Consider the following 72,089-nt stretch of genomic DNA (forward strand, 5'->3'; position numbering starts at 1 on the left):
TCAACCAACCGACCCCAATAATCATCGATTCTTTATAATAATTTTCCGTCTAAAAATCGATTCTTCAAAAATTCAATTCTGAAAATAACCGATCCTTTCAACAATCGATTTTTAAAAACTCTACTCGCCTATTTATCGATTTTTCAATAATCGATTCCATAAATATAAGAATAAAAATAGATTGAAAATCAATACTTCAAAACTCAATTTTTAAAAAATGTATTCATTTACATGAATCTTTTCTTCAAGTAATCGATTCCATACAAAATCGATTCTTTAAAAATCGATTTGTTCACCAAATATAGATTTTTTAGAAAAACTGCTTCTTTAAATAATCGATTTTTCAACAGATTCCTAAAAAAAGATTCGTCGAAAGTCGGTTCATCTAAAAATTGATTCTTTATACTACCGATTCTTTAATTAATAGTTTCTTCAATAAATAATTCTTTCCATAATTCATTCTTTCATTAATCGATTCTTTAATAAATCGATTCTCTAAACAATTGATTCTTCGAAAAACGAATCTTTTTAAAAAATCGATGCACCATAAAACAATTCTTAAAAAAATCCTATCCGTCAAAAAAAAATTGTTCACAAAAACCGATTCTTAAAAAACTGGTTCTTAAAAAACCTTCATTTATAAAAATCGATCCCAAAAAAATATTTCTCCGCAAAAAACAACTCTCAAAAATCGACTCTCTAAGAGATCAACTTTTGAGAAAATCGATTTGAAAAGAAAGTAGGTTTCTTAAAAAAAATTAAAAATTAAGAATCGGTTTTCCAAAAATGGAACTTTGAGATAACTGATTATTTAAATTATCGATTTTTTAAAAATCGATTCCACAAAAAAAAATATTGTTAGAAAAATCGATTTATCAAAAAATCGAGGCTTCAAGAAAATCGATTCTTCAACTGATTGACCCTATAAATAATCGATTCTTCAAAAAACCTGATCGTCTAAAAATCGATTCTTCAAAAAATCGATTTATAAAAGTACCGATCCTTTAAACAATCGATTCTTCGAAAACTATTCTTCTAAAAATTGTCTCTTCAAATAATCGCTTTGTCAAACCAAATACAAATTTGTATTTGTATTTGTATTTGGTTAAACTATCCATTCTTCATATAATCGATTTTTGAAATACCCAATCGACTCTCCTGAAAATCGGTTCTAGAAATAATCGATTTGAAATAATCGATTTAAAAAGAAAATAGGTTTCCTAAAAATGGATTACTGAAAAATCGGTTTTCCAAAAATCGAACTTTGAGATAATTGATTATTTCAATAACCGATTTTTTTAAAAATCGATTCCACAAAAAAAAATTATTGTTAGAAAAATCGATTCTTCGAAAAATCGATTTATCAAAAAAACGAAGCTTCAAAAAAATCGAATCTTCAACTGACCGGCCCTACAAAGATTTTTTATAATATCGATCCTTTGAATAATCGATTCTTCAACTATTCATCATTTTTTCGATTTTTCAGTGATCGATTATTTAAATAACCGTGTTTTCAAAAAACTGATTCTTCATAAAATATTTTTTCTTCAAAAAATCGATTCTTCAACAAAAGATTCGTCAAATATCGATAGTCTGAAGATTGATTCTTTGAATTATCGATTATACGATTCTTCAGTCAAGTTTTTCAAATAACCAATCGATTCTAAAATTCTAAAAAATCGATCTTCAAAAAATCGTTCCTTCAAAAAATCGAAATTGTTTCTTTAAATAATCGATTTTTCAGAAAATAATTCTTCGAATACTCGATTTTTCTAAAAATCGACTCTTCAAACAATCGACTTTCTTAAACTATCCATTCTTCATATAATCGATTTTTCAAATACTCAATCGACTCTTCTGAAAATTGATTCTAGAAATAATCGATTACTCAAAAAACCAATTCTTCAAACAATCGGCTCTTTAAAAATCGTTTCTTCAATTAAACCATTCTTCTAAAAAGCTGTTTTTCAAAAATCTATTCTTCTAAAAATCGGTTCTTCGAAAACTCATTTTTTTTAAAAATCGGTGCTTCAAATTATCGATTTGTCTAAATAATCGATTTTTCAAATAATAGATTTTGAAAATAATCGATTTTTGAAATAGTCAGTTCTTGAAATAACTAGTCGAATCTTCTGAAAATCAATTCTTCAAATATTCGTTTCTTCACAAAACCTATTCCAAAAAATCGATTCTCAAAAAATCGATTCTCAAACGATCGAGTCTTCAAAAAATCGATTCTTCTAAAAAGCTACTCTTTCAATAATCGTGCAATCTACAATGGATTCTTCGAATAATCGATTTTACAAACAATCGATTCTTCAAATAACTTGTCGATTCTTTAAATAGTCGATTCTTCAAAAATCCGATCTTCAAAAATCAGTTCATCAAACATCCGATTATTAAAAAAATCGGTTCGCCAAGAATCGGTGCTTAAAAAAATCGATTCTTCCAAAATTTGATTCTATGAAATATCAATTCTATTGATTCTTCAAAGCAGCGATATTCAAATAACCGATTATTCAAAAAATCGATCTGTGAAACGAACGATTTTTTAAATAATAGATTCTTTACCTAATCGAATAACCCAGTAACATTTATTCAAATAATCGATCCTTTGAGATCCTTGAAAGAAAAATTCTTCAAATAATCCTTTATTCAAATTATCAACTATCCGCTATGCGCAATCGACTATCCGTTTTCCCTTATCCATTATCCCTTATCTGCTATCCATTATCCGCTACCCGCTGTCCACCGTTCGCTAGTTACTTTACGTAGTCCGCTTTTCGCTATTCGCTACCCACTATCTGCTATTCGCCATTTACTATCCGTTATACGCGCCCCGCTTCACGTAATCCGCTTTCCGCTATACGCTATGCGTTATTCTCTTTTCGGTATTCGCTTTCCGGTATATGGCCTCTTCATCCTCTATCCAATGTTCGAATAATCGAGTAATCGATATTGAAATAATTAATTATCCCAATGATCGATATTTTTAAAAATCGATTATTCGACTGACTGATATTCAAAACACCGATTATTCGATTATCAGATATTTAATCGATTCGAATCTAAATTCAAGTAATCGATCCTTCAATCCAAACAAGCGTTTATTCGATTAATTGACGTTCAACTACCCGGTCAGCGTGGCAAGCAGAAAGTTAGCAAAAGTTGAGCAAAGCGAAATTGATGCTGGCAGAGTTTCTGCGAGCATTTTGCGCGATTTGTGCGAGAATTCTGGCAACGAATTCGCTCAAATGCAACAACCGTTTCTGACAGAAGCGGTTAAACCGCTTCTGTCAGAAACGGTTGTTGCATTTGTTAAACCCAAATGCAACAACCGATGCCCAAATGCAACAACCGATGCTGCTCACTTTTATCCAGATTCACTCAGAAATGTACGGCCAAGATCTCTGCACGCTTCCTGCCACATCTTTGTCAGATGTTTTGCTCGATTCGTGCTGAATTCTACCAGGTAGGAATTGCCAGGATCTTTGCACAGTTTATGTCGAATCAAATTCGTTAGTTGGACAGAGCTGTGGCCCAATCAGCGAATCACGACTGTAGTCGGTTTTCAACTAATCGATAAATAGGTATTCATGTAATGAACCTTCAACAATCAATTCAATATTCAAATCAAATTCAAATAAACGATTAAATGATATTCAAATAACTGATCATTTTATCAATCAATATTCAACTAGTCGAATAGCCAACAAAATCCATACAGTAGTCGAATACTCGTTTGATCGATATTTAAGCAAATATTCAATTCTTTAAAGCATCAATATTCAAGTTACTCAACTAATTGCTATTAAGTCGGTTATTCGATTAATCCCTATTCAAATAATCGGTTATTCGAAATTCAAATAATGGATTATTCGACTGATCGATATTCAAGTAATAGACATTCAAATAATCGATTATTTCGTATTCAAATAATCGATTAATTCGTACTCAAACAATCGATTATTCGATTAATCAATATTTAAATAATCATTTGATCGATATGCAAATAGCAGATTAATCGATATTCAACTAATTCATGACTCGATATTCAAATAATCGATCAATCGATATTCAAGTAAACGAATTTTTGAATAATCGAAATTTTCGTTTAAGCGATATTGAAGTAGTCGATAATACGATAATCAAATAATTTATTAATCAATATTTAAATTATCGATTATGCCATCCATCGAATTGACAATAATCGGTTATTCGATTAGTCGACATTCAAATATTTTTTAAGCGATGCTAAAAAACAGGTATACGATGTTCCAATAATTGATTTATCGATATTTAAATAATCGATCATTCGATAATTCAAAATTCAAATAATTGTTTATTCATTTGATCGATATTCAAATAATCGGTTTATCGATATTGAAATAATTGATGAATCGATATTCAAGTAGTAGTTTTAGAGATATACACATAGTAAATTAATCGCTATTAAAATATGTAATTTTTTATTCCATTCCATCGATTAATCGATATTGTGACAATCAATAATTCGATATTCAAATAATTCATAAATTCATTATTACATGTTCAAATAATCGATTAATCATTATTCAAATAATCGATTGATCGATTAATCAATAGTCAAATAATCTATCAAACGATTAATTTATAACGAAATAAACCTTTAATCGATTAATTGACTGAACCGAATGACTGATTAGTTGTAATTGAAATAATCGATTTAGTGACATTCAGGTACACCCAGGTTTTTTTACGCAGGGGATACGTACCGCGTAAAAACCGCGTAAAAACCCGCGTAAAAACTGCGTTAATTGGAAAATCCGCGTAAAAACCGCGTAATGGGAAAATCCGCGTAAAAAATATCGCGTTGATTGAAAATCGAAAATCCGCGTAAAAAAACTTAATTTATTTATTAGTTTAGTTAATTTATTTCTGACACCTACTCGTCAAGAGCATTCCGAAAATACCCATATTGATTGGGTTACAGCGAATTTCGCTAAACCGGAAGTCGCCATCTTTGATTTCAAAATGGCGTCAAAAATCAATTTCTGGCATCTACTCTTAAAGCCTATTCCAAAAATACCCATATTGATTGAGTTATAACGAATTTCGCTAAACCGGAAGTAGCCATCTTTGATTTCAAAAAACCGCCAAAAATCAATTTCTGGCACCTACTCTCCAAGTCCATTCCGAAAATACCCATATTGTTGGGGTATGGTCCATAAGGAGTCTTGCAGACCCGTCTCTTCCATCTTTCCGAAAATCTACTAAGTATTTTGCATTTAAAAGGACTTAGAATATGTTTTGCAAAAACCGTGTTAATTGCGAAATCCGCGCAAAATAAAAACTACCAAAATTCTTCTAAGCTCTTTGAATTTAGAAGGACTTAGAATTTTTGTTCCGGAAAAAAGTCTAAGTCTTTTGCATTCAAAAGGACTTGCAAAAACCGCGTTAATTGGAAAATCCGCGTAAAAAAAACCTCGTTAATTAGAAAAACCGCGTTATTGGAAAATCCGCGAAAAAAACCTTGCAAAAAACCGCGCGAAAAAGCCGCGTAAAAAAACCTGGGTGATTAGTCGATATTCACATAATCGCTTTCGCAAGAACTGAATTTAGAGAAATATTTTTTATAAGTGGAATATAGAAACTAGAGATCGATGACAGTCAATATCGTGCATGTTTTAAAAATTGACAAGTTGTCCATTTCGCTGTCCGTCTAATGAATTGCATAATGATATAAGTAGATCTGCATTTGTAATTAAACTGAAATATGTTTCCTCTTAATCCGCTGTCTATCGATCTAATTTGCTGAAATAAGCTGTCAACTCAAAACGAGGGACAAAGTGCTGCAGCTAATCGGCTTAAAACTTGTTATATGTACTCGCAGACAAGCACATCCTAACGGCATACGTCTACCGAACCGCAAACCAGCCTCAGAAGTTCGATGACAGATTTTGCTATCAAAAATACCATTTGCCAGACTATATTAGATGTAAATTGGAGTAAAAATTGTTTACCGCCATCATCCTTCGGTTCCGCCCTACATTTGGCCGGTATGTAGGCATATGTATGCGATAATCTGCTGAGATCATGTGTTGAAGGCGTTTGACAGAAAAATTAAAATTTATGAGACCACCAACAAACAGAGTCAGCCAGTACCACTAGAAGCCGTTTGAGAAGACGTTGTGGGTATGATGGGGGCTAAATGAACCACCCGAGGAAAATTGCACTTTTGAAAGATAAAAATAGAAATATGAGACGATCACTAAAACTGCTTTTTTATAAATGACAATTGTAGCGAAAACCGGAGTTTCCGAAAGTACCGGTATCTTTCACATACCAGCCTGTATCATTTTAGACAGTTTTACCCCCAACAGCTAGCAGCGACAATTTTCTGGTAGGGTAGTACGGATCGGTGGTAATACCGTCACAAATTGTGCCTAGCATGTGAGCCTACGCAGAGGAAATTGTTAATGTCGCTATCATTAGTCATAATTGCTTCAACACTCCACACGCAGCTCGGTGAGGATCAACGATCATGGGTATGTATCTCCGAATTAGCACCATCTTTCCGCGGCCAGCTGGAAAATGTATGCATTTTGATCAGCATTATGTTCTGCTTCCAATGATTGAATTTACCAAACGATCAGCGATTAAGATCTGTTGGGCACCTTTCAGGCCACAAGAGATCGTGTGAGCATCGGACGAGGCTGGGAGCGGTATTACGTAACTATATGAAAAATAATCCAATTTTAATCAACTTTAAAAATAAATTCATCGCATCACAGCAGCACAATGTTGCGTCGGGAGGTTCACGACTTGGCGATTTTGCGATGGTGATTAGGTCGCCTCGAGGTACTAGAATGAGAGTGTGTGTAAACAGAGTGCGCCATGCCAGGGCCAATCGGGAACGCAAGATTAATGGGGAGTGGTTCGATTTCTTCGTACGTTTCGAACTGGAGATATAACAGCTGATATCGGGGGCATGAATTGCGTCCGTGGAGGATAATTAGTTTGTTGACTCCGCAACGGTTTGAATCACGGGCAGTGCTAATTTGCACTTTGTGACCGGACGAAATAATATTTGCAACACCTGATGGTAGTAATAAGCATTTTGCGAGGCATTTAGCATTGATGGCTTCGGGCTTGTTAAGCGGTACGCTAATTCTAGAGCTTCGTAAGTGCTGTCGAGCATAGGCAAGTGGGTGTGTGGGCTTCGGGGTGGCATTGAATAGAATTAGCTCAAAGAACACAATCTCCCGGTTATTGGATTAGTGTACTGCAGTGTTCCCTTATCGCTTTCCTGTTGGAACGAATCTCGAACGTGTACCGAGGACTGTCCGCTGTTAATAACCGTGCGTGAGACACACTGTCAATGTCAAACAAATTGATGTACTGTTCTATGCAACAATTCGGTAGACCTATAACTAAGACTATAGTACATTCATGATTTAAAAAATGCTACTATTACAGTAAAAGTAAATCATTCTAAAAACTAGCGATACAATGTTTCGATTCAGATCATTAGAAAAAAATCCAAAAACAACCGTTAGTGACAATTGAGTAATAACATTATGAAACGAGAAGACACCGGTGATCATGTCTTACAATGCAACAACGAAAGATGCACCTCCAGGAGTCCAGTCCCGGCCTAGGCCACCCGCCAGTCGGCACTGGTGGCTGGACGGCTAGACCGTGTAGGTATGTGTGTCACCGGCTGCGCGTGAGTAATTTCCGTTAAACCAGCGAGCGACTGTGGCACAATTTACGATGTCCGTGTAGGCCAGACACCAGGCTGGTACTATGCGGTTGCTGCGGCCTGGTGGTACTCCTGGCGAACAACGCGTTTCAACCGGGCGATTGCCCCCGGCGTGTAACAACAATTTCGAATTAATGCCCATCAAACATCCTTCATTGCGCGAACTCACGGAGGTCGTTCTTTGATGTACCCCCGGAAAACAGCAGGGTATTCTTTATTTAAATTGTCTCCGCAAGACACTGCATAGATCTGCTAGGGAAATCTACCTCATCCATTCGAACGAGCCCGCTCTGCCAGGGGTATTGCAAAATGTGAGGATGTGTACAGCAGATCGGCCGTTTAGTGTTTTTAAAATTGCGCATAAACTATGATAAATTATAATTTAATTCGCTGGAGATATGCAAAAAATGTAGCGCGTGCTGTCTAGGAATGCCGTGCGGATCATCCAGATCACTAGGCGGCAAGATGGGCTACAATCTGTGGAAGTATAACTTTCCAGCATTACCACACTTTAGTATGTGAAAGATAATCATCAGCCAATGCAAATGGATACTCCGGAGGTAACGATAACGCCACTCCATGAGTGACATCAAGACTTGCAGGTGACGATAATTAGCCAGTCGTTTCTGAAGGGGCCCCCGGGGCTTTTTCGTTGGGAAGTGACTAAGCTTTTTTCAACTTGTCCTATAAACGCTTTAGTTATGATGATAATTTCTGGTGAGTTGATTCACTGCATTTTTATTTTATATTCATATGATCAATCTTGCCTTTCTCAAATTGAAAGGATATGCAATCACTCTGAATATCGAATATTTTTAACCGAAGTCTGGAAGGCCGAGTCTCGTACACCATTCGATTATTTGTACGTCTGTAATGTGTGTGTATTTTATAATGTCACTCACGGCTTGAAGAGTACGGTCACACAGCAAATTCTCATATGTATAATCTGATGACACCATGATATCCAAATGATGCAATACATAGAGTAGAATGGGATTAAGTAGGTCAGTTTTTTATGGCGAGATCGTGCGATGGTGTTTTTGCACTGATTTTGACAAATAAGCACTCGATGCAAAGGCAATATATCTGGCAATATTTTGGCAATAACGAGTTTGGTTCTGGGGGTACGATAGGTGACTATATTCAAGATAAATAAAACGATGTACAACCCTATAAAATCAGCAATTCAACTATTTGAAACGTTCAAATACTGCAGATTAGTTAAAAATAATAACACAAATAAATAATGGTATCCATTGACGTAATTCAAGTAAGAAGATGATGTAAAAAATCATAAAGCCGCGGAGAGAAATGCTTGAAGAATGTATAATGACTTCTTCCTCGTCTATCCTCGTCGACGCCAGAGTGTGGAATGAAAGTTGTGCATTCCGACTTACGATGACCACGTTTGCACTTCGTTGCAGTTTTTTGGATTCTTATTCCTTCTCAAATTTCGGCCAATTTTTTTCTGCCGTTTTGCTGCCTCGCTTTTTTTTCTTGAGCTGCTGCTCAAAATTGCTCAGAATTTTTCTTAGTCCATGTAAACAGCACAAGCGAACTGTCAAAAATGAACACTCGAGTTAATTTGTGACCTCAGCGTAAAGCATTCAATTGCGCACGACTGATTCACACGCGCGCAAGAAAGACAGATTTGTATACCTGTAGAGTAAAAACTGATGTGGTTTATCGAACAGCGAATGGACACCAGTGCGTGTGTGAACATTTTACGAATTCCCGTGTGTGCATCTCTGCTTGCTTGCTGTTTATACTGATTCGTTCTTCACCAAAAACCGGTTGTTCGGTTCATCAACTATGATTCATTCACTGCGTGGCTATATGCTGCCTGCACAAGCGCATCGATCGACACTTCAGTGTAGAACACCGAGAACAAATCGATGGGTTTCGCTGATTGATTGCCTATCCTTGATTCAAATCTGCATTAATAGTAGTGACATAACGGCTGATCTATCGTGCCTCCAAGTGTATGTTTCATATTGATGCCCGTATTTTTTTTCAAAAACAAAAATACGTTAGAAAAAACTCATTTGACAATATTTTTCATTGATTAGTTGCACTGTACTGAGGACGAAAGACAATGCGTTTTCTCAGAACAACACGCGAAAGAATAAACGACGCCGTAACTACTACATCTGATCTACGGTAACAACCGAAATGACAGTCTTTAACGATGTTCACCATGTATCTAATTCTCGCAACACGAGCGACCTATGTAACTTATGTACCTATTGTACCCCCATACCTATTTGAGCCCATTCTACTCTTCTAACATCGGTGTATCATTGCTTGGATTTGCGGGTCTAGAGTATTAGCCAATTAAAGTAGCTTTGACCTTTTATTTCAAATAAAATATGAAATGCAGTTGCTAAAGAATTTCATTCAGATCTGACTCAACGGTTAAAATTTTATTGAAACGGAAGTGACACCTAGCTCCAGATAGGCATTGAATCCCGGCATCTAGTAATCGCCCCCGTTCCAAAAATACACACATCATTTAGTTTCAGAGTTGCCATCTTTGATTTTAATTTAGCACTAGACATCGATTACAATAAGAACTAACCAAGATGGACAAGGGACAGCAGCAACATTCCTTCTGTGACTCTCGGACCGATCGGTCTATCTTTCCAGTCCGTGCAGTGTAGCGTTAAAACGAATTGCGCTAATCCACTTCCAAACTTATCATGCACATTCTCCGCCTCATCCAAATTTCAGTATTTTTCCGTTTGTTTGTGTTTCTGCGCGATTACCGTTATCCGGCCAGTAAGCAGTATGTTTTTTCTAGTAAACCGTCTGGATACAGTTATATATACAAGTTAAGCGTAGCTTTAATACTACACTTTCCATTCTTGTCTACAATACCAGCTTGCACTGGGCAATAGGCCCGTGCAAAAATGACATCCCCTGACAGTGGTTCATCTTAAGGTGAGATGGATGTCGAAATAAAATCGGCTGCCCAGCTCAAGGTTCATCCATGCTCGGGCACTGGATCTTACGTGATCTTCTTTTGGGCCAAAGACAAAAAGTGTTTGAATTTATTGAAGATTTCTGACGGAGCGATATTCGGCCGAGACAGAAATATCGAAAATTCACCCTGACAAGCTTCGGGTGGTAAATATTTTGAAGCAGGCTGGCTATGGGCCTTTTATGAAGCAGTATAGAGTATATGTACCATCAAATCGGTTTGAATGTGACGGGGTCGTCTCCACATGCTGACACATGGAGTTGGCTGTTTCAACGTCCCCAACGTTTGCATTCAGCATCAGTCGTAGCTGGCGGGAAGAGGACATACGTCAACTCAGACTCTTATCGTGAGACTTTCATTGGTTTTGCTCTACCCAACTGCCTCCTCTTTGAGAGAATTCGTTTACCTGTTCGCCTTTTCGTTGTCAAGAACTGCACAAATTGCAAACAACTGGGACACACTACCTTTCATTGTAACAATAAGATTCGTTGTGTAAAGCGCGGTAGGAACCATGTGAATGGCTCCTGCAAAAGGGATGTCGAAAAGTGTCTCTACTGTGAGGAACATTTCATCTCTTAAGAACTCTACAAGGTTCTCCAAAAATAGCAGCTCGAAGAAATACTGGTGCAAAACCGATTCAAGCAGCTCTTGGTCTCAGAAATCTGAGCTCAGAGAAAGAGTTCCCAGCACTTCCTGGGGCATCAAAAATCTCAGGTGCTCCAATATCTCATCCAAAGGAAGAAACATAATAAAATTCTTTGATACTGAGGACCGTATTTTTACAGCTTTAAATATTTCTGACCCTCCTTAAATCATCCTAATAAGCTTGCTTCCTCTATATTCTTGATGAGGTTAACTACAAAATGGCCCCTCCTTTCAGCGATTATATCCTTCAATGGCTATCCGCTAGCTACCGACAATACGCGACGTTAGAGATTTTATTATAAGTTATTTAATAAGTTACTAGAAGGTAACATTGTCCTACATGACAAGTCAGTGTCGTCGCCATCCAAAAAACCGGAAAAATCAGCCTCTGATCACAACTCGTATCGTCCAATTGAAATATTGTCCAATATCCGGAAATTATTCCAAAAAATGATCCTGTACCGTATTTATTGACAATTGGGTCGAAGCGAATGGCTTACTGTCAGATACACAATTTCGCTTCCGCAAAACCAAAGAGACGAACGATTGTCTGGCGTTGTTATCAACAGAATTCAAGTAGCATATGCTCGCAAAGTGAACAAAGCATCAGTATTTTAGAACAACAAGGGGGCTTTTGACTCAGTTTCTATTAACATTATTTTAGAGAAGCTACACCAGCATGGTCTTTCACCGATTGTAAATAACTTTTCGCTAAACCTGTTTTCCGAAAAGCAATTGCACCTTCCATATGGCGATTCAACAACATCGCGATATAGCTACATGGGTCTTCCCCAGGGCTCTTGCCTAAGTCCCCTACTCTACATTTTTTACGTGAATGACATTGACGATCGTAGTTCCAAGCCTTTTAAAATCTTTATACGCTAAGGCAACTTGCAGATGACGGGGTGGTCTTTGTTACAGGGTCAAAAACTGCCGATTTGCAAGTCCCATTACAAAATATTTTGGACAATTTGTCTGCTTGGGATTTTAAGCTGGATACCAAGTTCTTCACGGAGAAAACTGAGCTTGGCGTCCTTTCTAGGAAGCATGAGCTAGCGCAGCTGCAGCTTCTATTAACGTGTGAAACGATCCATCAGGTCTTCGCATTTAAATATCTCGGGGTCTGGTTTGACTCTCAAGGAACCTGGGGATGCCACATTAGGTATCTTAAACAAAAATGCCAAAAAGGAGCAATTTTCCCTGGACAATAACCGGAACATGGTGAAGTACCCATCTTGGAGACATGCTCAGGATGTACCAAACAACGATGTTGTCGTGTATACATTTCATCAAACTGTAGAGAAACCTGTATCGTTGCTTGCGTATTGCATTGGGTTGTATGCACTTGACCCATACGATGAGCCTCGAAGTGCTGGCGGGCGTTCTTCCACTGGAAAATCGATTTTGGGTCTCTCGTATCGATTGGTCATCTGATACAACATTTTGAACCCGTTGATTATTGAAAACTTCGAGAGGCTCGCCGAGCTTAATTCCCAAACCCGATTTATGTCATTGTACTTCGATAATATGACACAGAACATTAATCCTTTTTCGTATAATCCCGTTCGTTTGCGTTGCTTAGATACTTCTTATTCAACTGTATTTTTCGACACATCCATGAAGAAAGAGATTCGTGGAATCCCGGACCATATACACCCGCAAGTGATCCCCAATATATTTCATGATAAATTCAACTGGCTTCGGTATCTTCAATGATAATACAGTGAAGACCCGATTTTATCAGCATCCGATTTTATCAGCTCCCGATTTTATCTAACCTCGATTTTATTAGCTTTTTGATCCGATTTTATCAGCTTCATATGAAAATTGATAGTTGGTAGTATGCAAAAAAAAACTTTTTATTTTTTTTAAATATTTCCCTGTCAGACCCCCTTAAGGGAAGTTTAAGCTAAATAATCAATGGTTATAAGACTAGGGACTAAAGAAGAATATTTTAAGAGCTTCAGTTTCTGAAAAAGAAAGAAAAATATATATCCCGATTTTATCAGTGTCCCGGTTTTATTAGCCTAAAATTCACCAAGGGGCTGATAAAAACGGGTCTTCACTGTATCACCGCTTTATACAAGCTCAATGATCCTGCTTTAGTTTACGTGTCAGAATTAGATCACTATTTCTTTATTTCGGACAGCCTTAGCTCTATCGAAACTCTTCGTGTGATGAAAACCAAAACGCAGTTCCCGTATTTTCTGGGAAAATACGAGAGCGCTTGTGTACGTTATCTGAAATATCTTACCAGATTACCTATGTTTGGCTTCCCTATCCCGAGCAATGAAAAGACCGACTCTTTACTAAAGTGGGTGCATTAGGAGGTGATATCTACGAAAGACCAAAAAACGGAATTTTTCAGTAGCTGTTGTCAGAGGACACTCAACAGTTGACAAACTTCGTGGAGCAATGGGAAACTTGGACCATGGATACATTCTATTATCCCGAAGGTATCTATGAAGCCTTGGTTCAGGGGGATGGATGTGGGATTTCATTCGTGTAATATCCTGGCCCATGTCCAACCACTACACGTTGGATGCGCATTTGCAGCGTATTGGGCTTGCAAAGAGTTGTCTGTGCGCTAGTGACGAGGGCTATCAAAAACTGCGAGTACGTTGTCTGAACGTGCGCCGGATATTGTGACGCCAGGTCTAAATAAAAGGATTCCCTTCGGGCCCGAGTTAGACCACCCAATGTCCTAGTTCGGAATATGCTGACAAATCGCGATCTGTCCTACATGTCCCTTATTTACATTTTTAAGCACACGATAAAAATCCCATCGATCTCTGTTATTTCTCGTTTCTAAAAATTCCCTGTCCTACCTTGTAGAGCCGACCAGAACCAGAGTGCAACTGTGCGACCGCCATCGCGATTACCACTACGCCTGCATGAAAGGCAATTGAAGCGAGAGCGACCCGATTTTCTTCGCAAATCGTGACTCGTGACTCGTGAATCAAAGGATCGTGTCCCATTTAAACCAAATATGGCTCGCAATATGCATTAACATCCCAACTTGTTTGGTGTCCTCTAGTTGTTGTGCAATTTATGTTGTTAATGAAATATACAACAATGGTTAGAATAGCACAAATCAATTTCTAGCATAAACGAACAGCAACTAAAGCTAAAGCTACCATAGCATTGGTTCAGGAACCGTATTTCCATAAAGAAACTTCTATTTTGGAAAATTTCTTAACACTGCCTTCATTGCTTACAACAAGACAGGCAGAACTAACCCAGGTGAAATGCCTCGTGCTTGCATTCTTGCAAATAAAGTTATTGACGCGTGTCTCATATCGAACCTTACAACTCGCGATATCTGTGTAGTGACAGTTACACTGACGGTCGGTACCCGTAGACAAAAAGTATATACCAACATATGTACCGCATAACGAATCATCTCCTTCTGATGATATTAAAAGCGTTGTATCATATTGTAGCTAAAATGGGCTTCAGCTCGTTATCGGCAGTGATGCGAATGCTCATCACATCAATTGGGGCAGCTCAAATATCACTCTGAGAGGCTCTGAACTGATGGAGTACATAAGTAGTACAACTCTATTCCAGTCTATTCTGTAAGCGAGGCGCGATCAAGGGGTATCTGCATGTATCTCGGGTTGGATGAACGCAATGCTTAGTAACCGCATTCTTTGCTTGTCACTGCGACATGCTGACCAGGGTTTTAACAAACCACTGCAAACTCAATTATCACATGGAAACTATTCAGCGCGTTGAGTATTTTTCATGTGATCTTTGTGAATCCGACTACGGTGTCTCATATCATCTGATATGTAACTGCCCAGCAGTAGCGCTTTCTCTTAGTATTAAAGTTTTCCGAAAATAGCCAACAAAATCGATACAGTATTATTTAAAATGTAAAGTCAAAATAATTGATGCCGTCAATCTAATGTGTTTGTGTCTATCAAATAAACGAACTGAATAAAAAAGCTATGGAAATTCTCATCGAAGTACCTGATTTGGCAGGCTATCTGCACATGTGGAAAAGGTATTGAACCACTCGCTATTTGCCACATTTTGAGTGGTCGGAAATGTATCTCGAACAAATCTATTTTGATCGATTCCAAATTTCCACAGTTTATTTTTAATCGTTTTTCCAGCGACGTACGTACGAGCACGACATCAAACTCAAGTTTGATCTCTAATGGATGAACAAATTTATTATTCCTTTTATTACGAACGATTTAACCCCCAAACACTAATAAAATTGTAATCAGAAACACTAGAATTGCTATTGAAAACACGAGCGTCATTTAGGCGACATGGAAAGAAAGCTCAACACAATAACTAAACACACAAATAACTATTTCAACACTCGTAGCAAATTGTTAACAAAAATTAGGAACCCATTATTCGCGCAAGTTCTCGCTTGTTTTAAAACTAAAACACACGCACACATTCCAGGTTCACCCACCGCATCGTACTTTGTGCCCGTGCGACGGTGCTTTGGACATTACCTCATTCTACAATAACTGCGCACAGCGGAGTGCTAATATGTGACAACTAGCCGCTAAAATACGACAAGACCAATCGATCGTTCTAAATTGAAACACAAAGTTCGTTACGATTATGGCCAAACTGATATATGGCGTAGCACGGTGGTGCTTGTCTTGGAGCTTAATTATGATGTTGTTTGGCGATTTGTTTGCATATAAATCGGTACCACGGTGAATATGGTGTCCTACACGGTTCTGTTTCTTTCTACTTAAATAAACATGTCTTGTGTGGGTTTTATTGGCATTCCGACAGTACGTACGACATCATTTTTGTATTTTGTAATTAAATGGTACGCGCAGACATGTCATATCTGAAGTTCAAATGAAATCATTCAAACCTTCTAAAGAGCATGTTGTTTAATCCGTATTTTTATAATGACAACGTACAAATGGGAGTACATATCCGTACCGAGAAAATTGCTGGAGGTTTCCATCCAACTCCCAACGAGGATCGTAATTAAAACAAATATATATTAAAAATAATCGCTAAATTGCATTCCAAAACAATCTGCTGGCGGCGAAGCCTCCGTCCATCAGCTGCGCGTGACCAGAGCGAAATCTAAAACCCTCCGGCATCCTCCGATATGCAACGATCGTGACCAAACCGTCAGCCGCATCTAACCGGAGCAACTCCTTGTTTTATATATAGGAACCTGCTTTGCTGCCCGAGCTAGGGCCGCACCCGTTCGCGAAGATCTGCGACGGAAGGTTAATTAATTTAATTTTTCGGATCAACTAATTTCCTACAACGGTTATCGGGTACGACCTACGGAGTGGTGGTTCGAACAAAACTGAAAATGAAAAAGTAGAAGAGTGTAGCGCCGCACCTATCTGCCAAGATCCAGCTGCGGTAAGTGTCTGAGTCCGCGTTCGATGGACGGCGATGCTGCTGGGACGAACTTTCGATGGTGCACACCATGCACAGATTTAATTCGGGCTCGATAAAGGAGGTCTGATGTATAACCATTATTGGATCGCTCTTATTGATTTCGATTATACAAAGCACTTGGCGAACTGTTTGCCGAGGAATAGGCTGGTGACCTGCAGCTGTGAATCAACTTATCTGGAGACGACTTTTGGATATAGCAAACCACAACCGGACTGTTATAAGCCTATCAAGATCGTTTTCGTGCTACCAAACCCAAACGAAGATAGGACCTAGCGCTAGTTGTAATGAAACTTCCATCTGCATTGTCCATCTACTGTATAGAAGAGAAACGTACCTTGCAATTTCTGGCCGAACGATGACCAGCCTTCTTCTGTAAGCCTGGGCACAAAACGGCGAATAATGGTCTAATCAAAATCTGAAAGTAACACAATCCAAGCAGCAAAAAAGCGGCCCCCGCTGGTCTGGCGGCAGCAGTCCTAGCGAAGCAGGAGGTTTCAAAGGCAGATGAAAGCATAGAAACCTTCAATAATAATCAAAACCGTATTCAAACCACAGCAGAAGCATGATTCCTTCGCACCCACAAAAAACATGAAACGCTGAATTAAAACCGGACCAGACGAGCAAAACAGTAAACAAATACTTATAGTAAGTAGTATGAAGAGTGAAAGAAGAAAAAACAGACGGCAAACCGTCTATTAAAATGCTGACACTGATCACGGTGATGGAGACTGCCGTTGTCACCCCTTTTGGAGCACCGCCGGATCTGATCTCGAAGACTCTGATGTAATACAGTAATAGTTAAGCAGTTTATGATTGACGATAGTCCTACATATTTTTGGCATCAGAAAACCGGCAGACATTTTCACACTGAAACTGTTACCAGAATTGATAAAAAGTAACGCTATCGCATTGCTCTACCTACCCGCTGCCGTCACTGATTGGTAAACGACCGAACGAATGTCTCACCATGTTGTCCAGCTTAGATTTGGCAGCGTGTATGAAAAATGATGCACAGGCGCATTCCAAACGATTTCGTGACCCAAACCCAATACGATCAGCAGCGCATGCCAATAGAGGGCCTGACATGGCAGCGGGATGCTTCTGCGGCATTTCGTATCGACCGCCGTTGAATGAGTAGCCACATTTCGGTGCCTCGAGCAGTGGCGTTGTTTCTTTTGTCGCAACAGATTAATTTCGCTTCGTTTCAACCAGATCAAATTGTTTGACCAGCCACGCAACGCGCCTGCGGGATGACTTTTTTTTATTAAATGTCTATAGTTTACCTTGATAAACGAAACGATTTCATCAAACAATAGAAATAAGAGAAACGAACAAAGCAGTCACATTTGAAACGGCAGTCGATGGTTGTATCAATTTATACGACGACGCGGAATGTGTTCTCGCAAAAAGAAAGTCCAGAGAGATTTCGATTTCGACGACGGTAAAGAAACGAACCCTTGCATAATTTATTTATCGAATAGTGGAACTTGTAATCGGTTCCGTATCTCTAGGTACGGTATGAGATGTATTAAAATACAGAGTATAGAGAGGATTAGTTTGCAATGCATGCTGAAGGAATTAAATTCGTATGAGCAAAAGTTCGGTAATCCAACGGAATAGGTTTATCTTGTGCGAAACTCGCGGAGATCGCGCTAATAACCCATTTGGCATACGGTTATTTGGTATAATGGTCATTTGGAATTATTTTGAGAATTGATCGCACTGAATGTCGTTTGGAATATTGGACATTTAAAATAATTTATTGGTCATTTGGCATAACGGTCATTTGACATAATTTCTAATTTTGCGTAAAGTGAGAGGTATTTGCCATAACGGATATATGACATAACGAACATTTGGCATAACGAACATTTGGCATAATTTTGCTAAGTGATCTCACTGAAGCTCATTTGGCATAATAGACGAAGGTGTAGTTTATCCGTGCCAAGGTTAAAGCTGCATTAAACAATAATAATAATGTGTTGTTATTCATTAGCTGATATCGATTATATTTAGAGTTTGAAAACTGATTTTGCCTTCTTTTAAATGTGAGCGGCTCTTTTGAGTTTCATATTTGAAATGTTTGTGTTTGTTCACTTTTGCAATTATGGAATCTTTGTCTATGACTTACATTTTAGTATAGTGTAGATTTTACGGGTTTTGTTGACACAGAGCACTAGAACTGCGATCTACCACACGTATCTTTTGCTTAGGTTTCACGGTGCTACAATATAAAAATAATTGAATGCACTTTTAAAATGATATAGTAAAGGTTGTAGGTCTGATCAAATACAACACAAAACTATGTTTTATAAATTTAATATACCCTCAAAATCATGTTTTATGGCAAAAAAAAACCTGTTTTAATCCACCTAGCGGTGCAATTGTGCCTTTCTCATTTCTCTAAACTATGGCACGGAGGCTTTTTATGTTCAACATAATTGTGGAAATGTCCATTACGTTCTTAGTACACTTTGCACTTATACACAATGGCATGCCAGCCACGAACTTGATGAGCTACGTGTCGACGGTGAAACACTTGAAACAAAAAAATATCATACTTCATTAGCCTAATCAGCATTAGATCAATGTTATCTGCTTGCTAACTCATTTTGTCATGCGGGGGTGGGTATGTGAGGAGGGCGAAAGTCCCATGAACGAACGACTCCCCAGCTTAAATTGGTATGCTTTGTGATATAGTGGTGGTTTAAAGATGATGGGGTTGAAAGGGAGGGGTATGAGGGCTGGATGGGGTGGTGGTCTGAGGGATGATTTAAGGAGATTTTTAAGGGAGGGGAGTGAACAGTAGAGGGGGGGGGGGGTGTAACCCCTCTCCGTAAACCATCAACTACGCCCCTGTTAAAATCCAGAAACCTTATGCGAGTCGAAAAAAAATTTGGCCGGGATTAGGTTGACGTTTTTCAGAGTGATTGCATAACCTTTCTATATGAGAAAGGCAAAAATGTGCCAAAATCCAAAAAGTGAATCGTCGTCAATTTTTTTTCGAGTTTGCATCAAATCTCGACGTTTCATGCACCTTGAACACATTTAGCATCAAAAATAAAAATTCTTTTTTTAATTTTTCCTATAGTTTATATGAGAAATTTCTGTGTGGCCGCACTCTGAAACCCGTAATTCCGGAATCAGAATTCACCTTTCATTTGAGACTAAGTTTGGGCAAATCGGTCCAGCCATCTCTGAGAAAAATGAGTGACATTATTTGACACATACGCACATACATACACACACATACACACACACATACACACACATACACACACATACACACACATACATACACACATACACACACACACACACATACAGACTTTTTCCGATCTCGACGAACTGTGTCGAATGGGATATGACACTCGGCCCTCCGGGCCGGGATTAGGTTAACGTTTTTCAGAGTGATTGCATAACCTTTCTATATGAGAAAGGCAAAAAAATTAAGAAATAACAAAATGAAAGATTAAATAATTAAAACAAGCAAATTAAATGAAGAAAATGAAAAAGAAAACTGGATAAAAAATGAAGAAAATGGAATACAAAATGTTTAAAACAGGTAAACGGCAAAACAGGAAAAAAAAGTAAAATGAAGAAAAATGAATGCAACAAATAATATAAAACCAAAGCTATAAACAAGTCAAGAAATATAGAAACGAAGAGAATGGATCCACTGAGTCAGACGTAGAAACAACAATAATGCACAATTTTTGACATATTAAAATGGAAATAATAAAACCTGGGACATGAGAAAAATGTTAAAAATGTTTTGACGACGCCGGTGGTTGACTGATCACCACAGTGGGTCTGGGTTCAATCTCAGCGGAGGTCGTTGATATTTTCTCAGGTGAAAAATATGTGGTCACGTCTTCCGGTCCATGTGTTGATGAGTCGATATCTAGGGTCCAGCAATTGATATAAGAGAACCTAAATGAGCGAAACTCTTGTGCCAATGGTTAATATTCTACATTCTGAGTATTAATCTTCACTGCCCCTTGTTAAATCTATTTTAAAATGAGATAAACTCCAAAACCCCACGATTTGATTTAAATATCGTAACAATCAAGGCAGAAGGAATGAAAAATGTCAGTGAATCAAATAAATTTACTGGTAATAAATCAAGAGTTTAGAAAACTTTAGTGGTTGTTACCAGAGCTGCAAATTTTCACCAGGTTGTTTTGAACTTAAAGGAAGAACAAATCTCAAATCATGCCCTACTATGTTCAATTCGCAGTTTTTCGTTTGCATCATTCATTCAAACAGCCGAGCTGTTCAATCATTTTTCATTCATTTTCGATTTCATTGACCATGTGAGTATCTCTGTACTGGGACATTGACCAGGTTTTTCAAGCGAAACTACTCTGAACATAGCTCTTACTGTTCATGTAAGATTGAAAACGCAAAATATGTCAACATTTTACCTAAACTGGCCTCTACAGAGCAGATGACAACTTTGGTTGGTGAATGAAAAAGCACCAATTTGAAATGAAGACATACGGTTTGGTTATGAAAATCCCGCCAACTTGAAAGTGAATGATAAAGGGAGGCTTTGAATTTGAACCATGGTTGGGTTTGATTGAACAGAAAGTTGGCATTTGAAAATGAAAATTTGCACCACTGGTTGTTACATACACATCGTAACCTGCACGATTCCATTGCTTTGCACTATTCACTTGCTACATCCGTTTTTCCCAGACCTAAACGATCGAAAAAGACCTTCACACCTCCTAGACAGGATTTTTTTTTCTTCAAACATCGCTCAATCATCCAACTAAAGCTTATTGTTCGGGTTTGCTCGATCGTGCCAATTGTGCCCAACCAAAGTGAAATGCCCCCTTTTCATAACCTACATGACGAAAATCACAACACAACTAGATACCGATCAATGCAACCGACCCCTCCAGCAGACACAGCATCAGTGAGAAATCTGCAAACAGAGACTACACTTGGAAGGGATCTCCAATGAACCACTTTGGATCGGAACCAGATCGACCCTCAGTCATACGACACTCACTCTCTGGGTTGCACGTCTCAAACCGGTGCTCACCGAAGGGGAAACGATCGAAAGGATGCTGGCTGGCTGGCTGGCTGCATTTGAATCGAATCGATGGAACTTACTATGCTTGAAGAAGGAGACTCACGTCAATGAACTTACCCATCTCGTGAGTGAACGTCCCACTGACGGAGAGTGCTCTGTCAGATGACCGACCAGACCAGGTGCTGTGCAGCTGATGATAGTGGGAGCAGGGCCGTCGAGAGCCGCACCGGGCCCCGGGGTTTGAAGTACTGACGGGCCCTACCATATATGACTTCTTATTTCAATATCGATTAGAGAAACTATACGGATGCAACCGTTTCAATTAAACTATTTGTTATGAAAATTGTTTATTTGACACGATTCAACGCGTTAGCTTAACAGAGTCGTCAGTATTTTAAACATGTAATAGATGGAAAAAATAAAAATTAATAAAGGAATATTTGTGTCTGGCCATTAGAATGACTTGCGTCCGATTTACCATTCCAATTGGAAACCTTTTTTGTGGCATTGCCATACAGTCCATATCGGCATTGTTCATGCTCCCTTGACGCACAATAATGCTGCCCAGAATCAGAGCTTAGAAAAATTGACATCCCTTCGTGAGCTTGAAAGAGAAACAAAATTCAATTCATGCCCGCCGCGATGAATCGAATGTTTGGTTTGTTTCCCTCGTCCTTTGCTTTTCGGTACAACGCATTCATGTTCGCATATGTTCGGTTTCAGGAGCAAACTGAATCTTGTTTCTATGCTAGCTCGTCGCTGTTGTGCTATCTTATGACAAGCGCCATTTAGCACATTTCGAGAAAAACGATTTTTAAAGTTTGAGATTGAATATCATGAAACTTAGAAATTGCACAAACAATTCAAAGAAGGCAATTGATGCTTCTATCTACTCTGTATTAATCTCTCAAATATTACGAAGATCGGTTGACTATGTTGCGAGTTTTCACTATAAATGTGAACAAAAGTCACACTTACACGTGCCATAGGCGTGTATTGATGACAAAATTTGTAGGGTGTCATAATCGTGCATGGAAAATTTTCCATAGAAAAAAATCAGCAATTATTAACTTTTATTCATATCTTTGGCTTCATTTGGTCTATGAACAATCGATGAGATGCATTTTTAAGGAAATGAGTGAGGGAATTTAGAAAAAATAGTTATTTTTGGTTACAGTGTTTGTTAATAGCGCCATACAGTTCAGCGAGCCCCTCGGCGCCCATACAGCAAATCAACATCAACAAACCGCGCCCTTCGCCTTCTCGAGGGACTGGCACGAATATCGGTCACGGACAAGACAGTCAGATAGGAAGAAAGAAAAAAAGTCAAGTCATTCGGTAAAAAGTAGCGTAAGCTAGAACACATTTTCACAATTGTTATAAATTAACCCAATTCTCAAGTTAAATAATTGTTCCCATTTCGAAGTAAATCTACCCTAACTGTACTGTGGTAAGTTTAATTATATTAGATATTTATAAATACCTAAAATTGAACCTAACAGGAATTAAAGCTACGGTACGGACAGAGTTAGTGCGGGTAGGAAACAGTACGGATACAATTGATACGGAGAAACAGTACGAATCGAAGACTGTGCGAACAACACCATTAGGAGCACATTTAAATTACAATTTAAATAGACTTCGAAACCGATCAGGTCATTAAGGTTAGTAGTCCAAGCTAGCTTATTTGATTACCGTGAATCTCTAATACTATTATACTTAAATGCTAGGACACAGACTGATTACTGTACGGGTACGATTTAGACAGCTCTGTACGGCAGCGAAAGCATTAACAGTAAGAATTTGTACTTATACCCTAAAACTTAATCCTAACACAAGATTATCCTCCATGCAGGAATTTATAATCCAACCTTGATTCACAACGAATAAAGAAGATTCATAGATTTGCTAGTTTTCACTGCTGTCCGGCAACAGTGTTGCCAAATATGCTACATTTCCAGTTTAAAACTTAACTTGCATTTTTCTCACAATTCGTGCATTTTTGTTTTGAAAATGAGTATGCCATTGTGTTTCTCAGATAGTTTTACATATAAAAACATCTTTTACATCAAGATAATTTGAGCCAATCCCTAGACACAGTCAATTGAAGTAAAAAATGGAAAATTTCTCAGCACGTTTCTCGCTATATCTCAGTAACCAAGCAGGTTGTCAAAATTCTGTAAACTCCACTTTGCACAGTGGCTCAAAACAGCGTTTTGAGGTACTTAATTCACTGGAGTCAAAACTGTCCATATTAGTGATTTCACATATCCTACTATGTTTGTGTGTGTAAAAAGCGCCATCTTTTAGTGATATTATCTTTTTAAAAAAATGATCATAGTAGGCTATAGAAAATTTAACTTTTGAACCGAAAGAGATAGCGCTTGGCTGTCTTCGACAAAGTTGTAGAGGAGAGTATTTTTATAAATTTTGCAGAAGACATGTTGTCTCTGTCACTCATAGTAATCGAGTTATGAGAAGTTCTCTATGGTGAACTCCTTCATTTCCTATTTTTACTCATAATATTTTTATTTCTAATTTTTCGCATTAACAATGTTCTAAGGTATTTTTTATCATCATAAAACACACAACTTTTCCGAAGAGACCAGATAGCTGTGAATGCTGTGTAAAGACTTATAACTGATTTTGATTTAATTTTGGCCTGTTTTTGAACCCGTGTGACTTCACTATCGGCAAAAATTGTAATTATACTATCAATTATTCTAATAGGACTAGGTTTCACCTACAAAACAAAGGTAAAATTGTTTGTCCATAAGCACCCGTTCAAAAGTTATACACTTTATGTCTGGCCTTCCTTTATGTCTGGCCTTCCTGAAGTCGCGTGCATGGCTCACTGAACGAGTAGGCCAGAACACCAGCCAAAGACGCTTTCGCTTGATTTCCTGAGTGACGCGCACTCTGTGTACTAGTGCGTCTACCGAAAGGTTAACACTGATATTGAATGATTTTCCAATGGGTGCATTAACCGGCTGGATATTTTCAAATATTTCAGACTGTGGTGAAGGCAGCAATTTTATGCATAATCTTTTTTGCCCTGAAGCTAACTTTCATACGATAATCTGGACTGAGATGAAATTGTATGTCACCCATTGGAAATCGGTTTTGGAATCAGTTGTTACATTTGCGCTGACATTCAGAGAGAAAACATTCCGAATGCGATGACTGGGATCCAACAGCGAAATCTGCTGTTAAAAGACTGAGACAGAGAGTTGTGAGAGAAAGAATTTCAACTTTTGGTGGAAACTAATGGGTAGAATAAGTATCTAGTTAAATTCCCATATTTTCTGCATCAAATGTGTACACTGCAACCTCCATTTACGAATCAAGCCAAGCCGTAAATTAAATTAGTTCGTTTTTTGGGATTTAGATCGTAAAAAAAGTTCGCTTCACATTCTTATTAAAATTCGTTGGTTGAGCAATATTATCGATAACCCTAACAATATGGGTATTTCCGGAACGGGCTTGACAAGTACATGATGAAAATAGATATTTGGTACCTTTTTGAAATCCAGGATGGAGACTTCCGATTGAACAATAATCTCGATAACCCCAACAATTTGGGAATTTTTGAAAAGGGCTTGACGAGTAGATGATAGAAACGGTAGCTTGGAGCTATTTCGAACAATATCTGTATAAACTATGAGGGTATTTTTAAGCGGGTTTGATGAGTAGATGAGTGATGCCCTTTTGAAGACCAATATAGCGTCTTCTGGTTGAGAAAAGTTTTCTATAATCATATCATTCGCATCACAAATCACTATACCTATATCGATTATATGATTATCTTATTTCGAAAACGTCAATATTTTAGGTTATAATGATGTCTTAACTGGAATTCGCCATCTTGATTTTCAAAATACATTGATTTTCGTCATCTACTCATCAATCCTATTCCGAGAATATCCAACTTTTATTAGTGACAGTTAGCTAGGAATATGATAAATTGTATACCACTTCATACTGCACACTTTGAAAAACACTTGCGATAAATGAAACCAGAATGGTTCAATTGCACTGTTAAATGAATCTGATTGGGTTACGTTCACCTACTTCAGAAAACCATTGGAACGTATTTGATTGTAATATATTTGCAGTGTCAACAGAAACAATAAACTTCAACAATTAAATTAAAATAAATTTAATTCGGTTAAAAATGCGGGCCCCCAAAACAGACCCGGGCCCCAGGGTAGTTGCCCCCCCTGACCCCCCCTCTCGACGGGCCTGAGTGGGAGACGGATCTTCAAGTGGCGTCTCACTACAGTCTGCAGTGTGCTGGGTGTTTCGACCGAAGCACGCGTGCAAGAAATTAACGGAGCTCTGAATTCTTGCAGATGTTTGTTCTTGATTATGCTGTTCGCTGTTTAATGGTATCCAACCTGCTCGTGTTCTGGTGCGACATGGAAGAGCGTTTTGAATCGCGGTACATGTTTACATAGAACATGAGTCGCAGAATTAGTTGCGGTTGGTTGCTGGTGGAAGAATCCAGAATTGGTTATAAGGGAAGACGTAGTTAAACTCACCTCCTGAAGAAAAACGCCTGCGATAACTAACTATATGCTTTCCGTAATTTTTTTTATCACGAAAGCTTTCTGTAAAATTCTCCAAAATAAGTTTTTACGCATGGGCACATTGGGTTTGGGCCAGTGCCCAGTATTTTGGGGACCCTGCTCAGAGGATGGATATGAAGCCATATTAAAACCGGTATGCGATAAAAGTCACACTCAATTGACTGTAGCTCTGGCGCTTGAGTAAAAATGGTAGAAATTCGAATTGAACGTAAAAAAATTTGTGCCAGACTGGAAAGAAGTAGCTTCGATGCCTTTCATTTCGTTCAAGGTTGGAGTAGATTTGAAACTGAGAAATGCTGCATTGTCACCGTCAACTTGGCCGAGAGGTACTTGCTGCCGGGAATTTCACGAGAAATTTAATGTATGGGAACCTGCTGAATAAGTGTTTATGTATATGTAAGGTTATGTATATGAAAAGTAATCTAAATGTGATATGCAGTGACTTTTGTGATGAAACGCACAATTAGTTTAAATAACAGTCTGTATGGCGCTTTGCGTCAAAGATGAAGTTAAATAAATAAATAAATTAATTGCGGCCCGGTGTGTCCATGCGTTAAGGCGGTTCAGCCTTTCAACTTTAATAGAAATAGAAATATAATTAGAACGTTAAAAAAACATCAGTAAGATCCAAAATTTCCATTAAAGTTTTGATTTTTTGATCAGAAAAAAGAAACGTTTTGGACTACATGCCATAGAAAAAAACAGAGCAGTATGGCCAAAAATTCTTTGTCTGACAAAAGATCTGCGGATGGTAGCGGGCGAATATACAGAACCAAATCCCAAAGTGTGTTTAAAAACGAACATTAATTACAGAAAGTGCCGATACAAGTACCCTACTACAGTCGAAAACCTGATAAAAGGAGTCAAGACAAAGTTGCGGGAATTTGGGTTGGAGAGAAGGTCTATTATGTCAAAACATATACCAATACTTCATTCCCAGAACGTTTGAAGGAATTAAAGAAAATTGCAGGCGTCTTATGTGTATGCGTGTTCATTATTTTGGGACATTTAAGGTTTTCTACAAAAAAAACTGCAATAAAGGATACGACACTATTCATTTTGTCATTGAATATATGCTGTGAACTCTCAATCAAAATATGCTAAAAACAAGCAGAGGATTCTTATGATCCTAAAAAAGAACCGAAATATTGTAAAATTTACGTTCAAACGTCATTAAGTCAAATTGTGAGCAACTCTGCACTTGTCGTATTTTCTACTTTGTTGGACATTCATAACTGATTTTGAAATATATTGTACCGCTTATATTAATAGTTCGAGTAATTTTCAAACTTCGAATATACATATTATTGTTGGTAATCGAATAAAATATTGAAATACATTCTTTAGATTCTCGTAGGAGAGTTCTATAAAGGTCTGTTTATGTAAGGAAAATGATTTATAGGTATCGCAACAGTAAAAATTTTGCTGGTAGATCAAGCAGAAGTTGACTACATTTTGATAACTGGTTGCAAAATGGTTAAAAATCCAAATGTCAGGCGAGATAGATCTCTATAGGTTTCAATCCTGTCAAAACTGACAAACAACAAAAAAAAATCGAGATGTGTGCGATATTTTGTTTTAATCGCAAGGAAGCAAAAACGCAATTATAGATTTTTGGAATTGAGTTTCGATTTTTCATGGTTTAAAAAAATGTGTTTTCTTTTGTTTTTTTGAAATTGTTTGGATAAGTGGGCCTCCATAACCGATTATAGGGAGAAGTGGGCCTCATTAGTGTGATCCAAGAAAAAGGTTTTGGTACGATAATACCCCAAACGGATTTTGAAAATATAGGTAAAAACAGGAAATTTAAGCCATCATAATTCACAAGTGTTGACAAGGCCGAACTTCCTCAATGATGTATTCTTAATACAACCAAAAATTAGTCATTTTCAGCATTTTTTCATCTTTTAATTCTCACTGTTGGCAATTTATAAACATAAGTTATTGAAAAAGTATGGAATTACTCGATTTAGAGCTAAATAAAAAGGGGGAGAATTTTTCCGTAAGAAATGCATAGGTTAAATATGGCGACCATGCTGAATTACCAAAATATGCATTTCTTACGGACAAAGTGCCCAATTCATTTTAATTGGCTATAAATTGAGTGATTTCATGTCTTTGCACTAATTTGTGTTTATGAATTACTAGCATTGAGAATTTAAAGATGATCAGTCTATTTTCAACCAACAAAGACATCGGTCACGGTACTTAGTGTGCTTCTGCTTCTGCCCGAGCCAGTGCAAAGCGACCCAAAAAGATGGGTGGGTAATGTCTAGGACATAACCGGAGTGTCGTGACTACTCGTTTGACTTGTAATTCAAATCGAATGATACTCAATGAAATATGTGGGAATGTTTCAAGTTATTCTTTATAATAATTATGGTGGTTCTGAAAAGAACCTTTGTTGTTGGCGTCTGCGTTGATAGGGGATGCGCTGGATTCTAAGCTCGTTGAGACATTCATTCATGAAATGAACAATTTTCTTGCTTTGAAATATCAATGTTAAAATCTCTCGAAACAACCATCGGAATCTTTTCCGTACAGAAATGAACACGCTTAGCGAAAAACTAGGGGCGGGTAATGTCCGGGACATAACCGCGATGCTCATATTCTTAAAATTCTGCTTGTATCTCCTTCAAATGGCTAAATTTTGCGCATTAAGTTCGATTCACCGGGCTCAGCGAAATTTTCCTGGGGATCCCGTTCGTTAGTATATTCAGCAAAACAATTTTATTACCGAGTTCTCCGCGTTGAATACAGGTCAATAATTTCATATAATGATTTCAACATGCAGACAATGTACATGTATGACAGGTGGGAGTGTTCTGAAGTGGTTTTAGTGGAGGTAACAACATAAAATCATGTATTGGACATTTTACAATGATTCTCCTTAACCCTGCAAAACCACGTGGTTGGCAGCAGAGGGTTAAGTTGTTTGGAAGAGATGACAGTTAATATATGATAACTAAAAATATAAAATTGTTCTATAAATTGCAAAGTTATTGCCGCGTTGATCTGAAAATTTGTCATTTCATTCATAAAGGAACAATCATTGAAATTATGTCAATTTATGCTTTGCAAGATTTGAAATAACTTCGAAGTGTGGTCACGACACCCCTGTTATGTCATATACATTACCAACCCATCTTTTCATCATTCGTTTTGGTGTAGCTTTCGCTTAGTGGTAGAGTTGCCACATTCACTGATTTTTTTGGAAGGATTTGCAAAAACCTTCGGGTTTGTAGATAAGAAAAACATTTTCTGATTCACTGGTAAAAGTACAGAATTACCAAGTGCAAACTTAATACTAGTTAATAAAAGAAACTTTCTAATTAAATTCTTTTTCCATTTTGTCTTCGTCCTAATAAGGACGGTTTGTGGATAACTATGTTGATACAAGACGGGAATCTTTTAAAACAATTCAAACCTTGCCGACGATTGTTTTTACTGCGTACATCCGTACGATCTTTCCCCTTTCGCAGCTCACACCGAATGAGCACGGTTTTCATCATGGTGTTCCTTTTTATTGACTTTACAATGCAGATGGAAGGACGTCCTTTTGTTCGATAAATGAAAATATTTTCATCATTCGTTTTGGTGTATCTTTCGCTTAGTGGCAGAGTTGCCACATTCACTGATTTTCTTGGAAGGATTTGCAAAAACCTTCGGGTTTGTAGATTGGAAAAACATTTTCTTATGATTCACTGGTAAAAGTACAGAATTACCAAGCGCAAACTTAATACTAGTTAATAAAAGAAACTTTCTAATTAAATTCTTTTTCCATTTTGCCTTTGTCCTAATAAGGACGGTTTGTGGATAACTATGTTGATTCAAGACGGGAATCTTTTAAAACAATTCAAACCTTGCCGACGATTATTTTTACTGCGTACATCCGTACGATCTTTCCCCTTTCGCAGCTCACACCGAATGAGCACGGTTTTCATCATGGTGTTCCTATTTATTGACTTTACAATGCAGATGGAAGGACGTCCTTTTGTTCGATAAATGAAAATATTTTCATCATTCGTTTTGGTGTAGCTTTCGCTTAGTGGCAGAGTTGGCACATTCACTGATTTTCTTGGAAGGATTTGCAAAAACCTTCGGGTTTGTAAATTAGAAAAACATTTTCTTATGATTCACTGGTAAAAGTACAGAATTACCAAGCGCAAACTTAATACCAGTTAATAAAAGAAACTTTCTAATTAAATTCTTTTTCCATTTTGTATTCGTCCTAATAAGGACGGTTTGTAGATAACTATGTTGATACAAGACGGGAATCTTTTAAAACAATTCAAACCTTGCCGACGATTCCCCTTTCGCAGCTCACACCGAATGAGTACGCTTTGCAGCCTTCGATGTTTTGGTGGCATTTTTAGTGGCAGTTACTACCGCCTTTTCAGTGACTGCGTTTCTTAGCCTTTGGCTTTTTGGACTTCTCACCGCCACCACCTCCACCAACGTTTTTCTTCTTCTCTCCGATGGTAGCTGATTTGATTGGTCGTCCGATGCAGCTTCTCACGACCACGCACGTCTGTTATGCACTGCGTCTTACACACGTCTGGCTTAGAGAAAAGCTGCGACACCCCTATTTATAGGTTTTATCATTAATGTTGATTTCATTTAAAGTAGTTTTCGAACTATTTAAACAAATTTTATATAGCAAAGAACGCATCGGTAGCAAGCATTGAACGTTTTCCTTCCGATTTATGAAACAAGATTGGCAATCCGTTTTGTAGAAGAAAAGTTAATAAGGTTCAAAATGTACGTAACGCTTTCGCTAATATGCACTACTATCGCTTTCTCGCTCGTTCTCGTGGCGTGCATGAGCCTTTCCTTTCCGTCCGACTTCTAATCACTTAACCAAAATTAACATCCCGGCTTTCCCCCACCAACTGTTCTCGTCAAGCAACCCAATACGAATAATCATAGGAACAAACATGTAGTGGACCTTTATATAAACTTTTCATTATTTTATTGTTCATTTGCTGCACCATTTTGACGGCTCTGTGCGGGATGGGCTGAAAATTTTTACTTTTCCGAGTCGTTTTCGAAAGATTTTTCAAAACACTATTATTCCGTTGATAATGAATATCCTACATATTCCAAAATTTAATACAACATTGGTACAAATATTTTCGACAAAATGCCGAAGAAATTGATTAAATCCATTCAGTACAACAAAAGATATAAGCGTTCAAAATCTTACATCATTTTTCTTCCGAAATTTTGAAAAGGGGCCCCTATATTGAAAGGTAAGTCGTTAGTCACGACAAAAAAAGTTACTTGTGTGCATTGTCTGAAGAACAAAGGATACCGTTACTTTTATTCTTGCGTTGTGATCTATCGAGATAACTGAGTCTCATCAACAAAACGTGATTATTCGGCCTAACACAATGACCATTGACTTCAGGTCTTCGCATAAGACCATGTATTCGTGATGTGGAACATCTGCTGAAGCTGAGCTGGGCGGGTATGGGATTTTTCGTATTGGGACCCGACCCGAACGAATATTATATTTGTAAGCTTACCAGAACCTGACCCGTTCCCAGATTTTATAAAAATACAAAATCCGAACCCGACCCGTACCCGGACATGAAAAAAAAATCCGAACCCGAACCTGACCCGTACCCGACCCGCACCCGACCCATTAAAAAAAATTAAAAGCCGTGCCCAACCCGATCCCGATTTTCAATCAATAAATTTAACATACTTGATTAGAAGAAATAGGGGAGCCCAAAAGCTAGATAGCGGTATTTTCATTTTTTAATGAAATTCGCTTATTACGTTCGAAAACTGTTACCAATGGATTCTACAAAACAAAATGAAATGCAATATATGAAAACATATTTTACATAATTTGAGGTAAAAAATGAGAGACGGTGCCATGTGCCAAATACAAACGAAGAAAAAGGAACTCCGCCAACTTTCGCCTTCCGCGAACTAGGCCTAGGATCTCCTATTATTACACTAGTTTACAAAATAAAAATAAAATTCTGAACATCAATATATGACCTCTATTTTCGATGTAAAATTGCGTGCTGAATCCGAACAAGAAGTTCAAAAAAATTATAGTAGAACAGTTTTCAAGATAGAGTAAAAAGAATAATTTCTTCTTTGAAATAGAAAATGCGCTCAGTAAAATTCAAATATCTTAAGATATAACCGATATAAAATATTATTATGTTAAAATAAACGTAATGACGTAAATGCGACCAATAATTCTGACGTTATTTACGAGGGGGAAATATTCCACCTCATTTATCCAAATGATTGAAAACTTTAGCTCAGTGAAAAGATAAATCATCAAAAAATTAGTACTAAATAATAAGTATTATATTCACACGTGTCATACACATTCGGATATGTACTAAATTCATTCTAAACTGCACGCTCCACAGCGCCATATACATATACATATACATATCGGAAATTTATGACGGGGTAAAATGTTAAATGCTCCCACTAACTTCACGAATGGTGGCTTATCTCCCTATTTTGTCACGTTTTGTTCTACTAACAATTTATTTTTCGTTAATAAAACGGCTAGAAATTTGTAATTTGAAATTATGCTGGATTCACATTGGATTTTACAACGTATCGATTTCACTGCACTGGTTCACAAAACTTCTATATTAAAATGCATTGCATAAGTGTTACGTGCGTGCGCAAGTTACAAAATATTTTAAGTTCTTCAAATTTCTTTAAACTTAAGATTTTGAGGTTTTAAAACTAAAATGAGTTTTGTACGAACTGCTAGATGTTTTAGGAAGGAAAATAAATTATTAGTTTTACGAAGCATTAGTTTTACAATACTTGACGTATGTAGTAATACATAGTAAAGTTTGTATTATCATTGCACAAAACATAGTCCTGCAGCTAGACCTTCAAGATATGCAAATTTATGACGTGTGAGGATTGAGTTTACAACGAACTTTGTATCATAAGAGTGTTATTTTCTGTATAACACGTGTAAATATTACACGCAGTATTGTATACCAATCATTCGATGACTAATCACTTCAATGAACCTGAAATTATTGTTATTGTGGAATATTACCACAGCTCAAAATCTTTCAAAATTCTACTTTTTTAACAGAGTTCTAATAGAGAACCCTTCATATTTTATGAAACGAGCCCTAGAAAAAATAGAGACAGCTCAATAAATTGACTCAGAGAAACCCCAAAAATTTCTAGTTTACAAAAAAATGAATAACTTTAGCAATTTTCATCTGATTCAAACAAGCAAGTGTTTATTTTCATTGGTTGATAGCAAACTTTCAGTTTCCCTCAAAAAATAATTTTTTGAATTGTTTTATCTTACCCAAAATTTCGTCCAAGCGCTCATTTTTCTATAGATGAAGTAAAAATAAGGAAAAATTCAACAAACTCGAAATACGGTCAGAACTATTAGTCGCACCAAATAGAATTTCTGAATGTTTAGGAAATTTACAATATTAATACTTCAAAAATGCTCGAAGAACTTCACAAAAAGCAATGTTTCCCTGTTTAATAGTACAGCAAAATTTAGATTATGAACTTCCAGTTCAAAATCTATGGATAGTCCCGTTCATTCGATACACGCTGACCTATAGGACGATTGTATGTCAAAATGGGAATATAACGCTTGTTTTAATATTTTCCTACGAGGAAATGTTATCACTTTTTGATATTGGCGGGAACAGGTCATCAAAACATTTAAAAACATTTCTCGACAAACATATGATTACGGCCTAAAAGCCAACTGTCAAAATCCACTTTGAATGGAAATTGCGGACAAACCGTTACACGCCAATCACAGATGTTGATAATAAACGAAAGAGACAAGTTTTCTCTTTCATAAACTGTTGTGAACTGTGTTCGACTAGTAACGGTTTGTCTGGAATTTCCATTCAAAGTGGATTTTGACAGTTAGCTTTTAGGCCGTAATCATATGTTTGTCGAGATTTATACGGGTAAATGCGAAATATTTCGTAAATACCCGACCCGACCCGTACCCGGAATAACTATTTTTAATTTACCCGACCCGACCCGTACCCGGTGATAACAAAACCCGAACCCGCCCCGATTCCTACGGGTATGGTTTCGGGTCGGGTATCGGGTAAAAATACCCTTCTCTAGTGAGCATGCAGCTTCGGTTTTCGGAAATTACCTTCATACAGCTTCAGCACGTCAGGCATGCGGTGCTGATAACTTCCAACAAATTCGCCCAGGCGAAAAGCTTCATTTCGTAGAACAACTTAAAATGCGTGCTTGTTTGTGACAACACTAAGATCAAGATCACTATCTAAATGGATAATGGAAATATTGAAGTGTCGTATTTCAGAGAAGTGGAATCTATTACGGAGGACATAAATTATAATGAACATACTATCACAATGTGAGTATTTTTAGAATAGGTTTGACAATTAGATGATGAAGATGGATGTTTGGCGTCCTTTTGAGATACTAAATGGCGGTTGAGCACTATTCTCGATAACCTTAACAATATAGCAATATTTTAGATAATCCTAACAAATGGAACAAACTTGACTTAGAAGTGAATGTTTGGCATCATTTTGAGATCCAATAAGGTGACCTCTGGTTGAGCAATATTTTTGATAATACTAACAATATTCGCATTTCTGATACCTGCTTGATGGAAAGTTGATAGAAACGGTTGTATGGTACAATTTTGAAAACCAAGATGGCGACTTCTGTTTGAGCGAAATTCTCTATAACCTATGGTATGTTTGAAATTGACTGGACGAGTAGATTATGGAAATCGATAGGAGACTTCATTTTGAAGGCCAAGAGGGTGAATTTCGGTTGAGCTAAATTTTCTATAATTATATCCATCCTCATACATTTGCTACAGTATTTTCCAATTCCGGAAATGCATATATTGTTGAGGTTATGAAGATCTCACATAGAAATAAATGTGAGTGGGTGGCAAGAGGCAATATACAATAACAACTGAGAGAGATAATTCTCGATCTGTTAGTTACGATCGAAATTCGTGCAAAAACTACCGTTGATTTCAAATTTCACGCGGTACACTCGATCAAAAGTGTAGGTTATGTAGGCTCTTAAATAGCTACGCTGTTTAACATCCTGACGTAATACTATGTTAATCGTCGATTAGGTACTGCTTGCATTAAATCTGAATTTGTTCCACAATCACCAAAGCGAGACAGCGCTAAATGAAATTATTCCATTATGGTTATTGATGTCTCGCCTATTTTCCTTTTTAAGGACTGGACATATGTTCGTGGATTTCCAGCAAGATAAAAAAATAACACTGGCAAGAGATTCTCGAAAAATGTTAACAAGCGGATTCACCAAAATGTCGATGTACCTTTTCAGAAATAGGGAAGCGAGTCCGTTCAGTCCCGGTTGGAAAAAAACGATTTAAGCTGAGAAGAAGCTTGACATCCATAGCGCTTAGAGTTAGATCCACAACAAGCGGTTCGATTTATTCTTACAATTTTCTCTGTTCGGAAGTCACGCAGTGTATTGAATGCACAGCGTTTTGAAATTCAGACTAAATTGTCTTAGGGCCGATTTCTTCACCCTCGCTTAGCTGATTTCTTCACCAGTCCGTTTAAACCTGGCTTAAGAGCTTAGCGAGGTTGAAGAAATCGGCCCTTAGAGCCATAGCTGGCAGACATATAGTAGTATTCTGACAGTGTCATTTTGAAAACTTTGATTTTTTTTCCAAGCGGACTACAGATCATTCAAGGTCCGATGAGAGGGGGGTCAGCCAGGGCAATTGCCCAAGGGCCCGGGTCGTATTTGGGGGCCCGCGGTTTTACCCGGTAGATGGGCGAACACGTTCGGTATTCATAAAAGAGCAATAAAAATATCAATAGTAATTTCTTTGTAATCATTACTATTGATATTTTTATTGCTTATTATATGATGGAAGCGTAAAAAATGAAAACTTCATTTGATAGTTGACATTTGTTAAAACAAACGTTCTTAAGGGAATTATCTACTTTGTGTACAAGTTAAAAAAGCGAGTTTTATTACTTGAATCGAGGAATACACTACGAAATATTGAGAAGCCAATTCAAAGTATGTTCGAAGAAAGCAATAGAGCGTCAAACAGGAATACGAGCGCACGGACAAACGCATCCGTCCTCTTCTACGTTCACTTCTTTGCTGGTTGTTGGCGTGGAGATACTGGGCGTGATTGTTGTTGAGAGAATATTTGTTCCTGTCAGAGCTGTAGATATTGATTTTGTAGCCGTTTGTGGTTTGGCATAAGACAACGGTGTGGTGTTTACGGTTATAGCAGGTGGGCTTTTTGTCCTTTTGCACAAAGTTTTCCGTGGTGTAGTGTGTTTTTGCAGAATTCGTGTAGGAATCTTCAATGGGTGCATAATCATTAATCAGTGTTTTCTGATGAAACGTCCCATTTTCGGTTGATCCACATAAAATGGTTACGTATGTACGGAAGCATTCTCACCACAAGAACAACGTTAGGGACATCCTGGAAAATGCAAAGTTTCGGCTGTTATGAAAATCACTTCTCCGTATCTTGACATAAATTTGCTAATCACGATGTCAGAGGTGTGTGGAGATAATTCATGTAAGCGTATCTCTGCACGTATAGTAATTGTTTCACTTCTCGAGTAGCTGGTCTTACAGAACATTTCCAAAAATCAATAGCAACACAATTCGTCTGCAGTCGTTTTTACCGTGTATCTATAGCGGAACTATTTTTAGTTTCTACTCTGGGCGAAATGAGAAGATAGACTGAGCTCAACTAACCGTTGAATAAAATGGTTAATTTTTATATTTTACTGTGTCTATATTGTTGTCGCGTCCCACATATTCTCACAGCTTACTTATGTAAATAGAAAGTCTTTTTGATTTGATAATTTTTTGAGCTGCATCTGCTACCTTCTCATTTTGCTTACAACAAAAGCCAAAAACTGCTCTACCGCTACCAGCAAATAAATCAATCCATGTGTCTCTTTGTCTGCACAGTACAACAAAAATATTATGTTCCAAGCTACTGTTTCGAAAAAAATTAGTGACGATTACAAGCAGAAAGTGGCCTATTGCGGTCAAAATATATTCCTATTTACTTTTCGAGACGTTCCTTAAGATCTATTGAAAAAAGTACAAATGGTGCTAAAGATGGCCAATGTTTATACCATACAATTTCACCATGTTAAACATAGCGTGCTGATTATGTTCCAGACCATCAATGGAACAGAAGCGTATGTTTCGCGAAACGAAATATATCCGCTCACTGTTAAAATGCAAATTCTAAATCCCTCCGTGGGTTGGAAGTATTATTCCTACTATTGCAGCACCTGCAGATCCTATTTTCCTTACCCCTAACCTTACCACTTCCCCAATCCTTCCCATCAGGGAAATGATGAAAAAACGATTCATGGCAAGGCACAGATCTCCGATCTACGTGGGGAATGTGCCATTTGAGCCAGACGCTACTGATTCCTGAATACCCACAAATTTAAAAACTTGTAACTATGACAATTTTACCCTATTTGGATACCGCGGAATAAGGCAGGCTATCTGTAGATGTGGCAATATGAGTCAACCAGAGTCTAATAGAAACCACGGACTCACGAGTTTCCCATGGCTTAAAAGATACTAACTCATACTGCACTAGAGAACTTAGGTTTAAAAGGGCCCGGCAGTAATACAAGCCTTGGGGCCCGATGCGGCTCTTGACGGCCCTATTCATATATCATGTAAATACGAATACTTTGAATACTTACATTTAAGAGATTCGAATGTCAGCCGTAATTGAGACCTGGATCAGAATGAATAAAGCGAAAATAAATATAGCGTCGAATTTTCAACAAAAGAAAATGTTATATATGATTTGAAATTTTTGTTTAGTTAACTGGTGTTCCAAATGTCAACAAAACAGTTAGTTGTATAAGCTATTTTTAGTTGAAACAAGTCTAAAATCACAACATGCAATATTCTAGTTTTGCGATTGCACATTTTTTCGTGTAGTATACTGTTTATCTGTTTGGTAGCAGTCAGAAATATTGATAGATACTCACTGACAAATGTTCATATAACTTTTTTATGAACTTATTTTACGCAGTGTACTTTACAGTTGCCCTGTCAACACGGCTTGAATAATAGGTAATAAAGAAGAAGCAAGAACAAAACAAAGAAAAGGTTTCATACAATTGGCCGGTGGTCAGACCGGGCTAAGTGATATTATATTAATTTTAAAAAAAGAGTTAAAATTTTTAATCGCAGCATTCTTTACGCTATATTTTTAAATTATTTTTTGCCATAACAGTTGCATGTTGTAACAGTGCCATCATTATCTCATTTTTCAGATTTTGCGACTTAGTCCGTTCTGACCTAACACTGACCAATTGAATATAAACGTTTGGCACTGGGCGAATAACCAAAAGGTCAAAACCCCTAGAAACAAAACAAACAAACGTTTGACACTTTGTAAAGGCATGTCTAAGCAAGACACACTCTTCCAAAATTTTCTACGATTCCATATTATATGAATTTTAATATGAAAGTTTGTGAAACAAACTAAAAACAGCATGAACAATTTGTCGCATTTTCCTTTCCGGTTTTCAAAGTCGCTCGAGTTAGTGTGCTATTACAGATGAATAAACGACTTAATTTATGGTAACATCCCCATCAAGATCCAAGCCAGACTCACCCACAACAGAATTACTCGCGATATGCATTCGCAGGATCCGAGGTTTCAATTGATAGAAATTGCAAGCAAATACAGCAAATCAATTGACGTACGATCATTGCCAATAGATGATCTGAAAATGGAGCTGCCATATCATTAGCGTACCGGGAACACCATTACCATTCGCAAGAAGGGGACCACGGAACTCGCTGCAGGAGAATGGCCGATCAGCAGGATCGGACCCCATCCCATGACGAATCAACACAAATCGTTGGCGCTCGCACAATGTTACCGAGTATTATTTTATTTGAATAAATTGATGCAAAAACGAGGAGGAAAACCGACTGCGAACTGACCACGGTCACGAGCGCGGTCTCGCGATTGGTTGGGTGCGCGGTAAGCATCAGCGAAATTGTGCCACATTATATGGAAGCGCGACCACACGTTCCGTAGGTCCGACGTGTCCACAGGGAAGCTGTTGAGAGCTTAATGTCAATAAATGTTCTTGCTTTCTGACAGGCATGATCCTCCTGCAGGCTGCCTGCGTGGTTCGCCAATCAGTTTGGCCTTTTGCTACGGTGCGTGGACGAGAAGTATGGGCCACGTACCTACATATTAGCAGTGACTGGGAAACGAATGCCTGCACACTCTAAATCCCCAGTTAAGTAAGACAACTTTGGTTCGCCGCTAATGCTGAACTTAACACAAATTATCACGTATTTTGCGGAGTGTAATTCTGATTGCGTTGCAATATTGAGGGCGCAGAATAAAACCAAGGGTGAAATTTATTGAATGTGTACGAACTGCAGGAAATTATGGCCAATTCAAATTAGTTTATACGCTCGCACGGTGCGTGCGTAGATTAAGTTAGTTTAAATACACACTAAGGATCTGTCTGATAAAGTTATGAGAAAGATCGGTAAATTTCTCAGTCCTCTTTTGAGATTCAAACGGCAATATTCGCCCAATCGAGTCCGTAGTAAGAGTGATGAAACCGAGTTTTCCAAATTGATTATTTTTGAGCTATAGTATCGTTGAAATCAAAATTGAACATTTTGAGTGAATCTTTGCGGTGGCGGATCCAGGGGGAAGGTCCTGGGGGTCCGGACCCCCTCCGAGATTTTTTACTTGTTGACAAATTCTAAATTAGTTTCAAGTTTATATTAGTTTCAAACTCAAAATCATCCCAACCCAAATTTGACTAACAAAACTTTTATTCAATAAATAAGGTTATTACGTATTACGAATCGTTCAATGTTCATGTTTAAAACCGAAATTTCAGACCCCTCCCGAAATTGTTTTCTCGATCCGCTCCTAAACCTGTGTATAAAGATAATCCTGAAGATCGATAGCTATATCCATTTTTCATAAACTGTACCCAACTAGCCACTGCAATTCATCATATAATCTTAGCACTGTATTTCCTATGTGACATGATGAGAGCTCATCAGCTTCACAACACTCACCTCGCTGTCAAATAAAATTAGCTCTCTTCTTCTGCAAGTGAACACTTCCAAGAAGCTTCAACGGCGGCGTCATTATGATTGATTGTGGCGGTCTGCTCTAGAATTCAAAGCACCATATCTCTGCAGCAGACCAAGTTGAAATCAAGTTGTTTAGTTCTGGTAGGGAGTGTTCGGAAACTTCGCATCTTTTGCATCACCATCCCAAATAGACTTTCCAGAAGCATCAGTAGGTAACTGATACCGGCCGTACAGATCGTAGGAATCAAGCATCCAAACAATTAGTTAGTGTCTGTCAAAACGGCTGTCTCTCGGTAATTTATTCTGATTGAACGAAAGCAGCAGCAGCGGCAAGCAAATATTTACGCTGGCTCCGTTACGAACAATTGGCCAAGAGTCGGTAATCTGACCGCATCGCGAAAAGCTTTTGAAGATTTATAATCGCCGATTTGGGAGCAACCCAACTGTACACACCTAGAAAAAAATTACATCTCCTGACCATGACAGTATCAAAAATGACATAGTTTTGCGTTTGATTTAGATTTTATATGTCGTTGAATTTTGCGAGTCACGTAATTTTACTTCACCTATGGCGTTTGTTTAAAATGTTGAGGAGTGTAATTTTATGGCACTGCGCATGGAAAGTACATCTTCCATGTAAAATTAAACAGAACAGTGTTATATTTCGTCATTTCGTCAATTACGGTGTGTTAGATTGTGACAATTTTGGAATTACGTCAACGATAAAATTCAGAATTTTTTGGTGTGTACCCTGCCTAGTGGTATAAAATAAAGCGATGTTCAAAGCTTCAACGTAAAAATTTTAATCCCTCATATATTCGACTTTTCAGTAAATAAATAATATCGATTTTCATAATGTCCAGATGTTTCGACAGTTAGTTTCGGCCTGCTTCAGTGGAAATTATAGGCTCAAATTGACCCTTGCTATATGCAAAAACCTCTATTGAACTAATTTTGTGGAAAATGTGAATGCTTATTAAACTGTTAAAATAGATAAACAGGATGCATAATTATGATTGCAGTTTGATTTTGTTCACTCTTTTCTGCAGAATACAAATAAACTAACAATTAATGCAATAAACCAACAGGAGATATCATTAAGATAGCTTTATGTTATGACATTCTGATCGAGAACTCACTCCACTTTCAGAGAGTGAACTGATGGTGCGTATTCTCAGCATAGAAATAAGCTTCAGTTTATTGTACATACAGACAACAACCAATCAAATCCCATTTGCGAACATGACCGATGGGGGATGTTCCCAGCTATAATTGAGCAATTAGTGGCGATAAGCGTCGATGTCGCAATGATAATAAACGTTAATTATTGTAACGCAATTAAAAAATAGACATTTATGGGGTATTATAAATAGAGCAGAAAATTTTTTTGCCGGAGGAATACCAATGTTTCATTGGTACACTGTCAAATGAGTTGTACGCGACGTATGCGAAGCACGTTCCGCAGCATAAATGGTTTGCCCTCAAGAAGCGATTGACAGCTCTGCTTCCAGTGCGATGAAAACTGAGACAAGTGTGGCACCACACGTATACGCGATCAATATTGTCTGGAAGCGAATCTGGGTTGAAAATATACGACTGTCAGATAAATCAGTGTGTGCATGTTATGCTACACTAAGGTGCCCTGAGCACCGGTTCATGAGCAGGTCTTTGGGTTAAGATTTCCAACCATTAATTGAATCGTCTTAACAAAGTCTTCAAAGAACAGTAACATCGGTTACATCTGATGTTTTACAATTAAAAACAGTAATATGAAAGTAAAATTGTCAAAACTAACAAAATGTAAAAACTTTTTACCTCGTAAATTTTTGGTGACCGTCGACCACTATTCCGATTTTTTCGAGGTTGATATTTTGAAAGACTTAACACCGGGTTGTACAATAGCAGTTTGCATGGAAAACTTTTCACGCCATGGAATGCCTCAACTTGTCAACACAGATAATGCAACTAATTTTGTGAACAAGGAATGGAAGCAGTTTTCAATTGATTGGGATTTCAAACATACAACTTCGGCACCACATCACCAGCAAGCGAATGGTAAAGCGGAAGCAGCGGTTAAGATTGCCAAACATTTGCTAAAGAAATCGAACGAATCTGGTGTAGATTTCTGGTACGCCCTGCTCCATTGGCGAAATGTACCAAACAAAATTGGTCCAAGTCCAGTAGCACGCCTGTTCTCTCGAAGCACTCGTTGTGGTATACCAATGACGGCGAAGAGTCTCATTCCTAGACCAGTAGAAGGAGTGCCAGAAGCAATCGAAAAAAACCGACGAAAAGCAAAATATTACTATGATAAGAAAACACGTAATTTACCAGAATTGGAAACTGGATCGCCAGTGTATGTTCAGTTGAATTCCGAAACCAGTAAGCAGTGGACACCGGGGACAATTTGCAACAAGCTAAATGAAAGATCATATGTTGTGGATGTGGATGGCAGCCGATATCGGCGAGATTTGGTAAATTTAAAACCACGTAAGCAACAAAACACGCCCACTATAATACCTGCGCCAGTTATAATGCCGTTCGCCGAAACAACGAAAGATACAGGTGCGAAAACCCTTCAGGTTCCGGTCGTGAATGAATCTGAAATATCACCATCTAAGTCAGCTAATAGAACCACCATCGGTATGGGTGGTATTGCTACACCTCGTACACCTAGAACGCCAGAATCATCAGAAATCGAAGAAACACGTGCTAGACCTAAGAGAAACATAATACTACCTGCTTATTTGAAAGACTATGTAATAGACAGTTAAATTTCATTTCATTATCAAAAGAGGGAAGATGTTATAGTATACGTTATTTGTAAACATCCCCCAAAAAGTAAGTTATGAATGTACCCTTTCTTATGTCATTCGGACACACGATTCATGTACCTCATTGATGATTAGCACATCCTTGAATAAAGACGTACAAATAAAGCGAGTGGAAATTAAACGTAATATTAATTTAATTACTTTATCACATCATTTAAAACATACACACCTAGAAAAAATTGTGTAAATTTACCTCTCCTGACCCTGGCATATACGAGCATCAAAAATGACTTAGTTTTACATTTGATTCCAATTTTACATGACGATGAATTTCATAAAGCACGTAATTTTATTCCACATATGGCGTTTGTTCTGAATGGTAGTAAATGTAATTTTATGTCCTTGAGCATGTAAAGTGTATGTTTCATGTAAAATTAAGCGGAACACGGTTATTTTTCGTCATTTAGTGAGTTGCGGCTTGTTAAATTGTGTCATGTTTGCGATTACGTCAAGGATAAAATTCAGAATTTTTTGGTGTGTAGGGGAACGGACATATTAAGGATATACTGAAATATAACATAGTAAGAGCACGTTTTAGTCAACATGTAATACTCTGTGTTGTAGCTCCATATGTTGACTTTCAAGTGCCCAGAAGCATTAAGTTACAAAAATCAATAAGTATCATTTTTTTAAAGAACTAGAAAACGAAGAAAAATCTGACTTTTTCCAGACAGCTTTCGTGTTTTAGCCTCGGTCACATTAACGTACATCCTTCAATCAACTGCATGTTAAACTTCAGCTAACTGGACGGTTTTCCATGTTTGACTGCTAGAATTTCGTTACTATTGACGCATAAATCAACTTACTTGTTATTTTCACGAATATGTCACTTAAGAGTTACTTTATCAAAATAAAGAAAAAAACCGCGAAAAAAAATTTTCCTCGAGAACCCTTAAAATAGGAAACTTGAAAATTACATAGCTGCACTTCTGATTATTAATATTTGCTTAAATTGTACACGTTTAGCAGTGTTTAAGGCCTACTGAGTGTTTCATAAATCAAGATTACTGATAATAAATATACCAAGGGGTTTCCAACAAGCCAACATAGTGAGACTTAATCAAAGATTACTTTGATTTTTCTAAATAATTCGGTAACCCATTGATTACATTGGTAATCAATAATAATCAGGGTAATTGTCTTTATTCCTAAAATAATTCACGTAATCCACCATAGGTACAATGTAATCAATTAATCATAAAGTAACCGTAAAATAATTCGAAACTGCAAGACCAATTTTATTTCGATTTTCACCTATTAGCTCTCATTTTTAAATATTTTTTCAGTTTTTCCACATATGAATTTCACAAGATATTTTACTAGTGGTTTAATAACACTCTCATATACTTAAATTTCAGTCAAAACCTGTATTTCAGAATATATCAAAATGATTGGGCCACAAACTCGAGTAATAACTAACGAGGTATAACGATCCTCATTGCCAGTTACAAGGTACTCTTGTGTTCTGTATAGTAAACTACGCCCGTTAGCGATATCCTTTATCGGCGAATACCAAAACGGGTGTTTAAACATTTTAGTTTTTTAAATATCATCGACAAAAAGAGATTAATGATAAACTGGGTCATATAATAATGTGAATAAGAAACAGGATTTGCCTACTTTCAAAAAAAGATTTTGTATTAAATGTTACTGAATCAGTCTGACATGCATTCCCCGTTATGTTTTTGGGTTTAGAATCTTTTTAGATTTTGGCATTTGTCACACAATCGTCATCCCAAAAATGGCTTACGTTTTACCCTCTATTAGATATTTTTTCACTTCTGGTAAGCACGTTACGAAATAATATCTTTGATATTTTTTATTCAGTTTGAATTCGTTAAGTTTCAGATTAGCTAACTTCCCCTCCACAAAATGTTACATGCATTTGACAAACCATTTATTCTCATTTTTACAGACGACTTTTCGGCCTTTTTTATCTATTGACCTATTCCACTTAAATTTTAGGAAGAAAATAATCCGTGAATTTCGATTCTTGCTAGACTTATTCCAATTTAGGAGGAAAACGTTTGCATGCCTGATGCTGCTTTTAATAACTCGTCGTCGAAGAAATCCGCAAAAATTCCGTGGTGTTTTGAAACCACAAAATACAGAAGTCTAAATGTCGCGTTAGGGGACGACATTGCAAAATATTGAATCTTCTAGATACTCTTGCATTCATCATGAATCCTGCTTTATTTCAAAATGCAGTATATTACATCGTTGCAGATATGTATGAGATTAGATTTTCAAGGTATCATATATTTTTTCAAGATAAGTAGAACTCTTGACAATGATTTGGGGACAAGGCAACAATGAACACAAACGGCAGCACATTAACTGTTGCCTTCTGAAGCAAATGAAGTATTTATTTGGGTTCTTTCGTAGTGATTCATTTTTATATTTAGATTGTTTATTTTAACTGACACGTCTATGTTAGCTTGACGGTGCCAACATTTTATTGTTTTACAATTTAATGTTTCTAAATCTAAGGTACTACAGCTTAAATTTTTTTTAAAACCTGAGATTATTTTTTATATTAACTCAATGGCCATTCCAAAACTAGGAATATTGATAATATACAAAAGTTTTTAATTGAATTTCCTTAGGCCTAAGATATTGACTGAACTTCATTTACAACAAGACTTTGAAAACATTTTATTTTCTTTTGAAATACATTGACAATGGAGTCATTCACAAGAGCGACATTCACAAAGGGAGTGGTAGAGTTCATATTAGAGACAGAGAAGAGATAGCGTACATCGATGGCAGGGAGAGGATGAACGCAAACTCACACCGTTATTAGCATTTGCTTTTCGATAGTGCAACATTAGATTTTCTAAGAAACTCGTAGTAGAGATCAAACAATGTTCGAAAAAAAAGTAATACTACATTTTGGATATTTATCTCCAGCATACCCAGTACCCAAAAGAAATCGTTTAGTTAGGATCTGGCACAACAATACTCATCTCATGACCAGACAAAACATTCAATGTCGTGATATCCCGTCGTGACAAGCTCCAAACCCCGTTCTAATGCGCTCTCTCTAGCTAAGGTGAAGCTAGAGTTTGCGCCTTCTCAGCCTGGAATGGAGTAGTTGGAAGGGACCCAAACTAAGGTAATCTGAAATGGTTTTTCAGATAAAACACTCTGGAGATTCTGTGTTTTCCCCAGAAAATACGAGGAGTGCTATCGACTCTTCAGCGAACAGAGATCCTCTATAATTAAACTATCTGTAACGATGAACTAAAAGTCTATGAGCAGAGTGTCAACGATCCCAAGGATATACTAAATTGCGGCTAATTCTAAGATATAAACGGTATAGCAGGAAAATTTTGAATAAATATGCCTTCGAGCTTGGACACATTAGAGCACCTTACCATATTCTTGTTAATGTACGAAAAAATGGATCCGCGCAAAAAATTACAAAACATTAATCGTCATCATTTACAAACAAATTGTACAAAAGGGGGCTATGATATGAATCCTGAAGAAGACCCACTTGCCCAATTGTGATGTTTGTGAATCGTCATGCGAAAGATAGCAAGTTGTTTAATATCGGTGCTGACAGAGCCGTAGCGTGATTATCTTGCGCCCTTGGCAGAGTCTCAGTTTTGCGCCTCTTTCAGTTCGACTTTCGAGTAATAATTTAGTGTGCACTTGGAAATTGCACACATATCCGGACTTATTTAGTGACATATCTACACTTAGTCAATGAAGCAAATAAAATTTTCAGTGCTCTCCCAAGACTAGCGTCCTCGGTGGGAAATTGTTCAACGTTGTGGCAATCTAACCGGGTAGACATCAATATAGAGCACCAAGAGAACTTTGCAGGTTTTATTTGCAATATCATTTTAGGAGACTTCGTGAAATCAGTTATCGTTAGATGTTTAAAGGCAACGGACGATTTTTTTCTTGAGACTATACGTGCGGATCGGTCAACTGAGCAAGCGATTTAGGAATACAACCCGCCTCTATCATACAACGATTATTTGAATATTTGTTCCTTCACCAACCGTTTCATTTATTTCCAATGTCTGGAAACCTCTAACAACGCCGAAAAACTCGATATCTAAAAGATTCGATCGCAAATCGTTCATGTTTGACTATCGTTCATTTTATGTAAATTATCGCACAAATCTTGAACTTTTTGTGTGTGGAATCAGTTGACGGTGGGTGTTCGATGACAACGGGCGGGGTATTTATTCAGGAGACTGTATATCAAGACCAGTATACTGACAAGACAATTTTTAGGAGTTGTGAACTGGTTAGTCAATTGATGAGTACGGTGCATATCACTAGATTGGAATTAACACGAATTAGCATCCAGCCATACATCGAGAAACGATAGGCGATCACACTTTTGCTTTATTATCCCCTGACTCGTTTTTAAATTTCTAGTATCTCCCGTAATTTCTGTACCACCGTTCCTATTCTTCAAGTTTTCACTTATCGCTGGGTTCTAGGCTCGCGTATAAATGAATGAAAAAAGCAAGCAACTGACATTACAAACGACAAGTTTTATCTGAAGGACTACCGTGTCCACATGTCTGTTCATATAGTTGAGATCGACGGTGGGGTTACTGAATCGATCTGATCTTGCATGGGGTGAATAGGGTTGGCTTTTTCAAGGATCCCTTTCTCCAGTGAGTGAGATTTTGAATCACAGGATGGGATGAAATTGTATGCCCCTCCAAACTCGTATCGCGTCTGCGATTGTGTTGTCTAAGCAAATGTTCTTCGACAAGGTTCGTCTGCGTGTTCATACCGCGCGTCATGTTTTGTATTAAATGCAAGAAAACGATCCCCTTGTGGGGACATCTGTGACTGTTTCTGCTGTTCTGTACATCAGGAACAACAAAAATCACAAACATTTCAATCAGAGTTGCATTTTAGTGCAGGATTGGTTGGGTCTAGGATAGTTGCTGAGAACGTTATGATTTTGGGTAACTTCTAGCGGCACTGAGGAGACTTCAATTTTCACGGTACGGAATGGAGTTAAATCTTCACGATGATTAAATATCTACCTTTCTTCACGATCTTTTCTACAGCATTAAGGAGATAAATCATAAATTATTCCTCGGTCTTTTCATTTCGAGCAATAATTTATGATTTATCTTCACTTATTTTATAACACAGATCAAGATTTCAGTGCCCCTCTAAGGTTAGCGCCCTTGACGCGGGCCAACCGCACGCTACGGGCCTGCATGCTGATGCAGCCCCTCGATATCCAAAAAAACTGATGTGTTTTTTGCAATCAACACAAGAAAATCGTTTAATTATTAGTTGTTGAAGATTGTGTATATGAAATGATAAATAAACAAGGAAACAACGGTTTCTTATTTATCTGAATTGTCGTTTTGATTTTTTGTCAGTTCACATACATTGTGGCTTTTAAAGTAAAAATTATCCAGCAGAACTAGAATGGTTAAATTGATTATCTAATAAAAGAGCGATGAGCAGAATCCACTTAAAATAATCGAATAATCTGAAGTGATTCCAACAGGAATTCACTTTGATTCCAAGTAATCTAGAGTAATTGAGGAATTTTACAGTAATCGTGTAATCAATTATTAATCGGACTTTCGAAAGAATAATCTTTAAAACCATGAAATAATCTAGGTAATTTTTTCCGTGAGTGACATGTAATCAACGCTGTTGGAAACCCCTTGAAATATACAACATACAATAAAATTGAATCAAATACAAACATATTTGTACTTGATTGAAGCGTTATATGCCTAAAATAACCATGTGTCTGTCTTACCCCACCTGTCCGTCTTACCCACAGTTCCCCTAATTACTTTGATAAATTTGAAAGATCGAAATACAATTCCTACATAAGCTATCAACACTCGAAATACCAAGCGGGTAGAAAGCTTTCTACCCGTTTGGTATTTCGAGTGTTGATAGCTTATGTAGGAATTGTATTTCGATCTTTCAAATTGAACAAATTTCGTGAACTACCAAGAAGTTTTTAAAAAATGCTAAAGCTTACTTTTTTGCCTTACTGCTGCTCAGACAAGTATGAGTCGGCTAGTCTAGTTTTTGATTTTCAATTAGGGTAATTTCAGGAGAGATTCCGTGTCGGATGAGATGCTGCACTCTCTATATCTCGTATATAGGCTCACTTTTATACGGTATTATGATATGGTGAGTTTGTCTTTCGAAGAATTACAACACTGGAGATGTAAATTAATCCTTATTATCACCTCACGAAAATTTTTCAGCGCGATATTAAAATGTATCGGTATCGGTTGAATAGCTGGGACCTTTTAGAACGCATTCTTATCATGAGCGCGGTCATCCATAATTTCAGAAGAAAATTTCGTCGTGCGGCATCTCTCCCCTACAATTGGGAGAGTTATATAAATTCATTGTTGGGAGAAACAACTAAAAACTGCTTTTAAGGAGCCCCTACCAACACATAGATATATATCGCTCGTAAAACGTGTGAATAAATAGTAGGGGAACATGGGGAGACTTGACCAGCTTTTCAGCTAAAACTGCATAAATCTCTAAAAAGGCCTTTAATCCCTCAAAAGTCAAAGCAATATAATGTGCAAAGTTATTGTGCGTCTTCATGATTTTTTGCAGAATTTTTAATTTAATTTTTGAAAAGTTACAAAAGTTGTTATGAGATCCTTTTTTTGGTCAAGTCTCCCCACTGCGGGGAGACTTGACCAAGGTGTGGAGAGACTTGACCAAGAGAATTTTATAAAACCGTAACAAAAATAATGACATAAAACATACTGTAATTAATTTTTTCCATATTGTCGAGATCTTTAGGTAGCAATAAAAAATATAAAAGGGTTGCATTTGAAAAATTTCGATTTTTTAATGCAGTTTTTTTAAGGATTAACTGTACTGCTTGCATTGCATGTTCACACATCACGAAATCAGTCCTACTATTGCTAACTTTGTTTACTAATACTAAAATATAAAGATATATACTAAAAATATAAAATATGTTTGAGGTGGGATTTTTTATGGCGTGATTAACATGAATAGTAGATACCAAAGCATAATAAATATCAGGAATTTTGTACCTTTCTTCAGCTAAATGCCACTTGGTCAAGTCTCCCCATAAAATCTTGGTCAAGTCTCCCCAACTTTAGTTATTGCGCTCAATGTCATTCAAACTCTAGTAATAACTATTCCAATGTTCTAATTTATGTAAAATCATTTCACCGGTTCACAAAGATTAAGGTGGTATATTACACATTAATAATAATTAGTAGTCGAGTAGATATGTCCATACAAAGTTTGATAAAAAATTACATCATTTAATGCAAATTTATTAATCACGTAATATTTTCTGTAAGGAAAGGATTTTTCATACCAAACTTTTAAAATTACTTTAAGAGATCGAAACAAGTATAGAAATATTTTTGAAAAAAAATTAAGAATCGAATAGAAGACACCATAGCCAAAAAAAGAATTTAGCGTTTGGTCAAGTCTTCCCATGTTCCCCTACTCTTAATTAAATTACTCCAACTTAACCGTTACACAAGGTCGCAAAGGAAAAATATTTTTGAATAAAAAATGTTTTTAGAAATGGTAGTACCCCCTTAAGAAAAGTGAAGGAGCTAGCCGATTTATAGGTGTAATCAAACTTCATGACACTCAGCTGAAAACACCTAATCACAAAAACATCAACGTGAGCTAAAAATACTTTTGCTCACCATTTTTCAGTTTGTGACCACGGTGCAGTGTCTCACATGCAATGACCTTTTTTACTGTATCGATTTTGTTGGCTATTTTCGGCAAATTTGATACTAAGAGAAACGAAAGCAATGAAATTGAAAGACGGATAGGTATTCTAGAGCGAATCAGTTATAAACTTAGAACGGAAAACTAGAACTAGGCAGGCTCATATGGGTATGATCGAAAGGAAATGTGAAGAATTCTTTGCCTTCTGCAGAGTAGGAGTTGGGCGTTGCACTTAAACTAAATAAACTTAGACACTCTGTGGTAAACAGCAGTCAGGTCTATTAGTTAACCACCATCACTGGCCGATAGTTTCGTATGCTTTCAAACCTTTATCTTTATTTGACTTAATTTGATAACTTTTTCAATTATGAAATAGTACTAAAAACATAAAAAAACAAGTAGGGTAACTGCTCCCTAATTCATCTTAGCTCCTCTATTCATCTCACCCATTTGAACACATTAGTTAGAACAGTATCTGCTATCTCTATTCAACGCATTAGCTCAAATGGTAGGATGAATAAGGGTACGTTGTACTCGACTTTTCACTTCGGTCAAACACGAGCATTTCACATTTTCCAGGCAAAAATTTTAACTGTTCTGCTTCTTAGGAACGTAGCAAAGACGATGACACCTATTTAACCGCAATCCAGTCACTCTAAGTCAAGTTATCAACGAAATAGTGTGACATACTGACTAATGAGATGAATAAGGGCTCGTCTACCCTACCTTTATTTTTCAAGACAAAATAGTTTGACTATTATATTTCGATATTTCCAGCATTAAAGTATTTATAATAGGCCATTAGCAACGTTTCCTAGTACAATAATATTTGATCGATTGTATTGTTCAATTTCAGTAGAAACTGTTTCTTCAATTGCCTGATTTAGTAGAAAAAAATGCGTTTATTTTTAATACTATTTGACCGGCTGTCACAAATTTAAATCAAAGTTTTTATAGTTATTATTTCAATGATACATGATGTAGAAAATATTGAAGAATGTATAAAAAATATATTTGATTAAAAAGTTAGATTTTTTGTCCACCTTTTGTTCTAGCCACTCCATAGTGCGTAAGGTTGCCACCCCTCCCGGTTTGACCCGGAGACTCCGGTTTTTGTAGCCGATCTCCGGGTTTTGTATCAATTTCTCCGGATCTAGTGCGACAATGAAAAATATTTTAACTGAAATTATTTGTGTTAAACGAGTTCTTCTGGTGTAAATGTTGGCTGCACCTGCAACTGTCATTAACTGTTGGCCTGAGAGAAAAGCTTTGTTCCTTTGTTGGAACCTCCCTAGCGATTCTGATGATGAATAACCGAATTTGCGCCCAACAACAATTCCGTGTCCCTCCTGCTTCACTGTACTGCCTACTTCACTCTACTTCTCCTGTTAGCTGTGGTAGAGGGCAATCTTTGTTCGGCTTATCGTCCACAGCGAGAGTTGTCGGGGCTTTTGGATTTTTTGGTGTAAGCCGGGGAGTTGAAATTTCTCACATATATAAATCGACGAAATGGTTTACAAATGCAAAAAATTGTTATTTTAATAAGAAAAGCTCAAAACAGTGGTGTCCATTATGCTATGCCAAATCAAATCACTAAACGGTGAATGTGAGTCAATTTTGGTAATTGATACCTTGACGAGTTAGAGAAAGACTGCAAGAGTTTATACTTGTCTCACTTAAATTCAGCAGGTAGGTCTGGTTTCAACGAATACTCGTGCTTCTATACAAGCCTATCCCAGGTGTCGAAGCAACAAATACACAATAGCCACATTCTAGACAGGAAGGAAGATAACGAAGTATTCCCGCAAAAATACTTACCTCGCTTCGACAAATGTTGTCGACACAAAACATTTTTGAAAAAAAAAAATTAAGAAAAAAAATGCATTATGAAAAAAAAATTATTATGAAAAAAAAACACAATTACAAAAAAAAGACACAACTCGAGGAACACACAAAAAAATATATTATCCATCTCGAGCCTAAAACAATATCACAAAAAAGAAATTTACTAAAAACGAGCACAATAGGCAAAAGAACTCGAAATTATTAAAATGAGCAAAGTAGCAAAAGATCTCGAAAAAAAAACAAAAGAAAAAAAAACACATCTGGGGAAAAAGAAGGAATTGGGGGAAACATACTAACCACTAACACTCTTTTTCTTTTGCAAAGAATCACCGACAAAAATAAATTAGAAGGTTAGGAAGATTGCCAATCGAGTCGGTTTTCATTTTAAAATAAACTATAAACAAAAGTAATTTCACATATGACAAATTTTAAAGATTAAAGCAAATGATTGAAAACAAACACAAATTGAAATAATTAAATAGATATAGTAAATTACAGGTTGAGAATGAAGGTAACACAACAAAAAATTAGTTTGTTTATATTTTTAATACAATAATAATCTATAGTAGTCAAATTATCAAAATCGTACAACACAGAAGCAAATAACGTATATTGACAAAAATAATAATAACTATTAAACATAGGAGATTTTGTATAAAGTGAAAGCAGAAGTCCAGAGAAGTGTGTGCCCTGTGGAGAAGGTAGTCACGAGCACTACCCAACGCGTTCGACAAGGATGGATTAAGGTAGCTTTGTTAGACTACCCAACGCGTTCGACAAGGATGGATTTGGAAAGGACGGTTGCAGGTGGTGACGGGAAGAAGATGGAGGGGATCTCGGAGGTGGAAGAATGGTCAAAATACGAAACAAGCAGGACAGCCCATTATTAACGAGAAATTCAATGAAGCTGAGAGTGGAGTATTGGCAACGAAGGCTAAACCTGGATCAGCCTAAACCAAAGATTAAAGCCACAGTCGGAACAGTCAAACCCGGTCTGTGTGATTGAAAATAGCGCCTCAGTAGCCCACAATCAATATGGCCTGAAGGTAGCAAGCAAGCAGACAAATCTCCCGGATAAGCCAAACGTTGAGGGAGAAACCAATGTAGACAAATACGTAAAGGACGTCAATATCAATGTAATCGATCGAGGGGTGGTACAACAAATAAATTCTAACCAGAATCGAGGAGCAAGGAATCGATAACAAAAATTAACAACGTGAACGGAGAAGACAGAATCGAAACAATATGTATGAGCAAGCAACCATGGCCCAAGAAGACAACAATCAGCGGACAAAGAAGGATGTCACTTCTCAACCCATTGGAAATATCCTGCCGCACGAGGGTCCCGAAATCTGAATTCCGAGAACCACTACGCAACCGAGTCGAGGAGCCGAGAGTGGATGTAACGTTTGGAAGCAGGAAGATGTGCACACTAGGACCATCGTAAAGTTAGGTTGTTAAGAAAATGTCAAATAATGATAGAAAATTGTAAATATTTGGTTTTGACAAAAGTAATAACAAATATTATTTATGTAATGGCAATCTTAGGAGTTAGGACACAAAAGACTTTTTGACACAAATTTTTCTAATGACCCGCGCAATCGTCTTGATGATGCGTCTCTCCGAGGCAACATCAAGCTCAGTAAGTAAGGGGGCATGCAGCGCCCATAGTTTTCGGCCAGCACCAACCCTGGAAAATTTCTCCAAGTGGTGCACCATGGAAGCTAATTTCCTGGGTTACATCACCAGCTACAGCCTTAAGCTAAGCTGATATTTTGATGCACTCGTGCTTTCCAAGCCATACGCTTACGGAAAAGAATAAACACTTTGTTTAATTAAACTCAGTTTGTTGCTGCTAGCAGCAGACGGCGACGCTATTATAGAAAGTAAAGGCTTCCGAGTATGAGTCATAGTGAACTACTGATTCATCCACCGGGGTCTTTACTCTCGCGAGCGTGGAAAGAATGTTTTGTTTAGGTCTGAGACTCTCTCAGAGAGAAGTCTACACAGACGAAATGATAAAAGTCTTTTGCGTCAGATCGGATAAGTCAGTCGTGAAAAGTTAATTAGGGTTCGCACGCGCAACAGGCGCGCTAGCGAAGAAGTCAGTCGGATAAGTGAGTCGTCAAAAGTCAGTTAGTGACCGCACGGATTGCAGGCGTGCGCGAGTCGTATTAAGTCAGTTAGTGACCGCACGGATAGAAGGCGTGCGCGTATCGGATAAGTGAGTCGTAAGAAGTCAGTTGTTTGTGATAGCCCTCGCCTGGCCGCGTTAGGTCAGTCGGATAAGTAAAGACATATCAAGTATTCGAAAACCTGTGCGATATTTGTGCGAAAGAAAACGAAATAGCTTACGTCTGTAAGGAAAATCCACCCCGCTCCCGTCATATAAAACCAGTGGCCACCGGCGGCCGACGTTACATTCTGGTGACAGCGGTGGGAAACATTCTTTCCACGCTCGCGAGAGTAAAGACCCCGGTGGATGAATCAGTAGTTCACTATGACTCATACTCGGAAGCCTTTACTTTCTATAATAGCGTCGCCGTCTGCTGCTAGCAGCAACAAACTGAGTTTAATTAAACAAAGTGTTTATTCTTTTCCGTAAGCGTATGGCTTGGAAAGCGCGAGTGCATCAAAATATCAGCTTAGCTTAAGGCTGTAGCTGGTGATGTAACCCAGGAAATTAGCTTCCATGGTGCACCACTTGGAGAAATTTTCCAGGGTTGGTGCTGGCCGAAAACTATGGGCGCTGCACAGGTCAGTAAAAATCCCCGGGTGGAAGCCTTGCCGGAGGTGGCAACCATGGTAGTGCGTCGCGTTGAATTTATTTTAGGAGGCGCTTGACAGTAATATTCACACAAACAGCAATTCCCGGGTCCGCTTGAAAATTTCCCGCAACTGTTCGGATAATTTAAAATGCTTATTATTCATTGATCATCGAGTTGGTGTAATTTGACATGACATTATAGTAATATTTAGGTGCAAACATTTTATACGCTTTTCGAATGTGTTTCCTCATCTATAGGATATCAGTACTCCCACGGAGGGATAGATTCATAACTGCTGTACGTTTATGCTGAAGATTAATTTATTCTACTCTAGCCAAACTAACAAAGGACATTAACATCATTTGAATCCCACGATTTACAAAGAAATAAACATCAACTGTGTCAGAGATTCACTTAACACAGCAAGGACCCACGACACTCCGTGCGCGGCTGGCATATTTTAGTCCATCCAGCCAGTGAGTCCTCGGCACGGAGAAACACCTGAATTGAGGACTCCTGTTTTCCGTCGCCACTTACGACACACGGCCTGTAGGCTGCTTTTGTCTGGAGAAAGATAATCAACTGTTATCCACCTCCTAGTGAACCACAACCACAGGACCTGATATTTCGACCTCTTGACTGTTTGAGTGCTGCTGAATTTATTATTACGAGTAGTTAAGAAATTCCAAGTTGGATCGGTAACAACAAGTTAGTTCTGGAGTTGCTAGATTCGTTCTAGGTGTTTACTGTTGCACTCCAGAAGGACTATTCAGGTTTCTGACAGTTCTGCGATCGGATTAAACTACACTACTTTCCTGATGAGTACACAAGATACTGAAATTCCAATTTTATCTTCTACTTAATTATCTTTCGAATATTGCCAGAAGTATAGTGTCTGTTCAAAATGCAAACATTATCTTTAACTTCTGGTCCGGAGAACTCTCTACCACTCGTTCTTCTGTAGTTAGTATTTCTAATTCATAAATAGGTATAAAAGTAATAGACTCTTATAGTTTTGATTAAATCCACCGAATCTGCAATTTGTCACACAGATAAAAAGCAATAAAAGGCTGGCGAACAGTTCTAGTAAATTTTCAAACCAACCTATTTGACTCACGTTTTCATACCAAAACAAGTTCAGCAAAATCGTTCTTACAGAATGACTCGCATGCCCACTGGACTAGGATAAATCGCCGGGCTTTAAGATACCAGCAGTCGTGCGAAATACAGTTATTTCTCACAAGAACAATTTGATTCATAATTCGTGTCCGGCTATGTCCTCGGGTGACAAACAGACATATTCTTAGAATTGAAGCAATGAAAACGAAACTAGTTTCATGCCCCACAGCTCGCACTGCATCTGTCCGATCTCGATAATTGCGTGTGGAAGAATGAGTAATGTATTGTGCAAAGCCGTAACGTCCGCCTTGTTGACCGCGTAGATGGGAAGAGGTCCCAAACAACATCTGGATGTTTGATCGATGGCTGCATTAGTTCTCCCCCTTCCTTTACTGGAAATAAATCGCCGCATTTTAGACTCCTTCCTCGATCAAGTAGTACAACGTACTTCATACGATGTAAACCCATTTATCGGAAATCTACTAGTGAACAAGTAACTCCAAACTGTACCAAATCGCGAAACATTGAACGTTGAACATTGCGGCGGCAGAGGCTCGTGCTGCTTGTTTTAAGCAGCCACGGCCTTACCTTCTCATTCAGTCAGGGCGCAGGGTGCACTGGGTCTACTAAATCCACATAGATCAACCACTGATGGGACCACGAAAGATCACGTTTTCAATCTTCTGCTGCCTCCGAAATAGAGGCAAAACACAAAATATGGCCACGACTCGGTCGCTTCTGAAGCAGCGACTGCAGCTTGCTGCTCTTTCCCGGTCAGCCAGCGCCTGATGGTGGAAGATCTATCGGAGGCACGCGCTACAGCCGCGGTAAAGTGTTGTAGGTACCTGGGTACTTGTTGCTAGCTTTTTGCTGCTTGAAATGCCAAAGCATCATCGAGAGCACGTGGATCTCGTTTCGCGCAGTAGCTTACCCGCACATCGACGAAGGGAGAAATTTTGATTACAAAAAAAATCGTCCACCTGGTCGTACAGTTAATCAAACAGCAGGGTCGTAAATTGTTCTGGACATAATGTTATGTGCGCTTGTCGATTAGCTGGGAATGGTCATTGAGACCAGCCCGCAATCGGAAGCCATAAATCTGACATAGTAATTAACTTTCAGCCACGCGATAGACAGCACATAAATGCATAATCAATTATGATTAGTCTCAATCGAAACTGGTTATAACATTATCATAAGTGAGTGAAGCAAATGCTGGTCAAAAGTCAAAACAAAATTGTCGATAAACAAATTGGTTTAGTTGGCAATCGATTTAATCTATGTTTGAAACAATGTTTTTGCGTCGCCGCAGAAGTGGTAGAATATTTTATATAATTAACAACGGGGCTTTAAAAAGTACAGCTGTACTAACTTCAACCAAACATTAAATCTGGAAATAATATTTTAAAAGTACAATAAGCAATTACTCACAATGTGCAATGTATAACAACCATGTCAATGTATTATTAAACAACAAATTGTATGATATCATGGCAAACTTCTGTTGCGAAACCTAATCCAATTTAATCGTACAAACGGATGGAAAGCATCCAAACGTTCGACACTCCTCCGTCCGTGCTGTTGTGCAGCATTACATGATCCAAATCAATTTATCTCAATTTAATTGAATGTGTTTACAGCCAAACTAGAAGCAGGGCCCGCAAAAATGCCTCATGAAAATCAACGATCAAAGCGTTTTCTTCTATTAGAAGCACCTATAGTAGTAACAGGCAAAAGCGGATAGGATATGGTTGGTATACTTGCACCGCTAGTTGGAATGAATCAGTTGCACTCGCACTACCGTGTTCGGAGGAAGGGCCTCATCGCTCAATCTCGAGTCGGTTAGTTGGCCTGTAATAGTAACAAAGTTTAGGTAAGCCGGCAGGGATTGATTTAATTCATCATGTTTGGCCTTCCGAACGATGTCTTGCTGTGAGCCTTGCGGTAGGCTAATATCAAATTACTTCGGCTCGGTTGTTTACAGTAATAACTACAGTGTCAGATAAAACAATAAGACCATTGGGTTACCAAAATTCCTTTTTACGAAACCAGCCGACACGTCATGATTAACTCAATACCATCTAGCGACGAGCTCTAATACTCATGTGCCAGTGATCGCGACAAACTTTATGATGTGATGGAAACAAATTACGTTTCGACGAGAATGTTGGCACAAAAACGCTGCATAAAAGTAAAAGTAAGTTTGTGATCAATTCAGATTTTTGCTTTTTTTCAAATATTTTCTGTTGAAATATTACTTTCGAAAAAACATTGAAGTTTCCACTGTTCGAAAACGGAACGGATTTGGACACTGGCAAAAGATTAACAATCGCAAGCTAGCAAGCTAAAAATTTTGAAATAGAAAACTTCTAACATATCAATACAGGTACCCCGATTCAAAAATTTCTACTGGAACAGTTACCAGTTTTCAAATGCGACTAAAAGCCGTTGCACTGAATGAGTCAAGTAGATTATTTGAACTATCTAATCGGAAATATGCGCGGCAATTTAGTAACTAATTCCGTAAATTTTACGAGTACTAGTAATTACGGAAACAATGACCAGCGACCGAGAATATTATTGCGTTGCTTGCACCGCCCAATTGGATGATTATGAGTGGTAGCTCGCATAAGAGGAATACATTGTTTGCAAATTATTCAGTTCGTGCATTGTTTATGTAGGGGCCATACATTTTTATTATTTTATTAAACAATTCAATGATTTTTCTATTTCAAATGACTCCAGTTTATGCTTTACCAAGTTACATCAAAGTTGTGTATTGATTATAGTAACAGACTTCTGTTTGTTTCTCTCCTCTCCTCTCACCGAGGTGGGTTGAAACATAGGGATGTTTCGATATTAAAATACTGGCATCGAGGGCGACTACTGATACTTTCGATATAATTGTAGTCGTAGTATCGATACTTGAAGATATCGCCATTCTATTCCACACTTTTGAGCTTGAGCTTGTACGACCGCTCCTGGGTGCTACCCTGTTATCGATCTCGACTAGCTGAAGTTACACAGGGAATCAGATGAAAATTATGCTTGGGAGTAGCGAAACCATCTTTCAGTGTGCAACTCCTGGTAATCCTAAACTGTTTTATTGATCAATACCGGCGCCGGCCAGGCCCAAATGTAGACCGCGGAACGAAAAGGCCGTATATACTACTACGCACTCCACAAGAATCACGGGAGGAGGATATTTGTTAGTCAGCATAGAAGTTGGATTCTACTTCTTCATTACCGATGCCAGAGAGGTAATAGACTAGATATTGATCCATCAACTCATGGACCGGGAACCAACGGCTTTACTTCCCTTCCGAAGGAAGACGTGACCACAGATTTTTTCGCCTCAGAAAAATGTCAACGACCTCGGCTGGGATTGAACCCAGATCATCTGGAATGAGTGGCAGTCACACTTACCACTCAACCACCGGTGCCGTCCGGCATTCGATTCCACACTTTTACAGTAGCTTTATTCCCTAAATTAGGAAAGCCGTTTGCTTGACAACTCAGCAGTAGGTTTTGTCAGCAAACGTTTTGCTCTGCTCCTACGAACAGAAAAAACCGCCCGCCAAAGATATTTCTTTGGTACGATTCGTTTGATGTTGGATCTAGTCGACGATTCGACCCACTCGAGTAACGTCGGGAAAGACAAACCATAAATAATTGGCTCTCAGAAAGTCGATTGATCACCAATCATCTACTCGATTTTTCCATCAAATGTGATCGGTAGCAACCGCTCAGGAACACAAACTGTGTCCCCGTTTTTTTGGAGCTAGCGTCAATCCAGCACTAGCTTAGTCCGTTAACTAAGTTAGTGTCGGATTCTGATGAGACGAAGTCGAAACGCAAATTTCATAACTAATTCAGTTATAGGTTTTATGCTCTTCACGCGCAAAGATGGTTTAAAAAAATTCACTTTTGGAGAAAAAATAGTTTTTACCAAAATTGTTCTCCACCAAGGAGATATATAGCATGGAATTGTAGTTTAGACAAATGAGAAAGGCACAATTACACTACTAGGTGGATTGAAATAGGTTTCTCCAGGATGGATTGCAAAGTAATTACTCAGGATATTTAAGTCGTTTTTTTATATTTTCAACTCTTTTTCTTACAATTTCGATGCTTAAAATATTTATTTATGTAAAATCTTGACTTTGGAACACCTGTAACCGCGACTCCGCAACAATTGCACCCGAATTTGTGATAAGCTTTTCCTGGTTCGAGTGGTTGGAACTGGTTAACAGGAATATTTCAATAACTGTTATTCCATTGTCTGTTGCCCGATTGGAGTTTTTTTTTCGAGAGTTGTCCTACTGGAGCTATAGAGACGGCGCCGGTGGTTGAGTGGTAAGCGTGACCGCCACTCATTCCAGTTTGCCTGGGTTCAATTCCATCCGAGGTCGTTGAGATTTTTCTGAGGTGAAAAAATCTGTGGTCACGTCTTCCTTCGGAAGAGAAGTAAAGCCGTTGGTCCCCGGTCTATGAGTTTGGTGGATCGATATCTAGTCCAGATAGTGAAGTTACCTCTCTGGCGTCGGTAAAGAAGAAGTGATCCAACTTCTATACTCTTACTAACAAAAATATCCTCCTCCTGTGATACTTGTGGAGTGCGCAGTAGTATATACTACGCTCGGGCCTGGCCGGCGCCGGTATTGATCAATAAACAATTTAGGATTACCAGGAGTTGCACATTGAAAGATGTTTCGCTACTCCCAAGCATAATTATCTACTTATTCTCTGTACAACTTCAGCTAGTCCAGATCAATAACGGAGTAGCAGCCAGGGGTGGTCGCACAAGCTCAAGCTCAAGTTGTCCTACTGGAGCTGTAGAGTTAGATTCTCGGAAGGGCTCTCCGTCAGAATCACACACTACAATTTCAAACGAGACAGGCAATGTTGCCCACTATAACACTGCTTAAGGCAAATTGCAACGGGCCGTGATTCTGAATGTGATATTCATTCTACGGTTCAGATATGTGCGGGCGTAGAGACCTCGCGATTTCGTGTATCATCGCGGAGGACTCGAGCATTTGTACGTAAGCAAAAATCGGTCGGATCAGACTGTTACTAGTATACTAACTCAAAATAACTCCTACTGTTTATTGACCCACCATCACGTATGAACCCTTTCACAGGGCTCAAATGAAACTTTATACATTTCATGGAATACTAAACATTTTCCACAGATAATTAGATCATTTCGACTCAAGAGCTATTTTTTATAAGGTTGTAGAAGTTTTTGCATGCAGTATTCGTAAACTTTGTTCGATTTCGTATTTTGTGCGGCAAAACTATCATTGTTGCTAACGATGACTGTAAAAATGCTTTCAAGTTTCATGCTCATTGACAGTCGTAGAAAATGATTCCGAATTTCATTTCAAATCAAAATGGTTTCAATCGAAATACTACAAAATGAAACAGTGTTTTGTTCTAAAAAAAATATTTTGTGAAATTGGGACCTTTTTATAAATTTACTACGTTTCCTCATTAAAAACTATCTCATCTCTATTAATTAAAATTTTGAAAGAATCGATTTTCGGGATGATACTTCTACAATTTCATTATTAAAACAATTACACATATTTGTATTTAGTTAAACAGTGATCCTGTTTAATAACACGGCGCTACAGTGATTTTGAACTTTTCAAGAGACCTAGTATAAGTTGTAGGACACATCAAATGCAATACAAAAAATTGATCGTGAAATTTGGTATACCCCCAAAATGTTGATTTATAGCAAAAAATCCATTTTATGGAACATTCGGCACGAAAAATTAGCTGCACTGTTATTTTTCAGCCAATTTGCGATTTAATAACATTTCTGGAAAGAAGCAGAATAGACCTATGCAACGGTATACTATATGAAGCTGTTTTGAAAGAAATAATGTGCGATTTATGGACAACAATACGAAAATTGCCATTTTTTAGATTTTTTCACGAAAAACATTTAAAAAAAAAAAAATTCCTAGGGCACGTCCAAGATCGAATCACAAGTCGAATGAGCATTTAATTACCGCTGGAAATGCTGATTCTTCTTCTTTCCAGAAATGTTAAAAAATCGCAAATCGACTGAAAAATCACAGGGCAGCTAATTTTTTAGTATGGAGCTATTTTTTTAGTTCCGAAATATGGATTTTTTGTTGTAAATCAAGATTATGGGAGTATATCAAGCTGACCAAACGAGGTTTTGTGTTGCATTTGAGTAGACCTACAACCTATAGTAGTTCATTGAAAAGTTCGTTCAATGCTTGATTTTCTGTAACAGCGTGTTAGCTAGTGAAGGGTAATAATATCAAAAACGATTGCAATGATCGTGCAAGGCGAAATGTTCTTACTGCTGGCAAAAAGCTAACAACAGGTTTTCAAGAGTTTCAGTGATTTTTTCACTATCCATTCCGCAATGTCAGTAATCCCAGAAATGATATTATTCTCGGAATAAAACAACGTGACACTTGAAATTTGTGGTGTGTCGGGAGGTGCTGGGAACTCCTTAGCCAATTTTATTTTTTTAGAGACCAGGAGCAACATCTTTCAGTTTTCTTGCAGCACTTCCAAAAGATGTTAGTTTAGAAGCCTCGCAAGAGGCACCTTCTGGGCTTTACAAGGAAGTTTGGAAGAAGAAATATTTCTCCATATTTCTTAGGAGTTCCAGATGTTTCCTCTTGTAGACCATTGGAGTCAGAGGACAAGAAAGCAAAGTGGTTCGGTGGACGCGGTGGCGTAGCTTTCTTCGGAATTTCTACAAAATATCTCTAGCAACGTTACTCAAGAGAATATTTCACTTTTAGTCGGCCTAATTTAGACGTGCGACATATCGAGGGGATATAGGGATCATGCTGATTCTTATCGCAGCAAGGGTACTTTTCAGCATTCCTACTATAAGAGCCATTTTTATGATTTTCACGGCACTTTCCACAGCGTGTCTTATTAGTACAATGGGTTGTTGTGTGACCCAATTGTTTGTAATTAAGGCAGTTCATGACCCGCGGTACAAACAGATCGGCAGGAAGGCGAACTCTGTGCGAGGATATAGCTGGGCAAAGCGGGCCTCGCAAAGGTCACCTGAAAATAATTCGGATGAGGGTATAATAGGGTAGACGTGCCCTTATTCATCTCATTAGTCAGCATGTCACACTATTTAGTTGATAACTCGACTTAGAGTGACTGGATTGCGCTTAAATAGGTATCATCATCTTTGCTACGTGCCTAAGAAGAAATACAGTTAAAATTTTTGCCTGGTAAACATAAAATGATCCCGTTTGAGCGAAGCGAAAAGTCGAGTACAATGTACCCTTATTCACCCGACCATTTGAGCTAATGCGTTGAATAGAGATAGCAGATACTGATCTAACTAACGTGTTCAAATTGGTGAGATGAATAGAGAAGCTAAGATGAATTAGGGTGCAGTAACCCTATCAATCAATCCCCGTGATTATTGTTTAATTCAATCGCTGGCAGTCTTGTACTTTCACCGGCTTTCACAGGGGTCTTTAAACAGTCAACACCATAATTCTGCAAATGGTCTCATACCAAACTACCATCGTTGACCATGCCATCTATTTCTACTTTGCTTGCTGGTAAATCGATATAACATTCCTTCGTAGGCTCGAAAAAAGGCAATTTCATTTGCCTGCTTCAGGCGAATAATACACTACTGATATTGTCACAGTGGAGAAGCGTTCCTTTAGATCTTTAGAAATATATAATAAAATTTAAAACTTAGTTTTACGACGGAAAAAGACCACAAACGGATCAGTTGATAACTCTAGGTACCGCTTAGTTTGAAGGTTTCCAGCAGGGCCAGCCTGAGACTTGACAGTCGATTCGACCTCCATTTGGCCATCCAAAAGAGAAATCGTCATCGCACGGAATCAGCACTCAAGAAGAAAGAAGATAATAGCTGTCTAGAATAAGGGATATTTACAGCACATAGGAAGGAAAGTTACTTATCTACTAAATCCTGATTTCACCTATCAATCCAAACAAAATATTGCTTGCTATTGCTCGAAATACACAGAAAAAGCGAACTGAACCAAATAACTACAGTGAATGATAAAAATAAGGATCTTTGAAAAAAAGCGAAAGCAAAACATAACTTTGCCCGACGCGTATGGATCCTGCGATCAGATTCATCCTAATTTTTTGCAGAGCGTTGTGTAAAAAACTTTCTGGTTGAGCTATTATAAAAAGCTTGATTGTTATTTCTATCCCCTCCTAGTTCGAGCTATTCAATTTTGTTTGCGTCTTTGCTTCTTCGTATCCGACTTTGATGGATAGGTTCAGCTAATAAGATGTATCGGTGTAATAGCGTCGTTCTTACAATAACCGCTGTCTTATAGTAACCTAAAAAACCTGTTTTAATCCACCTAGCGGTGCAATTGTGCCTTTCTCATTTCTCTAAACTATGGCACGGAGGCTTTTTATGTTCAAAATAATTGTGGAAATGTCCATTACATTCTTAGTACACTTTGCACTTATACACAATGGTATGCCAGCCACGAACTTGATGAGCTACGTGTCGACGGTGAAACACTTGAAACAAAAAAATATCATACTCCATTAGCCTAATCAGCATTAGATCAATGTTATCTGCTTGCTAACTCATTTTGTCATGCGGGGATGGGTATGTGAGGAGGGCGAAAGTCCCATGAACGAACGACTCCCCAGCTTAAATTGGTATGCTTTGTAATATAGTGGTGGTTTAAAGATGATGGGGTTGAAAGGGAGGGGTATGAGGTGGTGGTCTGAGGGGTGATTTAAGGAGATTTTTAAAGGAGGGGAGTGATCAGTAGAGGGGGGTGTAACCCCTCTCCGTAAACCATCAACTACGCCCCTGTTTAAATCCAGAAACCTTATGCGAGTCGAAAAAAATTTAGGTTGACGTTTTTCAGAGTGATTGCATAACCTTTCTATATGAGAAAGGCAAAAATGTGCAAAATCCAAAAAAGTGAATCTTCGTCAAATTTTTTTCATGTTTGCATCAAATCTCGACGTTTTATGCACCTTGAATACATTTAGCATCAAAAATAAAAATTCTATTTTTAATTTTTCCTATAGTTTTTAAGAGAAATTTCTGTGTGGCCGCACTCTGAAACCCGTAATTCCGGAACCAGAATTCCGATCGATCCAAAATTCAATAGCAGCCGATGGCAAGGTTGCACCTTTCATTTGAGACTAAGTTTGGGCAAATCGGTCCAGCCGTCTCTGAGAAAAATGAGTGACATTATTTGACACATACGCACATACATACACACACATACATACACACATACACACACATACACACACACATGCACACATACATACACATATACACACATATACAGACTTTTACCGATCTCGACGAACTGAGTCGAATGGGATATGACACTCGGCCCTCCGGGCCGGGATTAGGTTGACGTTTTTCAGAGTGATTGCATAACCTTTCTATATGAGAAAGGCAAAAATATATCACGGTAAGGCGAAGAGAAGTTACGAATATCACGATTAAACTGCTAATAAGTATCATGAACATGAGTCTCGTTACTCCACGTATCAAATTCGATAGTAATCCCAAGACTAAAACATCACGATAACATGCACATAAATTACGAAAACCTAAGATCCTGAAATCAATAATATATACCACACTTCTCTGCAAAGAAAATCCCATATTTATCTAGTGTCTAAAATATCATGATAACGTGAATAGAAATTACGAAAATCATGAATATCGTTTAATGGTCGGCGTTTTTAACTATTATTGTTTATACAATCCAGTGCATCCCCAAATTCGGAAAAATCAAAACAAAAGCTAAACATGGCTAAGGAACAATTACTGTAACCCAACCAAACATTCGAATGTAACGCCATATGTATTTTTGGCGCTAAGTTGTTTTCTTTAAACACAAATAGTTTCATGAATACGAGGTTTATCACTCATAATTTCAGAAACCTTGTCACGATTGGTGTAAATCGCTCAGTTTACGAAATCGTATTCTTTTTTCATGTATTTATAAACGGATTTTTTTGTATGCAATTCTATGTTTGCGTTAGGAACCATTTTTCTAGTTCAACAACGAGTTTTTTTTATGGCGCAGATTTTTAAATCAACGAGTTTTTTTACGCCATACACGCTATTGTCTACTGGCAAGTCGAGGAATGCAACGACAATCCGTGTCATTTCTACCATATGAATATAACTAAGTACTAACTTTGATTACTAAAGATGTTCCAAATTCAGTATAATCACAACTAACACATCACGCTTATCTCGCCCCAGGCTGGGCTCGCTGTGGGTAGCCGCGATGTCAAACCCCAGTAGCCGGAGCATCGATATAAATTGATCTTATCTGCCGATTGATTGATGATGCTCGTAAAAGGCAGATCAAGGCGGCTACTTATATTGTATATTTGTCGGTTGTAGTAAACCATCCATCGTCGTCGTCGCCGTCGTCGTCTGTTGCAGTTCAGAGATCCCTCACTTGGAGGAAAAAGAAAAACATTCCGGGCGGGTAATGCTAAATGAACTTGCAGAAAGGGAGAAATGCTAATGAATGGTTGTATTTAAATCATTTCCTTTTCTGCATTTCGAAAAAGGCCACCCACGATTGCCAGGTGAGCCGGTCGCTTTTATGACTTGATCGGTAATTATATATAAATTTGAACACATTTATTTTCAGAGTAGTATTCCCAAAACGACGAAATGGTTTTCATCCAATTGCACTAATTGCAGTGGTTTCGCCAGAATAGTGTTTGCTTACACGATATGACCGTTGAAATATTACAATTTGTATCCAGCATCGCGGGTCGTTTGTATTCTGTCAACTCATTAGCATCCTTAATTTATCCCGACAGCAGCGTACAGCTATAGTTGAACTACCTACCGAATAGAGATGCCTCCAGCATTGCAGTGCCAGTACCATTAAACAGCATGGAAGGCAATCAGCAATTAAAGACGAAGTCCAGGAAAAAAAAACAATTGCACACAAATCTCTAATAGCAAACTTAGCGCTTATTGTGTGACGCTTTTTGCTGTACATGTCGGTTATTTGTTCAATATTTATATTCTACCCCAGAGGCTCAGCCCGCCCTGCCTACCTTGGCTGTTTTCCTGGGATCAGCGATTTATAAATAAATATCCAATGAACCTCTGCCGGGGAAAAGCGCTTGAACATTGTTGGTACCTGGTCGATAAAATCTGTCTCGGTAGGTTTTGCACTTTTTTCAGATGCATATACCCCCTAAAGGCTGCCGTCAGGATGAGGGAGTTCGACATGAACAACCAAATGGCGTTAGGAGCAATTTATTTCACGCTAATTGTTTTGACATCCGCCATGGCACCAACCGCGGAGCAGAAGGCTTTTATGAAAAGCTGGATGCAGTTCGCGGATGGCGAAGCAGATTTTAATGCTCTGATACCATAAACGATTATGCTAAGCTTTTAGTAGATACTCGCATTTGGTAGGAAGGTAATTTTAATCTGTAAGATGGGATCAAATATTACACGTACGATAGAGCTGCCATGTCGCGGATCTATTGTACAAAAGGTTGAGAAAAGAATTGAAATCACTTAGCAGTACTTTACGTTCCATTCTGACTACTTGACATAGCTATCCGAGCCGGGCGAAGTCGAGCTGGTGAACTTTGAAAAACCATTGAGGCTTATACCAATTAATTGCTTTTTGAATTAGAATTTTTGGTGCAAAAAATATTTCGGTTTAACTCCACTGTTATAAAAATGCAATGAAGTTAATGTCAAAAGCGGAATACTAATTATATATAAGTCCAACAAAACAGTTTTTGTACGATTCTTTTTTTTCAATTCTAAGAACGATAAAACGACAAGACAGCCATCATGCTCAAGGAATGATCCGAGACTATAAGAACATTAACCCTGCTCGCGTAGATCGTGAAATCACCACAAGCGGTGCTCCTTAGCGCTGTATAATTATCAGCAGCAGAAATTACAGGCCGTTATCATTTGCTTATCGCTGGGGAACTGACTGCCAACGGTCATCCTGGCTTTGTCGCTTCCTGCCGTAAGGCGTCCGATTGAGACATTACAAGTAATTAACAGTCCATTAGAAATGAAAATTATTTCAATAATAATACCGTTCTGATTAACGGGTGTATACTTTGATAGACTAATAATGAACGTCCACGCATAATTGCTACATCAGACTTCGCATCTATCCGATAGAAACTTGCGCATATTTGTTTATGGAATGACATTCAAAAGTCAGTTACAAGCCATTATAGTATGCTTTTCAAACAAATTATGCAAATATTACGACTTTTATCACGTCAAGTGCGTAATCTGGTTCAGCAACAAAATTGCAGTTTAATTGATAATGGTTCAAATAACCTACTTTGCCCAGAAAAAATGTCGTTTAACAGACCAGTTTTTCTAGGGTTAAATAGGTAAATACGGACACTTTAAGGTTAATTTACAAATTCCATTCGTCTATTAATGCATAGCTCGGAAATCGCACACAAGCCGTGATTTTAGATCATATTCTATGAATATAGTATCTTAGTTTGAAACAACACAAAATGTTTAAAAATAAAATAATTGTTTTTGATCCAGCCGTTTTTGGAGGCACTCAGTTTTGCAAATCTAGCCATTTATTGTACCTTTGGTCACGTTTGCATATCTATAAAACAAAATAATATTGAAATATGTAACCCCCTAGTTTTAAGAAAATCGAAATGTAAAACAATGAAAAAATGGCACCTTTAAGCTAACGCATACGTGCCTTATCAAATAAACAAATTGAAAAAAAAAAAAAACGAGTGCAAATGGCCTGCCAAATCAGATAATTGGAATTTCGATAGCTTCTCCCGTTAGAACTGGTCATCCTCAGCAAACTTCTCCTTACCGCCTAAATTTACTAAATTTCCTAAATTTGCTAAAATTTCCTAAATTTACTAAATCTACTAAATCTACTAAATTTACTAAATTTACTAAATTTACTAAATTTACTAAATTTACTAAATTTACTAAATTTACTAAATTTACTAAATTTACTAAATTTACTAAATTTACTAAATTTACTAAATTTACTATATTTACTAAATTTACTAAATTTACCAAATTTACTAAATTTACTAAATTTACTAAATTTACTAAATTTACTAAATTTACTAAATTTACTAAATTTACTAAATTTACTAAATTTACTAAATTTACTAAATTTACTAAATTTACTAAATTTACTAAATTTACTAAATTTACTAAATTTACTAAATTTACTAAATTTACTAAATTTACTAAATTTACTAAATTTACTAAATTTACTAAATTTACTAAATTTACTAAATTTACTAAATTTACTAAATTTACTAAATTTACTAAATTTACTAAATTTACTAAATTTACTAAATTTACTAAATTTACTAAATTTACTAAATTTACTAAATTTACTAAATTTACTAAATTTGTTAAATTTACTAAATTTACTAAATTTACTAAATTTACTAAATTTACTAAATTTACTAAATTTACTAAATTTACTAAATTTACTAAATTTACTAAATTTACTAAATTTACTAAATTTACTAAATTTACTAAATTTACTAAATTTACTAAATTTACTAAATTTACTAAATTTACTAAATTTACTAAATTTACTAAATTTACTAAATTTACTAAATTTACTAAATTTACTAAATTTACTAAATTTACTAAATTTACTAAATTTACTAAATTTACTAAATTTACTAAATTTGCTAAATTTACTAAATTTACTAAATTTACTAAATTTACTAAATTTACTAAATTTACTAAATTTACTAAATTTACTAAATTTACTAAATTTACTAAATTTACTAAATTTACTAAATTTACTAAATTTACTAAATTTACTAAATTTACTAAATTTACTAAATTTACTAAATTTACTAAATTTACTAAATTTACTAAATTTACTAAATTTACTAAATTTACTAAATTTACTAAATTTACTAAATTTACTAAATTTACTAAATTTACTAAATTTACTAAATTTACTAAATTTACTAAATTTACTAAATTTACTGAATTTACTAAATTTACTAAATTTACTGAATTTACTAAATTTACTAAATTTACTAAATTTACTAAATTTACTAAATTTACTAAATTTACTAAATTTACTAAATTTACTAAATTTACTAAATTTACTAAATTTACTAAATTTACTAAATTTACTAAATTTACTAAATTTACTAAATTTACTAAATTTACTAAATTTGCTAAATTTACTAAATTTGCTAAATTTGCTAAATTTACTAAATTTACTAAATTTACTAAATTTACTAAATTTACTAAATTTACTAAATTTACTAAATTTACTAAATTTACTAAATTTACTAAATTTACTAAATTTACTAAATTTACTAAATTTACTAAATTTACTAAATTTACTAAATTTACTAAATTTACTAAATTTACTAAATTTACTAAATTTACTAAATTTGTCAAGTGGATTCGGGTTGATTCAACGTAGTACTATAATTAGTCACAACACGGGACAGAGGGGTGTTTCAATTCAATCGACACGAAAATTTGAATTATTATGGTTTGGCCCTAGATGAACAATTTTACCAAAAGAAATAAATTAGTTAGAGTTGACAAATATATGACGAAAATCGATGCTTCACGCCACTTCAAAATACATATAAGATGGTAAAATACTGCTCGGCAAAATCCATTACAACTCTATCATAAACGATGAATAGATAACGATAGTCCAACTCAGGTATCGTTTTAAATTTAAGATGGCAAGTTCCGGTTGCACAAAAATCTATTTTCCTACCAATCTGAGTATTTCCGAAAAGGAGTTAATGAGATTATAAAATTCACTATAACTCTAAACATGTGGGTATTTTAGGATTAATATTGACAAGTTGACAACAAAAAGCGATTAAAAAAATGATTTGAAAATTCAAAACAGCCACTTCTAAGTAAGCAAAATTCTCTTTAACCTCATAAATATTAATTTGCCAATTATTCTGAATTTTTTACCAGTTGTATCAGCTAACTCGCACACAAAAATATTTTTATTTTAATGATCTTTTTTATTAATATATTAAATAAGTATGTTTGGCGATTAGATCACGAAAATCAATTTCAGACGTTCTTATAACTTCCGGTTTACCTTTTTTTGTTTTTTTTTCTAGCTATTTTAGAAATAGGATTGATGAGTAAATGACGGAAATCGTTGCCTGACACCAATTCAAAATAGTAGATGGCGATTTCCAGTATAGTAAATCTCTTTATTATCTAGCGATACGGATGTTTTCGGAACGGGGCA

Source organism: Topomyia yanbarensis, chromosome 3 (assembly GCF_030247195.1).
Source record: "Topomyia yanbarensis strain Yona2022 chromosome 3, ASM3024719v1, whole genome shotgun sequence".
In the NCBI taxonomy this organism is placed as follows: Eukaryota; Metazoa; Arthropoda; class Insecta; order Diptera; family Culicidae; genus Topomyia; species Topomyia yanbarensis.